Consider the following 72089-nt stretch of genomic DNA (forward strand, 5'->3'; position numbering starts at 1 on the left):
GGGACTGAGGAATGACAAGTGAAAGCACCCATTCTGGATGCTCGCTGGCACGTAGCATTCTGCACAGAAAGGATAAATCCCACAGAGAGCGAAAGGAAGAAAGTCTTTATGGGTCTAACCTTTTTCTGTGGACGGTTTCATGTGGAACAGGATATTCAGCAGCATTCTTTAGCAGCAAGGTACCTTCCTATATGATTCATGTTGAACGCTGTTACTGGGAGCAAAGTAATTAACAAGATATTCAAAGACAGAATATTTAATAAAATTTGCAGGCAAACAAAAACTTAAATGTCAAAATGGTTCAAATTCTTTCAGCTCCAATAAAATAATCAGTTTGTAACATCCAGGCATGAAAAACATGATTGTTGTCTGCAGTATTCAATTAAATGGTGCTGGGGGATACGGAGAGCCCGTGGGCTCGGTTTTTATAAGAAATGAGCTTAAAGACATGGAGCGCAAAAGGAGTCCTAATGAAAGCTGAGAATGATTCAATAGTTTTGAGAGCTTGTATCTATTTAAAAACCAAACCTCAAAGAGTGTTAAAGCAGGGAGAACCTCATCAAATATGGAAATAAGTTAATTATATAATAATTTAAATAGACAGAGACTCTGAAGGCCCCCTTCCCAGTGATTGGGTAACGCCCACTGTGATGAACTATATTCAAGGACATGATTATTACTTAGCTAACCGCTAACGTAATGATGAGAATGTCTTTCGCACAGATGCGCATACTCCTTAATCCAGCTCTTATCTTCTGCCACAAGGTGGAAAATCTTCAAAAACACTTCACTTCTGGCAAGAATCAAATCCCTCTCTCCCTTATCTGCCCTCCTTTTAAGCTCTTAAATTAATTTTATAAAACCCTTTGTTCTCTAGTGTTTTTGCTTTTTAATTATCAATAATTCTTTTCATGCACAAAATATGGCAATGAAGTGAGTCTTAGAGGTAGGAATCTCTCCCTCTTATCTTGTAAGCCAACTTCCACGTCATGAGGTTTCTGTGGTCTCTGATGTATTTCATTAGAGACACGACCCTGCATGCATTTATGTTTAAAGCATTTTAGTTACTCCATTATCAAATTTGATTGAAGTCACTTTAGATCAAGTCAAAAGCTTTGCATGAACATTTGAACCACCTATTATTGAACTCATGCTCAGAAGGATAAATAATGATTGTTCAGCCCACAGCACAGAATCTAACTCGTTTTGTAGAGAAAAGGACATATATCTGCAGGAAATGTCTCTTAATAAATATCTGTAGAAATGTATTTGGACCCTCAAGTAAATATCGAATAACTGGACTAATTTAAATGTATTCATAGTTACATAATCACACAGTTACACTAAGTAAAGTAAAAACATCACCTGTAGTACTGATTTTCTTTTTTCAATATTCTTTTCTTGAATTAAGAATTTGAAGACCTCTGTCTCCATCTACTGGCTGTAACTCTGAACTGCATTCTGATTATATTAAGACGTATAACCCTTCACATCTGAATATTTTTGAAGCACTGCAACTGCAGAAGTGTATTACTGAATGTTTCTCAGTGCAGGAAGCTGTACCTGCTAAAATGAGGACATAAAGGCTGATTTTATGGTTAAGTCTGGTGTTTTAGCCTGAACTATGCTTTTCCAGCTGCACAAGTGGACACATTTCTCTCAAAATTGCATTTTTGTTGCTGTGTTTTTTAAAATAAAGGCCCATATTTGGAGCATGTGTGTGTGTTTTATTTAAAAACAAACCTCATGGGGCTCTTTGTATAAATACTTTATTACTTCGAGCATTATTTTAATCAGCAACAGTTGCGGAGACAGTGTCACTGCAGGGTGGATGTTCAGGGTGGATGGCTGGGTCCAAACAAACCACACTTTGACACAGTAGTGAGCAGTTTGTTTCCCGTTTCAAACAGCACTTCAAACAGTCCTTACAAGGCAGTCATGCTTTGTAAGGACCTCTTAATATCACATCATCACACAGTGGTACCTATGTAGTGTAATTTTTTAGTGTGCACCTGACCAGGATTAGGGGTTTTCACCCATAAGATGGATTCTGCATCACACTGGGGTCCCTTAATTTTTGACGTTATTATTCAGGTTTTTATTTTATGTTCATTTCCAGATGCTCTTTGGTGAGATTTGGGAAAAGCTCCAGTTTTTTTTGTAAAGCAAACGTTAGAAGGTATAATTCTGCAACAACTTCTGCAATAACTTGGTTTTTGGTTATAAAGTCGATGCCTCCTGCCCCAGTCTATTGACATACCCTGTGGGGATCATTGTCAATGAGACGAAACGTGCCCTTTATTTGAGTTCAAATCCACTTATGACCCTCCACCACCCATAAATCTCAACAAACAAAGGTGTATATTTTAAGAAAAATGAAGAAAAAATACTCAGTATGAAGCAGAAAAGAAAAAAAAGAAAAGAAAAAGGCAATTCTCCTAGATGGAAATTTAAATACTAACAATGCAGTGGCCAAATAATGGACAAAATGCCTTCTCACATGTACCATAGATTTACAGACCCATAAGATGTGGCTATAGAACAAGATATGGCAGCTGATATTGAAGCTTTAAAAGGATAAAGACTTTCATAAGTAAATGAAAGTAAATGAGACCAGAGAAATGTCAGATTATCATTTTTATTATTCGAGTCATTTTAGCACACAGTACTGTTTGTTTAGGAGAGAAATACTCTTTACTGTCCTCCAGCCAGCGGCTATACTTTCCTTGCCTTACATAAGGCACTTTTAGCTTTTCATTGCAGTTAGTTACCAGAAAATATTCCACTCATGAAGACCCATGGGTCAACATGTCAGGCCTAATTAAATCTTCATTCTAACAAACTGTAAAATACATTTGTTGATGTTTGGTGAGACTGAATAACAGTGAAGAGAACACTTTAGCTGATACTACCATTTAAATGAATTAATTGCAAAAGTTCATATTAACACCAAATAACAGCACACACACACCTACACACTGTAACTTTAGCTGGCATTCTTGCTACTTTTCTTCTTCTTTTTCTTCAGGACCTGCTTCTTGGGGTCTGCGTCAGAGGATGGAGCTGATTTAGTGTTCACAGAAGATGAGGCTGACTCTGAGGGTTTTAAGACTGCTTCTGGTGCCTGAACGTGTTCGGCTATCTGCTGCTGATCCTTCTCGTCTTGTAGAAGCACCATTGGCTTGACCTCACTGATCTCCTCCTTGAGCTCGGCCTTCATTTCTTCTGCATCCATTGCTGGAGAGGCCCTAGTTTTCTCAGTCTCTAGTGTTAGTAGAGACTCAGATGGCTGTTGCTGATCCTTATCATTTTGCGGAGCCACTTGTAGTTTGCCCTCACTGGACTCCTCCTGGATCTCAGCCTTTATTGCGTCTGTTTCTGGATCAAACTTGGCTTTCTCAGGGTCTGATGCTGATGTAGCTTCAATGGACTGCTGCTGGTCTTTCTCATCTTTCACTGGTGCCCCTGGTGTAATCTCACCGGTCTCCTCCAGGACCTCAGCCTTCATTGCCTCCATTCCTATTTCAGCTTTGGCTCGTTCTGGTTCTGGTTTTGGAACAGGTGCGACTGTATGCTGGATCTCTGCGTCTGGCTCCGCTTGGTGCGCCTCTTCAGCCTCAACTTGTGTCTGAACCTTTATCGCCTCTGTATTTGGATCTAATGCTGTTTCTAAAGTTGTCTTCTGAGTGGTTGTGGCTTCTGCAGCAGGCACAACCTGATCTAGAACCTCCTCCACCTTCACTGGCTGTGGCAGCTCTGAATCTGATGCTTTTGACTTTACATCTTCCACCTGCCCAGGGACTGAATCCAGACCCTCTTTGACTTGAGGTTTTGCTTTGAAATGGAAAAATGCAGATGAAACTAGATCTTCTTCAAGGTCTAACTCATTATTTTCCTCTTCCTCAGTGTCAACAGTTGTCGTCAACAGGGAGGCAGCAAACTCTTGCAGCTTGGTCTGCTCCTCCTTCAGGCGGGACATGCCCTCTGTCAGAACCGGGTCCTCCTCCTCGATTTCCTGCATCTCATCAGGGGTCAGTAGGGCAGATTCGTCAGCACCCTCAGGCTTGTTATTGAGGTTGGAGATGCCAAAGACCTTTGTTTGAAGGTTGGCATTAGAGTAGTGAACATCCTTGATTTTGTCATAGAGCACTTTCCTTTCATCCTGGAGGGCACGACAAAGCTTCTCCAGCTTGTGAATCTTCAGGACGAACAGATCGTACTCTCTACCTTTCTCTGTTCTCTGAAGAACAAGAAGGGATGAAGAAAATTAGACAAGATGACACCATAAAAAGACGATGCTGTTTGAGTAGGGTATTTATGAATCGCTAAGGATCTTTGGTTTGGTGATGCTTTGCTGTCATCATCTAAATTAGGTCACTGGTGCAACATGGCCCAAGACCCCATTTGTACCAGGACCAATTGGAAAATGGATTAGCTTGTGTGTTGGATCAGTCAGTTTGATTGTATCTATCTTTTTTTATCAGCTAATATGTTGGACCCATGAAAACACTTCTCTAAATATTTACATTTATAGATGGGATTATTTCATGATCTCCAACTTTCTGCTTCTAAATTCAGATAAAATTGAGGTCATTGTACTCTGCCCTGAAAATCTTAGAAATGTGGTATCTAACCAGATTCAGGGTTTTCCTCTGTATGCATTATTGTAGGGTCTACCTTAAAATATAAAGCATCTTGAGGCGACTGTTGTTGTGATTTGATGCTTTATAAATAAAATGGAATTTAATTCATGGATTTGCAGGCACCTCTACTGTGGCACTAAATCTGACAGCTTAGGAATTAGCTAATAAATTGGAGGAGTGTCTACTCATTGGCCACTGTGTAAAAAAAAGAGCAACGGAATCTAAGGAAATACTATACATGAATCCAGCAATTATTCGGTCCTGTGCTGGGGCCAAAAAATTTGTACAAATTTGAACAATCGTGTTTTTATCGATAAGGCACTGGCACCACATGGATTCAAAAAGGATTAACCAAGGCCTGTAGGTGTCTCTCTCCAATTGTGATTAAATTCTCCAGGTAGTGCATCGTAAACATTTACCTCTTCAATCATATCAGTCAAAGCCTTGTTGCAGTTCTCAAACCTCGTCTTCCACAGATTGGACTCTTTCTCCACTTTCTTCATCTTGTCTGACATCTAAAAAAACAAAACAACAACAACCACGAAATAAAATAAAATCTACGAATCAGACTTGTGTCAGATCCATCCAAAGTCAAGAAAACGTGCTAGAGCAACAACCATCCATTTACATCTCACACACACGCAAAAATTCTGGTAAGAGGGGTTTTCTTTAATCGTCACAAATTAATTTCTGCACTTATTGTGTCCGACATAAAAGATGAGAGTAACTGTCCCCATTTACCCTACACACACACACACACACACACACACACACACACACACACACACACACACACACACACACACACACACACAGGTCAAAACTCACATTTTCCATCTCCTTTTTGAAGCGGACGTAGATTTCATTGCTTTTGGCCAGAGTTGCCTGGAACTCATCAAACTTCTCACCATACAGGGTCAGCTGTGGTTAGAGGAGAAGGCTGATAAGTCAGAGTCATAGGACAGATACGTTTATATTAGCAGATCCCTCATAATTTCTATTCAAATAATATGACGACAAACTAAAATCAAGCTTTATTCACTGCTCCTGCAAGAAAACCTCCAAAAAAACCTCAAACAGATCTTGGTTAGACAAATTTAGAACAAATTAAACTTAACTGCAGTCATTTTTTCCTATGTATTGATTTTTGAGGCCCAGACTAAATCTCCACATTCAAGTAAGATGCAGTATTCAAAGTATACTCTAAGTATATTTGCACTAGACGGAAAGATGTTAATGAGACTTACATATATGCATTTCTCTGTAAAAGTGTTTTTTTTTTTCAAATGCATTTTAATAAATTCAGCTTTTCCAGATAGCTTATTCAATAATTATTTTTGTTTTATATAATTAATAAAGAGAACAGGAGCTTTTTGATATTATTCCTCACAGTGTGGAGACGTTTTAAGCCGTCATGCACAAAATAAGTGCATTCAGCTCATTGTGGTCTTGTGTGACACCTGCAGTAATCTGCCTGACTCAGCCTCAGTCAGTGAATATTCACCTGCGCCTGCATGACAGTCCCCTGCTCTCTGAGTGTCTGAGCCTGCAGTTTCCATTCAGCAGCCTGAACCAGTAACTGGTTAGAAGAGAACAGACAGAGCCAGACGTTAAAGACGTTTCTTTACCTTCTTCTTCATGGCCAGCTCCTGCTCCTTCATAGCGAAGCATTTCTTTGTTTTGTCAATAGCCTCCCTAAGCAACTAAGGTGACAGAGACAGTATACAGTTAATCTGCATGGCCTTCAAAACAGATTTAGAGAAAATTCATCTTGATTATCAAGCTAACAGCAAGCAGCCCGTTCTCATCCCCTGACCGTCAAAGCCTTTATGCACAAAGTGTCGTGGTTATTGCATTAGTGAGATGGGTCTGTGACACCCAACTCATTACTTTCCAGCTTGTAGGGTTACTGGTAAAAAAAAAAACAAAAAAAACATTTATTTCAAATCACCAGTTTTCCCAGAACCTTGAGAAAAATGAGATCATTAAAGTCTTGGTGGATAATTTTGCCAGTGTCAGTGCATCGCTTATGTAAAAGGAAACATCTGACCAAACTGGAGCAGCTGACACACGGAGATGAGAATATGTTGCAATAAGACTGCTGTGCCGAAGTCACATTAAATATGTTTAAATGGAATTTTAAAAACAGACATATAATACCATTAATGATATTCATTGATATGACCTTTTAGAATTGACATGCCAAAGTTTGTTTACATGTAGATAAACTGACATAAGTGATATCTGGAGAGCTCTGGGTGAATTCTCAGAATGCTGGGACAAAGGCGTATCCTTTATTTCTTCACTGGTTACAATGGAAGCAATGGCACACTCACGTATTCCTTCTCTCTTTTGTGTTTCTCCTCAGCTTCGGTCAGCAGAGCGTTGGCCTGCTGCAGTTTGGCTTCAATCAGTTTCTGCTGCAGGTCACGATGCTTGTTGATCTTCTCCAAACTCTGCAGGACGGAGGAGAACAGGAAAGAATTTACCTTCATATCATTTTCTCAAGCATTTCATCCTATGAAAGCTGGGTAAAGGCTCCAGCCCCCCTGCGACCCTCAATTGGATAAGCTAAAGAGAATGGATGGGTGGATCAATGGATCAATTTACCAATGAATCAAAAAGAAAAAACTCATCTGAAGTAACTCTAAAGTTTTGTTTTTTATTCAAAGATATCTGAAAATACATTTTAATGTGTAATGTTGACCTGTGACCTCTCACCTCCTCCCTCCGTTCACACTGGGTCATGAGGTTCTCCAACTTGTCGGTCAGATTGACATTTTCACCGCACAGCTTCTCATTTCGTGCGCTGTGCAGCTCAATCTGGCTCTGGATCTCACCCAGCATGCTCTGGAAGTGGGTGGTGATCTCTGTTCTCTTCTCCTCGTCCTCCTTGCAGCGCTGCAGAGTCTCCTCCTGGAGGAGGTAGCGGTGGCAGTCGGGGAGAAGTGAATGGAAGAAGAGGAAGGTGAAAGAAACAGAGTTCTGTCAGGCTTCAACTTTCCTTCTTCCTGTACAAGTGAATCAGTTCTTCCAGATAATAACCACCATCTAACTAACTACAAAACACTGAGATGTTTAAATTGTGTTTTTATACGGTTTGTGCTTATCGTGAAAGTGGATTAAAAATTATGTCTCAATAGCTTCTCCTGCTGTGCCAAAGTAAATGCAAACATCCTCCACACCCTCAGAACATTGTAGAATGACTGCTGCTCTCTGCACAGACTCTCCAGTTTGCTGCGAGCTGCGATGCTGCTGCGATACTCGGCCTGCAGCTGCTGCCGCTCCTCCAGCACGACGGACAACTTCTGCTGCAGAGCACTCAACCTCTGCACATCGCAGCGCCGCAAGGCCGCCTGCGAACACAAGGAGAGGTACTTGCTATGAATTTTAAAGACCCAGTGCCAGAAACAGTATAAATACTTCCAGCAAGCAACACTAAAAACTTCAGCTGCTTCCTTACCAGTTCAGCATACTTCCTGACCAGAGCTTCCAGTTTCTCCTCTGGAGAAGAGAGTTCGTTCAGGGCCTGCATGATGAGAGAGGCCTCTGCAGAGAGAGATACAGTTTCTAGCATTTTGATAATACACACAGGATATAGTATTCATTATTTAAGCTTTCATTTGCTATGACAAAAACAATTTCGCTTTGGTTGTTTTTATTAATTATACTTTGTATTAATAATGAGATGGTTCACCCTCTCATGTTTCTGGTTTTTTAAATTTTATTTTTCTAAAGAAAAGTTGTTGCTGCTCACATCAAAGGCGCTATAAGCTAAATAAAAAAAAGAAGTATTAAAAGTGCAAGATAAAAAAGAAGATAAAAGCTCAAGTAACTTGCATATAAACTAGGCTAAGAGCTACTAGAGTAAATAATAAATAAGTAAATGCAGTTCATCCTCAGTATGAGCAGGATAATATTGCAACAATAGACAACATAAGTTTCATTTTAGAGTTCAGTTCTTTTAAGGTGCATTGGTTAAAAATTGTTTCTATTTTGGGGCTAATAAGACTATCTGACACCTGTCAGCGCGATCAGCTCAAAAGCACCAAAAATTTGTTGAATCAGAAACAAAACTTCAGCATTAAAACTTTACTTTACTAAAGTCCACATGCAGATACATTTCAGATTCATTTGGGTTTTTGTGGGGTTGACTGATGGTTGGATGGTTGCAGTATTTATTGGGAACTGGGTAAAGGAATAAAACCATCCTGCTCTCTGGCTGCCTCACCTGTGTCATCTGTGTCCATGGTGCTTGTGATGTCATCTTTTGCCTCCTCCTTCACCTTTTCCACCTCTGCCTCCACCCCACTCTACATCCAAAACAGTATAAAACATTGCTTTTTACATTTGTTCGGCACACATCACCAGCAGCCAGACATCAAGGAGCAGGTGTTGTTAACTTTTAAAACCTGTTTGTCGAGGACGCCGGCTGCGGAGCTATACATGTGAATGATGTCATCCAGCCGTCGACTGAACTGCTCCACAGAGTCCGGATTGTCAGGAGAGGAGGCGGCGCAAGCCACACCTGCCGTCTCGCCCTCACTGCTCTCAGGCTCCAGTGAAGATGCCTTGACAGATGTGGGAGGCACCAACACCTCAGCTGCTTCCACCGACGTCTCCATTGTCAGTTTTCTGGAACTAATGCACATGGATTTTTTATTTTTTATTTTTTTACAGCAGGCAGATACAGAGATTTACAGAGAACCTAACAAGACGAAGTAAAACTTAACTGTTGGACGTCACTCATTCAAACTGCAGCATGTAAAAAAACTTTGATTTCACTCTATTCATATACAGTGGGGCAAAAAAGTATTTAGTCAGCCACCGATTGTGCAAGTTCCCCCACCTAAAATGATGACAGAGGTCAGTAATTTGCACCAGAGGTACACTTCAACTGTGAGAGACAGAATGTGAAAAAAAAATCCATGAATTCACATGGTAGGATTTGTAGAATCAGAATCAGAATCAGAAAGGGGTTTATTGCCAAATGTTGAGCAGGTTTACAACATTAGGAAATTGCTGCGGTGCTTCAGTGCAAACATAGTGTCATAAATAGCACTTAAATAGACATGAAAAAATAAAAGTAGGGATAAGAATTAAAAGTGCTACGTAGAAAGATATGTGCATGAGCTATACATGAGATATATACATGAGAATAAGAATTAAGAGTGCTACGTAGAAAGATATATACATGAGTGCAGGTGGTGATCAGTGCCAAACATGGAATGATGCAGTGACACAGCGTAGGGTCATGTGTTAGTGGTGGGAACAGTCATATGGTTATTGTTCATGTGTCCGACAGCAGAGGGGAAGAAACTGTTCTTATGGCGAGAGGTTCTGGTGCGAATGGACCGGAGCCTCCTGCCTGAGGGGAGCAGGTCAAACAGACTGTGTCCAGGGTGAGAAGGGTCAGCTGAGATCCGAGCTGCACGCCGCAATGTCCTGGAGGTGTACAGGTCCTGCAGAGATGGGAGTCTGCAGCCAATCACCTTCTCAGCAGAGCGCACAACACGCTGCAGTCTCTGTTTGTCCCTGATAGTGGCTCCAGCGTACCACACGGTGATGGAGGAGGTGAGGATGGACTCGATGATTGCAGTGTAGAACTGCATCATCGTCCGTGTTGGCAGGTTGAATTTCTTCAGCTGCCTCAGGAAGTACATCCTCTGCTGGGCTTTCTTGATGACGGAGGTGATGGTGGGCTCCCACTTCAGGTCCTGGGTGATGGTGGTACCCAGGAAGCGGAATGAGTCCACAGAGGTGATGGGGGTGTCGGTCAGGATGATGGGGGGGAGTGGGGCTGTGTGCTTCCTGAAGTCCACAGTAATCTCCACTGTCTTCTGGGCATTCAGCACCAGGTTGTTGTGGCTGCACCAGGACACCAGACGTTCAACCTCCCTCCTGTAGGCAGACTCATCCCCGTCAGAGATGAGCCCAATAATGGTGGTGTCATCTGCAAACTTGATTAGCTTGACAGACTGGTGGGAGGAGGTGCAGCAGTTGGTGTACAGGGAGAAGAGCAGAGGAGAAAGAACACAGCCCTGAGGGGAGCCGGTGCTGATGGTCCGGGAGTCCGAGACATTCTTTCCCAGCCTCACGTGCTGCTTCCTGTCCGTCAGGAAGTCAGTGATCCACCGGCAGATGGGATCAGGCACATTCATCTGGGAAAGCTTGCCTCGGAGATGGTCTGGAAGGATGGTGTTGAAGGCAGAGCTGAAGTCCACAAACAGGATCCTGGCGTAGGTTCCTGGGGAGTCCAGATGCTGCAGGATGAAGTGTAGGGCCATGTTGATGGCGTCGTCTACAGACCTGTTGGCTCTATATGCAAACTGCAGGGGGTCCAGGAGGGGGGCCGTGAGGGTCCTGAGATGGGAGAGAACTAGGCGCTCAAAAGACTTCATGACCACAGATGTCAGAGCCACGGGTCTGTAGTCATTTAGTCCAGTGATCCTAGGTTTCTTGGGGACAGGGATTATGGTGGAGGACTTGAAGCAGGCAGGCACATGACATGCCTGCAGTGAGGAGTTGAAAATGCCAGAAAACACTGGGGCCAGCTCGTTTGCACAGTGTCTGAGGGTGGCAGGAGACACACCGTCTGGGCCGGGAGCTTTCCGAGCATTCAGGTTCTTAAACTGCTTCCTCACATCTGCTTCATGAATATGAAGAGTTGTGGTGGGAGGAGGTGGTGTGAAATCCTCTTTTGTGTGGGGTGAGGAGGGGGGTGTTGTAGGTGAACAGTTTGAAGGTGGTGATGGCTCTATGGAGGGGGGAGAGGTGGGGGAATTAGTGTCCAAGAATTGTGTAAATAGTGTAAAGAATTTATTCGTAAATTAGGGTGGAAAATAAGTATTTGGTCACCTCAAACAAGGAAAATCTCTGGCTCTCACAGACCTGTAACGTCTTCTGTAAGAAGCTTTTCTGTCCCCCACTCGTTACCTGTATGAATGGCACCTGTTTGAACTCATCATCTGTATAAAAGACACCTGTCCACAGCCTCAAACAGTCAGACTCCAAAGTCCGCCATTGCCAAGACCAAAGAGCTTTCGAAGGACACCAGGAAAAGTATTGTAGACCTGCACCAGACTGGGAAGAGTGAATCTACAATAGGCAAGCAGCTTGGTGTGAAAAAATCAACTGTGGGAGCAATCATCAGAAAATGGAAGACATACAAGACCACTGATAATCTCCCTCGATCTGGGGCTCCACGCAAGATCTCATCCCGTGGGGTCAAAATGATCATGAGAACGGTGAGCAAAGATCCCAGAACCACAAGGGGGGACCTGGTGAATGACCTGCAGAGAGCTGGGACCAAAGTAACAAAGGTCACCATCAGTAACACACTACAACGGCAGGGAATCAAATCCCGCAGTGCCAGACGTGTTCCGCTGCTGAAGCCAGTGCATGTCCAGGCCCGTCTGAAGTTTGCCAGAGAGCACATGGATGATACAGCAGAGGATTGGGAGAATATCATGTGGTCAGATGAAACATCATGCTATGGGGCTGTTTTTCTGCCAAGGGGACAGGACGACTGATCCGTGTTAAGGACAGAATGAATGGGGCCATGTATCGTGAGATTTTGAGCGAAAACCTCCTTCCATCAGTGAGAACTTTGAAGATGAAACGAGGCTGGGTCTTCCAACATGACAATGATCCAAAACACACCGCCCGGGCAACAAAGGAGTGGCTCCGTAAGAAGCATTTGAAAGTCCTGGAGTGGCCTAGCCAGTCTCCAGACCTCAACCCCATAGAAAATCTGTGGCGGGAGTTGAAAGTCCGTGTTGCTCGGCGACAGCCCCAAAACATCACTGCTCTCGAGAAGATCTGCATGGAGGAATGGGCCAAAATACCAGCTACTGTGTGTGCAAACCTGGTAAAGACCTATAGTAAACGTTTGACCTCTGTTATTGCCAACAAAGGTTATGTTACAAAGTATTGAGTTGTATTTTTGTTATTGACCAAATACTTATTTTCCACCCTGATTTACGAATAAATTCTTTACAAATCCTACCATGTGAATTCATGGATTTTTTTTTTTTTCACATTCTGTCTCTCACAGTTGAAGTGTACCTCTGGTGCAAATTACTGACCTCTGTCATCATTTTAGGTGGGGGAACTTGCACAATCGGTGGCTGACTAAATACTTTTTTGCCCCACTGTACCCTTTAATATTTAATTGAACTATATGACAAAATCAGATGGTCTAGCAATTGTTTCTAGCAATTGGGAGGTATGTTCTGATTCAAGTGTAACAGAAGGATTACTCTGTGGTTCTATTCTTTAAAAATGTACAAGTTTAAGTTTGGACAGTGAGTTTGAAAAATCTACTGAAAACCTTTAACAACTATACAGCTCATAAACAGCTCACACCAACTGCAAACATGCTTTCCATTGTTTAGCACATGCTAATCCAATGTAAAGTATCTGGCAGCTGTCACTTTAAATTTAGCTCACTGATAGCTGTGACAGATCACAGCAGCATCACAACTACTTTATACTAGACTCAGGAGGAAAATGTTTGCAGAGATCAAATCAAAAAGCCTTTTCTGAACAGTCTACTGTAGACCGAAAGTGTTTTTGCAACCACAGCTATATCCAATCTCACTTTAAGCACATCTGCACTGGCTTCTTTTTTCTGACCAGGAAGATACATCCATGTCTTGTACTGTCTCCGGTCTCCGGTAAGCTTCAGTTTTGGGTACAAGTCAAAAGACAAAGTACATCTATTAAAGGAAACAAGCTCAGACTCCAAAAGTCTTTCTTGGAACCAAGAACCAGGAGTCTATAAGTTATAAGGTTGTGTTGTGTTTCATTACATTTCTTTAATTTTAAATCATCCATTCACTTTTATCTCTAAAATGTGTCCAGAAAATGATTTGGGAAAAAAAAACTGACAATGTGAATATGGTTCCATGAAAAAACCCAACATATTAAAACCCAGAATCTATAAAATGCAAAGATTTACAGTTTGTCTAATCAATAAATTGACCGGTGACTTCACGGTAGGTTTGTTGATGTCTTTGAAACTAATAAAACTGCCATGTATAGTGAGGGGAAGGAACCTTTAATCAGCGACCAACATTACTTTTATTTTCCCATCAGGCGTCATCGAGCTCACCGCCTCTTCCTCTGTGTGTGTGTCCACATAGCTCTGTTGCAACATGACGGCTGCCACCGTTATTATATCTGTCAAGTTAAAATTAGCCATCACAGTGAGATAGCCAACTCTGCCCTCCCCCCCATCCACACACACAGTCACACACACACTGCAGGCTACAGCTGTTGTAGTCTCATCTATTCTGAGAGCATCCAAATATGGTTCCAGGCATACAGTCACAGATTTTAAGGCTAAACATTATTATAAACTTGTTTTTTTGTTTTTTTGTTTTGTGTGTCTGCTTCATGTTTCCACTGTTTTGCCGCCCCACTGCAAAAATACACTAAGCTCCTCCCCTCTATATTACACAACCAATCACAGCCCCTCCCCCTGAATTACAAACTGTTGACCACGACTAAATAAACTGCTCATGGTAATGTTTTTACTTGATGACTGTGCTCAAGCTGGATGATGGAAAAACCACATGAACATAATCTGGACTTTGAATAACTGCATTCTTTGTTCTTGATTATCAGCTAAATCTTAAAATACCAATGTTACGCTTGTTTCTTGTTTGTGTTTTTTAAGGACATTCTTAGTTTTGGACAAATGATCCTACACCTGACCTCACTTTATGCCTCCAAAATAAAATGATCCATTTACAAAACTAAAAGAAAGACATTACTGTCAGAATGAGCCAGAACAGCCAAACAGAAAATCTTTGGAAAAACCAGGTAACTGCAGAAAGATGTAGACAACCAAAAACAGCACAAGCAAGGCCAAAACATTAGTAATTGTTTACATGTGACAAAGTGAACAGTCCACCAACTAAACTGAAGTAAAAGGAGGCACAAGGCACCTTTAAAATTATCACATATATCACATTTTTCACTGTACTGAATTATCAAAATGATCCTTAAAGAATAAGACACTGCTTTCTTCAAATGCAGGTATTTTTTACATTCCAGTCATGCTGTGTATGAAAGTGCTGAAGGGCTGAATATAGACACGCTGACAGTGACACAGCCCTTTATTGTGTCATGGCTGCCATTACAAAGCTCTTCATGTCTTTTTCATGTTGTACTTTAAAGTTATTTATTAAAATGAAAACATAGCAGCAATAAAAATTTTTCATCTTTAAAAATGACCATCAGGCCCCATTTATGCCTGAAACAGGAGGAAAAATACATTTCCAGTTTGTTCCACAAAGTAGTCCACTTGTGGAAGTGTACCCAAATGCAGCAGTAAGAACGGTGAACACAAGTAAGTAAGATTTCTGAGGAAGGGAGGAATGAAAAAGTCTTACCAGGATCAGCAGAGTGAAGGAGGTGAAGAAGAGACAGCAACAGACGGAAGAAGAACGGGAGGAGGAGGAGGGTCCTGTTCACGGGACAGCTGACCCCCAAAATAACATGAGAGGATCAGCTCAGGGACACGCCGGTGACTGCACCAGAGTGTGCTGCGACTGTGGATAAGGGGACACATTCTGATGGGGGTGGGTGGGTTCCCGAGAGTCTTTTGTGATTTTAGAAATAACTTCATCACCAATATTCACAGGTCACCTAAAAACCTGGGTCTTAAAAGTTTTTAGGCTAAATGTGTTAAAAAAAAAAAGCGGAAGTGAATTTGAAACGGATTAGAAAAGAAACTAACAGTAATGATGACGTTGGGTCAAAGGAATCATCAGACTCAGACTCACAGTCTTTAACACAATCAGCACAGTAACAAGTGGTGTTTAGGACATTTCAACTACAACAGCGGAAGACAATTCAATACAATCACACACACAAAACACTGCTACTGGAGACTATGAATGAGTATGTCTTGGTGTTTCTAATCTCCAACCTTCCTTTAATCTCAAAACTTCTTGAAAGAGTAGTTGTCAAACACCTAACAGATTATCTTATTCTAATAGTTTCAGTCAGGTTTCAGAGCTCATCACAGCACAGAAACAGCTTTAGTGAAGGTTACAAATGATCTTCTTATGGCCTCTGACAGTGGACTCATCTCTGTGTTTGTCCTGCTAGACCTCAGTGCAGCGTTCGATACTGTTTGAACTTCTGCAGTCAGGCAGAAGGTTCCATTGTCACGACTAATAGCAGGGACTCAAGTGCAGAGCAGGTTGACGTCTCCAAACACAGTTTATTTACAACACCAGTCCAAGTCCAGGGCCCTGTTTCAGGAAGCCGGTTTAGTGCAAACTCTGAGTAAGTATACCCTGGGTTAACGAAAACTCTGGGTTTTCGGTTTCACAAAGCGAGTTTAGATTAATTCTGAGTGAGTCATAGACCCACAAGATTTATCAAAGAGGGATGCCACAAAATTGCAGGTATCAGGATGACCAAAACTTAATTCATGATGTGGTGATACTTGAACTACTACTTAAATTTTACATTTATTCTCACGGTTCCCAGGCGTGATTGGCTGTATAGATGGCACTCACATTCCAATCATTGCTCCTTCAGTAAATGAAGGAGACTATGTGAACAGGAAGTCTTTCCACAGCATTAATGTACAGGTACATAGTTCCCTGTAGCATTTCAAACTAACAGATTATTTCATTATAGTAATGGATGCTAATTTGTGTTCTCTGCACTGTGAAGATCATATGTGATGCTGCCAACATTATCACAAATGTGGAAGCCAAGTGGCCAGGCTCTGTGAGTGGTGGTGGTGGAGGACCCCCACCTGTTTTTCGGGCCTCCGCTTTTTTTCTAGTGGCTATAACGGGTCACATTTGATCATACAGAGTAAGCAAATATGTACTTGTAATGTGCTCAGATAATTTCAATAAGTGCTTACAGAGGGGAAATTAATGTAGCCTCTAACTGCAATTGATTTACATCGGACAAACAGACCAAGCACTATGGCTCATAATACAATTACACCTTACCTGTTTGGACTATATTTTTATATTTCATTTTTACTTGCTGCCAGGAACGTTTGGGGCCTGTTGGGTTGCACCTGCGCTCACATCACATCACAAAATAAAATGTATGAAATAAAAAATAAAATAAAATATAATGAAATATAATAAGATAATGTGTTAAATGGGTGGAAATCCCTAGATCAATGTTTAAATGAACACTCACGCATTGACTCTGTCGGCTATGTTTTGCCATGCATGCTCCCTTTCTTTTGCAGCTGAGGCTGTGTTATTTTTTTTCCGCAAAATTTGCATGTTATCGGCATATGCTGCCATCAGAATTTTGGCCTCAAGCGCTGTAAAATACATTGACCGCGCCTTCTTTCCCTCCGTCTCCATGGTGACTCGCTTAATCTGTGCTCCACTAATCAGGGCTTTATGTATCCTCGTGCGCGCGCTTAACTTGGGGTTAAAGCAACTCCGCGTTGACTGAACTAATTGTTATCAGCCTTTCTGAAACCAAATATTCCGAGTTGGACAGTTCGGGGTTACTCAACCCTGCGTATCCTTTTTCACTCTGAGTTTTCTAAACCGGCTTCCTGAAATAGGGCCCAGGGCCCTGTTTCAGGAAGCCCCGAACTGCCCAACTCGGAATATTTGGTTTCAGAAAGGTAGAACAGCAATGTTGTTTATTTCTTTACTACAGGAAAATAATGAAGAAACATTGACAGCTGTTACAGAGGAGGAAGCAACAGAGACACTTTATGAGGTTTACATCTTTTAATACTTTGTGTACAGGAAATACAGGCGACCAATAAAGCCAGTTGAACAAAAAATCTGTTTATTCTTCTTTCAACATGTTGAGGTGATGGGTCAAAAGAAATGATTGTGACATATGGTGTCTCTGACTGCTCTTCCATCTTGTATGTCCGTGGGAGGGTCAGGATGTTCATGGTTTGGATCACTGCTGTTTGGTTCAGAAGGACAGTGTTCTCCTCTAATTGTGGCAATGTTGTGAAGAATCACACATGCCACAATAATGTCACATGCCCTTTCTGGGGTGACCCTGAGTCTTTGCAGGCACTGGAACTGGGCCTTAAGCATTCCGATAGTCATTTCAACTCTGGCTCTTGTCCTGCAATTAGCCAGATTATATCGCTGCTGTGGGCCCGGTTCAGGGTCAGAGTAAGGGGTAAGCAAATAGGGTAAACATGGATACCCCCTATCACCAAGCAAGTAGCCAGTGAACTCTCCTAAGACAGAAGGATACACTTCAGTTCAAATGTCCCTGAAGCAATTGGTCTTTATATATTTTAAAGTATTTTCAACTCACCATGTCCAAATTTTGTGCTCAGTGTACATTCACGGAATATTTGTGAGTCATGGACAGAGCCTGGCCACTTGGCTTCCACATTTGTGATAATGTTGGCAGCATCACATATGATCTTCACAGTGCAGAGAACACAAATTAGCATCCATTACTATGATGAAATAATTTGTTAGTTTGAAATGCTACAGGGAACTATGTACCTGTACATTAATGCTGTGGAAAGACTTCCTGTTCACATAGTCTCCTTCATTTACTGAAGGAGCAATGATTGGAATGTGAGTACCATCTATACAGCCAATCACGCCTGGGAACCCTGAAAATAAATGTAAAATTTAAGTAGTAGTTCAAGTATCACCACATCATAAATTAAGTTTTGGTCATCCTGATACCTGCAATTTTGTGGCATCCCTCTTTGATGAATCTTGTGGGTCTATGACCGGGGAACACCACAAACGAGTACAGGAGACGTTTCAGTGCAACTGTAACATTCCTGACTGCCCGACAGACGGTAGCCTTGGAAACGTGCTCAGCTTCCCGTTTGCAAAAAACCGAAGTGCAATACAAATAATATGTACAGAACTGAGAAGATGTCCGCGATGTGTCACATGCGTAATATATGGCCTGAGGATGTTATCCAAATAAATTATAGATTGTGCTGAGAAACGGTAACGTTCGCACAGACAATCATCAGGAAATGATAAAATGTCCAAACGCGCTCTGATCACTCTCTCCCGGCGGAGAGCTCTGCGGAGAATTTGGGCTTCACGATCTACTGGCTCTTCAAGGAAGGGGCACGCCATGTCTGACACTTCCTACTGTCAGGTTTCCGACAAAGGGGCGGAGACAATCAGGGTTAGTTGTAGTAAACCTGCTAGGGGGCAGGTTAGCTTCACGGCGTGTGTCGTCATAGTGACTCACTCAGGCTTCAGCTGAACTCGCTTTGTGAAACCGAAAACCCAGAGTTTTCGTTAACTCAGGGTATACTTACTCAGTTTTTCCACTAAACCGGCTTCCTGAAACAGGGCCCAGGGCTCCAAAGGTCCAAGGGGAAACTCTCTCACACTCGCTCTCGTCTTCAAGCCCAAACTCACACACGATCGCACTGCAGGAAGGTCACAGGTCCGGGGAGGAAAACTATTACACAGGGAAAAAAGAAGTTACTCGCAAGTCACAAAATACTTAAGCACAAATTCATGGAAGCTGAGAGGACCACTAATGAGAAGATCTGTGTCCCAACCTCAAATAGTGGACAGGTAATGACAGCTAATCGTGTACAGGTGTGTGGGCCAAGGGCGGGAGCCCGCAGTGAGCTCCGCCCAGGCAGAGAGAAGAGAGAGAGAGAATACAAACACATGTAGCCTTGTGGGGCCGGCTGGGCAGGCACGGAAACCATGACATCCACACTAGCAGGTCAAAAACAGAGACTAAAGAGGAGCTTCAATCCTCATGCTGTCCGAGTCCTAAATCAGAGCATCACCATAAGTGACTGAAACAGGACCTTATATCATGTTCTTCTCACATTCCAGAACTTTCCCAGTCTTATTTCATATCATATCTGATTTATTATTACATCACACATTGCTACACTGATCATGCTGCTTCACTACTGTTTATATTACTGTGGTCACTCTGGTCACTCTGTTTGTCTCTTGGATTGCTCTGTCAATACATTGCTGTGCTATGTGGCACGAAGCCCTTTATCATTCCATTCACACAATGTACATTTTTAGATTTTTAATTTGAATTTACTTATTGTTTATTGTCTATAATGTCTTGCACTTTAATGACTACACATATGACAAATAAAAAACTCTTGAATCTTGTCGAGCATAATATCCTATTAGAATGATTAGAGCATGCTGTAGGTATTACAGGTACTGCGCTGCAGTGGTTTGTATCATATCTATCTATAGACTCCAATTTGTTAAAGTAAATGGAGAGTCCTTGTCACACACTAAGGTTAATTATGGAGTTCCACAGGGTTCAGTGCTAGGACCAATTCAGTTAGATCCAGCAATGACAAAAGTCATTTTTAATGAAAGACAAGATGATTTATAATAAAGAGGATGACACTGGATTAAGTTTACATTACGTAAGTTAAAGCTTACATCTTTCAATTTAGTATTTTGTTTTCTTTACATGCAAAGTAATTTTTTTTATTTTTATGTAATTAATCATAAATCTTTCCCTTTTTTGGCTTATGGTGTTGGAAAACTATAAATTACAACCAAAGAGAAATCAATAACAACATTATTTAATAGAAAAAGGAAACTAATTACCAGACTAGAAAAAGAAGTTTAAATACAGAAGACAAGTGACAGACAGACGCTTCGAGTAATGCCACAAAGCCGAAAATATGACAGGATATATAGAAATATACTGTATATAAGTAAATATTACAGTAATATATACAGTAAATATTAGTAAGTATATACAGTATATATTACAGTAAGTGAGTATTCTGTAGTTGACCAGCTGATGGCAGCAATGAGCCACCAGGCTGCTTCAGGGAACTCCATTAAACAGCACTGTGTGTGTGTTCGTTTGTGTGTTTGTATTACATGTTGTGGGGACATAAATCTGTTTTCACGTGGACATTATGGCCCTCTGTGGGTACAGTGTGGACCTGCTTTCCTTGCGAAGACATAAAGTACTCACAAGTCCTTAGAAAATTCTGGTAAGAGAGGTTTTCTTTAATCGTCACACATCCATTTCTGCACTCATTGTGTCTGACATAAAAGATGAGAGTAACTGTCCCCATTTACCTTACACACAGACACAGACACACACACACACACACACACACACACACACACACACACACACACACACACACACACAGCCGTATTGGGGGCACTTTGGCCAGATAAGACTGGGATCATACTGAGCCACAGCTGCCCTTAAATTTGTCTCTATTACGAAAGACTAACATAAGACAGAGGTACGAGCCATTTTCACAACTATCGCTGTTTTCTCCTTAAAGTCAGCTGACCAGCAGGGCTACAAATGCATTAATAAGAAATATGTCAGGCGGCCTGAATCATTCTTTGAAGCTGCCCTGCTAAATCTGTCCTTTCAGTATCCAACACCTTGACCACAACCTTCCTTTGTTTTTAAATCAATAATTTATTACAGTTGATACCTAAATGCACTGAACTGTTTCCTGTTTCTCTACACCACACAGTGCATCACTGCAGACCATCTCTTGGGCACACAGTGGCTGCTGACTGATAAACCTTTGAAGCATTGTCTGATTTTTACTTTTTGCTGTCAGAATTCAACGTTTTTACTAATTGTGGCCTATTTCAAGGTGCACAGATGGAGAAAGCCCATCTGAACTACAGCGAGAGATTCTCCAAAAAAGGAAGACCCAAGACATGAAATGGTCCCAATTTTTACTTTGAAGAGAAAATGAGTTTTATTTCCTGCGTAAACCATGTCTGGCACCGAGCATGCAGGTATTAACCCATCAGCGACTCTCTGACAGGCTTTTAGCTCTGATCTTGTCTCAAAGTAAAAGGCCCTCTGAACCCTCTGTGATTTTATTTCCAAATAAATAAATGATGCTTCAGCAGCAGTTAAAGGATGTCCGACACTCTAAAATAAAGCTCTCCTGACTGACTGCGTGTTTTTCCTCCATCAATGTTTCACTTAATTCCATTTTTCACTTAATTTGAATGTCTACATCATTTTTTCCCTTCATTTTCTCATTTAACAGACATCCTCACATTGGAGTCTCATTGTAAGTGATTTAATAAGTGAGAAAATAACAAATAATGGATCTATAATTGAAGGCACCATTTAGTTACCCAACCTCAGATACTACAGACCAAACAGAGCAAACTTTCACATTCAGGTTTTTAAAGATTCATTTTATATAACATTTTAAATACTATAACACTTGAAATAGCAAAGTGACCACCTCACTAGCTCAGTACTTCACAGAATCACATTGCTCAGTATCCTGCCAACCCTGGAAAATTAGAATTATGATGAAGGGTTTGCAATTCTGAATAGATGGGTTTTTTTTTCCTTTCTTTTTTTCTTTTTGCCTGTCCCATTTGGCTCTTTTGCCATCAGAATTGTTGTCTAAAGGCAAAGAAAGTTGCCCAACGGATTTACTTTACCAAATTGACCATCCCAGCCTTGCCGTAATGGTCCATTTGATTCACCTTTTATTGTTTATTTTATTTTCACTCACTGAATACGGGACAGACTTGACTGGGGGAAAGAAGGGGAGAAAGAAAGAGGGAAAGAGATGGGTTTTAAGACACAATTTAAAAGTGCAGTGATGGCTGTGTGAAGGCAGGCAGGACATGGTGGACCCAAGAGCTGGACTCACGGAGGCAAAGTGAACTCAAAACACACTGCTTTATTGCGGGTTTGCAGACAGAACAGAAAACTAGCTAAACTGGGAAAGCAAAAACTAACAGACAAGTTGGCAAACGGAACAGTACGAGGGATAAAATGACATGGAACTAAGGGAGACTGACATAAAAACACAGAAGGCTAACGAGAGAACACAGGGAACACAGCTGATACTAATAATAATACTACAGGGAAACGAGCAAACACAACATAACACACACAGACGAGAGACTGTCAAAGTAAAACAGGAAGCACACAACAGACACAGAGATCCAGACTAGACACTGAACTTTACAGACTCATGAGCAGACACTATGACATCATGGATAGACAGAGGTAGGCAGCCTGGGATCGAACCACTGACCTTCTGACAAATGTGTTTGTGTGTGGAATGTGAATGACTCAGTTTGCACATAGAACAGAGGTTGATTATTAAATACATGCTGTGAAGCAGAATGTAAAATACCACCAGACATCTTGTAGATGATTAAGACGCAGACACAGAAGACAGACAGAACTGAAAATCAAAAAAGTGGATTTTAGGAAAGTAAAATGGCAAACTGATAAACAGCAGAGTGGAGTAGTGGTTAGCACTGTGGCCTCCCAGCAGTGGCGGTCCTAGCCTGTTTGGCGCCCTGGGCGAACACTCCCTCTGCCCCCCCCTCCACAGACAAAACATATTAAGGATTGTACATTAACATAAAGCTGTTGTACACACACACACACACACACACACACACACACACACGAAGAGTGAGAGAGTATGCATAGTATGCAAACAGCTACCAAACAGCCATCATAATTCATCATACAATGAGAACAGGACAAATTAACAATGACTAATTAATATTCAAATCTGTAACATAATGTATTGTTTGGAGTTTAGTCTGTTACTGTTACTATTTTTACCATTTCTTCTTGGAGCAACTGTAACACACATAATTTCCTTAGGGATTAATAAAGTATTCTGATTGTTTCAGGATGACCTGCCATTATCCAATGACACATCTGCTTACCTGTATCTTTTGCTTGTTTCTCCTCTTCTTTTCTAAACTGAGGACCTGATGGCTTTGAACTTTTCTTGTCCATCTTCCATTGGTTTTAAGTTTGCACTCCAGTATGAACACCCATCCCTCAACCCAAGGATCACCACAACATGATCTAACACACCTAGGTTCACAGATTCACTTTGTCTAGGGTTTATTTCTGAGATTTCACACAACCCAGGATTCATATCATGAATACATAATGGGCTTGGATTTACAACATTATAAATGAAATGTGCTCTATTTGGAAGCAGCTGCCCCCCCCCCTCCCCTTTCAACAGGTTGTGTGTGAGACTTTAAATCATCAAACTGTAAATTTTAAATTGTTATTGATCCCTTTATTCCTAGTCCTAAAGTGTATATTTATTTTCTTACTCTTTTCTCTCTCTCTCTCTCACACACACACTCACACACACACACACACACACACACACACACACACACACACACACACACCTACCTGTAACTGGAGCCTCGTCGTCTCGTCTCTCTATATACTGTACTGTATGTAGCGGAGATGACAATAAAGTTTAGCAGGCGCACCGAGGGCTCTCGCGCTCACTTTTCGTGTATAGAATTTCGAAAAAACATCGGTGCAAATTATAAGTCTGTATTATAATGTCTGGTGTTTTCGTGTTTGTTGGTTTGTTTTTATTTTGTTTTATTTTGCGAGTTGGTTATTAGATGCTGCTCCAGCCGGTCAGAGAATCCCCTGCCGCCCCGCCCTCTCCTCTCTGCGCATCTCACAAACGAATGGCGCCCTTACTCCCAGGAAATGGGCGATAGAAAACCGATTGGTGCCTATGCCATTCCCAAAATGCGCTGGCTGACGTCGGGGCAGCATGAGTACGAGCATTCTTTTTTTTTTTTTGCCGATGCCCGTGATGCCGCCCCCCACCACGATGCTGCCCGGGCAACCGCCCGTATCTAAAACCGCTACTGCCTCCCAGCAAGATGGTCCAAAATTCAATTCCATCATGAGACCGGGGTCTTTCTCCATCGCATATTCTCCCTGTTTTTGCATGGGTACTCTGGCTTCCTCACCCACTGTGGCCCTAAATTGGATAAGCAGAAGAGAATAGACAACAAATTGATACATTACATGAGTACATTAAATACACCATCATTTTCTTTACTTTCAGGCATTAAAAAGCCTGTTATCCGGTCATTAGCCATGTCTGGGACCAGTCAGGAGAACCACCAAGATAATCCCTCCACAGTTAGCCATTAATATACTGCTGCATGGGCTGGGCTATAGTTACATAGTAAGGGTTTAAAAACTGAGCTTTAAAGTGATTAGCGGTAATAAAAACAGAGAAGCCGACAGTGATCACTGACTGTTTCTTGGGGCTTGTTGAGATTAAATAGAACAAGATACAAAGCACTAAAACGTGTTAAAAACACAACAGCCTTATTAAATGCAGACTACTTTGGGCCCGGAAGCAGGATTCATCACATCATCACTTAAAGACCGGATAGAATGTCCAAGGATGCAGTTCAATCATAAAATAAAGCTCAGTTTTGCTCCAACTGCCGCCGCTCAAGGCTCAGTTCTCTGTCACACAGAGGAATCTTAACATGCTTTGGTGTACTGGCAGGAAAGAATTTGCATCTCTTTATCTGTTTGATTGCCTTGCTTCATCTTCCAGCTAAAGTCTCATTATTAATCACACTTTGGGTGTAAATCATGCTGCATGGTGGCACTGACTGAATGACACATTCTGGTCAAACAAGCTGATGTGAATTAGAAACCACTTGAACGAATCAATACAGACCAGCTTCTCAAAAGATGGTCTGTATACGAACAGTTGGGGCGAGAGTTCAGATTCTCCTCTGTTGCATTTATTTAAGCCACAAACGTTTTTTTAGTAGGTGACAAGATTACATTTCTTTTTCATTATGGATCTATCATCTTTCAATATATTCACAATGACATTTCGCCATAACGCTTAAATTACTCCATTGCAGATGACACCACCATCATAGGACTGATTGAGTACAACAATGATTCAGCGTGCAGAGAGGAGGATCAGCATCTAAAGCGATGGCGTGACAACTACCTCTATTTAAAAACCGTATTTATTATAACAGCAACCAACATTCCTACCTCTTACTCAATGTGCACTACCACTGATCACATTGCACCTTATATTGCATGCTGAGGTGGCAACCCCTAACCATACTTTATTTAAAGTTATTTGAGTAAGTGTTTGGAAAACTCTCAAACTAATTTTCTTGCACTATGTTCATTCATTCACCTGCTGCTGTAACATGAATGAAATGGCTAAATTGCCACCCCAGTATGCAGTCTGTTGAGTCTTGCTAATGACCTGCTAATTTCTCAGGTGTGTTGCAGAAGGGAGACATGCAAAAGTTTCAGGACACCGGCCCTCGAGGACTTGAGTTTGACACCTCTGGCCTAGCGTTATCAATGGGGACTTGATGTTGATGGTTTTCTTGGATTGGTCAGCACAAATGTTGTGTAGATGTGACATTTGGTGCCACCTAGACTTCTCAGATCCAGAACTCATGAACCGATCTTCTGAAATTCTTTGGAAGACAACTGTTACCAAATGACTTTATATTACCTCACAGCAGAGAGGCCTGAGTCTGAGCCAGCGTGAGCCCCGTCTCCATGCTTCTTTCTGGCATTAAAGACATGCATGGAAGAACTTACTTATAGCACATGTTATCCTTGGGCACTAGACAATCCCCCCGCTGTCAGGTGAGGGCTGTGTGCAGGCAGGAGTGGTGGTAAGGAGGACCCAAAGTGCAGACTCACAGAGATGGAAGGTAAACTCAAACATAGATTTATTGTAAAACAAAAACTAAACTGAAACCTACACAGCCAAATGGGCTGACAGGCAGAACATACAGCATAGTAGACAGTAGATCACAACACAGAGAAACACTGGGCTTAAATACACAGAGGGAGCAATCAGGGAATGGGTAATAGGAGGGAAACACAGCTGGGGCAAATCAGGCCTAACGAGACAAGGGGAAGCAAAACCAGATACATAAACATCAGACATGGACCTTCAAAATAAAACAGGAAACATAACACAGACTGAACTAAAGACACAGGCTGTATCCCAATTCAGGGTCTGCAGCCTTAAAGTACGCATTTCAAGGCCGATTACGTCACGGCGGTGCGCCGAAGGCTGTCCCAATTCAAAGGCTGCTCGAAATTCGGCCCTGAAATGCGTCCTTCATTTCCCTGAATTTTAAGGCTGTGGCAGTGTAGACTTCGTGGCCCAACATATCCCAGAATGCATAGCGCGGCGGTGGGTGTGGATAGTTTTGCCGAAAAAAAAACGGCGGATGAGGGGCGGCCGAAGAGTAAACTTTAAGTAAGTACTGAATATTATGTCACTTATTTATGTGCAAATGTTTAATAACGAAGAACATTAAAACATTACTGTTGGCCACATGTCGGCAAAGTTATGTGACATTAGTGACGTTTGTACTAACTTGGTTTTAAAGCCTTTACTTTAAAATATACGCTGTTCAATAGCTGACCTTAATCTTACAGAGAATGATCAAAGCTCATGTAGAAACAAACAAACAAGTGAACAAAAGATTTTCTCTTTCATTTCTGTCAAACAAAGCTGTATGAAACGTTTCCAGCTGTTAGTATCATGGTTGCTAGGCAACCTGGGCAGCGCAACGGAGGCTAGACCGTCCCATTTCACAAGCCTCGCACTTCCGGCCTTAGCGGTCTTTGAGTACGCAGCCCTTGAGGATCGTTGAGGCTGCAGACCCTAAATTGGGATACAGCCACAGACTCACACGCAGGCACTGCAACAGAGGGAACAGAGACGTGGGACCAGGACAGACACAGATACTGACTCGACACGGGGATAGCAACTAAGGATGCACAGAGACATAAACCATAAAAGAGAACTCTAACAAAGAAACCCAAGATTAGAAATGATAAATAGTATAATAAATTTAAAACCCTGGGTCCACGACCCAGGCATCCTAACACCCGCTCCCAAAACTCAGGATCTGAGAAATACAGAGATTGAACTACATAACTTTTCTCTCTTATTTCTTCCTGTTGGTTCCACCTTTAACTGTAGTCTGTTCTTAATCCAAGGATCTTGAATTCTCTCGCTTCGTCACAGCCACTTACAGATATGCCTGTTCTCAACCTGCTGGCATGTCTTTGGCAAGGTGTCCTTTGGAAGGTATTGGTGAGATGGAGCCACCCACGTCATACTCTTTCAGTATCCTTGGTCAGTGTTGTGGTGTATTTTAAGCCAAACATTGATCTTTCCCAAAACCTAACCATTACTTTTTTGTGCCCAAACCTAACCAGCAACTAAACCTCTCCAACATCATACCTCAGAGTTTGTCAGTCTGTAAAATACTGCCAGTGTGTAAAGGCACTAAAGATAAAAGAAGTTGTACCTAACAATGAGGTACGTACAACATCTGACAAATCTGCATCCGCTGACAGTCTTGGATGGAAAATATGGTAGTAGTGGAAAACCTTTTTGGCATTACATTTGATCAGACTGGGTATGTTTTATTCTTCAGAATGCAGAGTCGGTGATGTAAAATTGTGATTTAGGCCAACATGCACTACCTTTTGTTTTAAATGAGCCAGGCTGGAAATGGAAAAAAAAAAGCGAAAGAAAGGGAGAAAAAGAAGCACAAAATGTACAAATGGGCTACAGGTACTCTCTCCTGGACAATAAGCCTGTGACTATATGTGCCGTCAACTCTTATTTGAAAATCTTTCCTGTGAGAGAAAGAAAAAAGTGCAGCAGAAAGTACTATAATTGACAACTCCCTCCATAACTGCTTCACCTAAAACACAAAATAGTAATATTAAAAAAAAATGGTCAAAGGCCTCTTTCTGTATGTCAGTGTAAGAAAACACAAAGTAATGATTTTCATCTAAATGAGTTTCCTCTTGCAGGCAGAAGACTGATCTTTAAAGCCCTGCATACAGTGCAAATAACAGAGCCCCGTCTGCCACAGGGAGGGAAGGTTTGACAAACTGCACATATGGCAATAATGGTGCGCACTATTTAAAGTGATCATGAAGTAACGTCAATCATATCTTGAAGCCACACACATTGCCAACCAGTCCCTGATGAATCTCTGATTATTTCTTCAAGCAACTATGAAAGAATAGGGGGTTGGGAAGCAGTAACAAAAGGCACTCATTGGCTTTCATTATATAAAGTGAGTTTGTTTAAAACCCATTTTAAACTGACATCACTGAAAGTCAGAAATGTTTCTCAATCTCAAGTTAAATGAAGGTAAAACAAAAATGTAATGGAAGTTATATGACTCAGAAGAACACATGAAACAACGAGGAGAAAAACTGGAATGGGAGAGTAGGAAAGGAACAGGAAATAATGAAACCAAAAGAAGGACATGAGGGAAATGATGAGCAATAAAACAAAGGTAAAATTGAATGATGGGTCTGAGGGCATACACAGTCTTCAATAGGCCAAGGCAGAGCCATCTCATCAGCAGTAATACCACTGACCCATTCAGAGGTTTGATTAAGGAGCCATTTGCAGAAGCAATCAAAGAAATGCAACATTGTGGATGTTCCCTCATAACTCTACTGACTTCACTTCAGTAATGGATTATTTCCAACGCTGCTCATTTATTTGTGCTTCTGGAAATGACTTTTGAAAATATCATTTAGAATAAAGCTGTGATGTCAGCACTGACCCCAGAACAGAGTGTCCTAGTCTTCATGTTGTCCGTGTTTAAAAAGAAGAGAATCAACCACAAACTCAATCTTATGTGTTTTTATGTGATTTGTTGTGTTGTGTAGAATAAAGATTGATTGATTCATCCAATGAATCCACTTCAATGCCAAGTACAGTGCACTCACATGCTCATTTTGGTTTGTATCTTCAAAGAAAAAATTTCCCCGTCTCACAGGTTTATGTTCGGCTCTAAATTTGAACATCTTTGCCAAAGGCAAAAGTCAACATTTAAATCCAGGATTTTCACAGACTGCAGCCAACAGAACCAAGAACGCAGCAGTGTTTGCTGAAAGGTTTGTTTTCCAGCCTTAATTCTTTATCCAGGTCTATGAGAGAAAATAGAAACAGTCAGCTGTGATCACTAGTTGGGATTAGAAGAGCAACACGCACCTTGTTTATTCTCCCTTTTATGTTATGTCTCGGTGTCTTGAATGTTCCAATAATCGTTTGATGTTCTAATGTTTTAAATAGGTTTCAGCATAGGCTTCACATTTTTTCAATTGAATTTAAGAGAAAAACCAGAATATCAAAATAATTACAGGACAGCAGGGTTAGTGTGACAGAAGAGGATGCTTAGAACAGGCTGAGATGGAGGAAAAAGAAGAATAAGAGATTAATTTGTATTTTTGTCAAGTGGCTACAGTTTACACTGTGAGATTTTTGGTGTTGCCACTGCAGATTTGCACTTTATGAAATATGGAAAACACTGGTGTTCAAAGAAGTGCATGCTGTCTGAAAAACAGCAACAGTAAACTCAAAACTGGGAGACAGAATTCAACATTTTTAAACATTAGGTAATTAACACTTCTGGCTTTATAAATTTGTATTTTATTATCCTGACATGTGTCTGCAACCCTGTGCTCCAGGTCAGCTGCCACATTCAAAGCAAATTTGGTGCACAAAGAGTGCAACAAAACAGCAATCAGTCCGCAGTTTATGTGTAAACTGTTTAATTACCTGATAAAATCCACAAAAATGGCAAATATATTGCTGTATACATACACAAAATTTACATGGATGCCACACATTCAGAGTCCAGTCCAGTCACAATCTCAGATTTGAAGATGAAACAACTCCACAATTGTGTAAGAAAAGCAACAGGTGCTTGGCAACCTTGCTATAGACATGTAAGCAGAATACAATGAGTTGCCAACTACTGCAAAGATCCTTCTACAAAGGCATCAGTGAAGACTGACTCATATTGATTGTTATGTTGGTAATTTGTCTGGATTGAAAAACTGTGATTATTTGCAAGTCTTGTATCCCGTCTCCTCTCACAACGGATGGGAAACAACTTTCTTAATTGTGAAAAGCATAAAATCCAGCTAACCAAGAAAGGATTTGTCGCATTACAAATTATGCCCAGAACTGTGAGGAAAAAAAATAATCTTTCAGTATGAATATTATCACTATTTAGATCATCCATGTGATCTGAGCAAAACATTAGACACACGCAGTGCATGTCCATCTATCGAGCTATCTAGTTTAAACATGATGCAGTCAGTTAAACAGAAAGGGGTGTATGACAAAAATATGGCCTTAATTAGAGGCAGAGCAGAATGGGGGGATAAAGTGAAAGTGAAGTGCTTCTTTTCCCTGCTCCCTTGCGGACCTGAGGCTTTTAATTTTCCTCTTAACACCTGCTTCACAGCTTTAATTCAGATTGTAGATCTGGGGCATTGGTTATGTCATGAAGGGAATTAATTTTCTCATTCTTCTTCCCCACCTCAGAGGCCTTCTCTCTAGACTCTTTCAGCATGACTTTATTTTCTCCACTAAGCTGAACTGTTAAACAAATTAGGAGCTGTTGTCCCTTGACAGCAGCTCCTGCCTGTGGCTGGTGAACTGCAGTAAACCAACCTGTGCTTTGTCCATGCTCTCACAGTAACACCTTACCTGTTGACTGGGATAGATTTAGTTCAATCATTTACTGATTATCCACATAAAGGTTGCTATGATCGCTAAATTAGCTTGTGTTTTGCTTTTGCAACAGGAGAAGATAATGAGGAGCCTGACAGATTTGTGAATGATGAAGAAGGACGATTTTGATACGCCAACTAAACAGCTTACCTGCTAAACAAAGACAATGACAAAAGACAGGTGGACAAAGAGTGGCCAACACGGAGATGCAACTGTTCACAATCACAATCACACCAACAGCTAATTTAGAATTTGCCAATTAACCTAACCCCATGTATATATATATATGGTATTGCTAATATATCAAATCAAATCAAATCACTTTTTATTGTCACATCACATGTGCAGGCACACTGGCACAGCACATGCGAGTGAAATTCTTGTGTGCGAGCCCCACAAGCAACAGAGATGTGCAAACACAACAACACAAACGAGCAAAATACAAGAATGGCCAACCTGAAACTAATAAATATATGTACAAATGTGTGTGTGTGTGTGTGTGTGTGTGTGTGTGTGTGTGTGTGTGTGTGTGTGTGTGTGTGTGTGTATACACATTTTTACAAATTAAATAGTAAAAAAAAAAATAATAATAATAATAAAATATATAAAATATACAGAGTTGAATATGTGCAAAACAAGTGGCATTTATATACAGTATGGAGTGCATAATGTTGAAGTTCCAGTAGTGGAGGTGAGGTGTCTATGACGTGTTCAGCCAACCCGTTCTCACTCCCAAAGCGTAACATTTTACGCTAGGTGACAAATCATCACCATATTACGTTTTCGGCTACCCACCACGTTCCTAAATGACGACCTCGGAAAAAGAGGAAATATGAGAACCGTCTGGACTGAACCTACACATGTTCGCTCTTTTTCTTCAAATCGCTTAGAAACACGCTATTTAACATCATTAAAGTCCTGGTTACGGTCTGGAATAAGGTTATGGTTAGGGCTAGGGATAAGGTTAGGTTTAGGGCTGGAATACAGGGCTGGAACGTCTATTACCGCGGGAGCGTCATTGCACTGGATTCCAGCCATAACCCACCGCGTACCATAAGAACGCCGAAGGTCTCCTTTCGCATTCCTCAGGAACGCCGCGGGACGTGACAAAACGTCGACATGTTACGCCTCGGGAGTGAGAACGCTCTGGTTCAGCAGTCTGATGGCCTGATGGAAAAAGCTGTCTCTCAGTCTGCTGGTACGGGACCGGATGCTGCAGAACCTCCTTCCTGATGGAAGTAGTCTGAACAGTTTATGGCTGGGGTGACTGGAGTCCTTGATGATCCTCCCCGCTTTCCTCAGGCAGCGCTTCCTGTAGATGTCTTGGAGGGAGGGAAGCTCACCTCCAATTATCCGTTCAGAGCACCGCACTACTCGCTGGAGAGCTTTGCAGTTGTAGGCGGTGCTGTTGCCATACCAGGTGGTGATGCATCCAGTGAGGATGCTCTCAATGGCACAGTGATAGAAGGTCCTGAGGATGCGGGGGCTCATGCCGAATCTTTTCAGTCTCCTGAGAAAGAAGAGGCGCTGCTGCGCCTTCTTCACTGTTTTGTTTGTGTGTACTGACCACGTAAGATCCTCAGCCAGATGTACTCCAAGGAACCGGAAGCTGCTCACTCTCTCCACAGCAGCGCCGTTGATGGTGATGGGGGTGTGTACTTCTCTGCAACTCCGGAAGTCCACTATCAACTCCTTTGTCTTTGCGACGTTGAGGGTGAGATGGTTGTCTTGACACCAGTGGGTCAGGGCGCTGACCTCCTCCCTGTAAGCCGTCTCATCACCGTTGGTGATAAGACCCACCACTGTAGTGTCGTCCGCAAACTTCACAATGATGTTGGAGCTGTTAGTGGCCGTGCAGTCGTAGGTGTAGAGTGAGTACAGGAGAGGGCTCAGTACACACCCCTGTGGAGCACCAGTGTTCAGTGTGATGGGGGATGAGGTGATGCTGCCCAGTCTGACCACCTGGCGTCTGTCAGACAGGAAGCTAAGGATCCAGCTGCAGAGGGAGCTGCTCAGTCCTAGATCCTGCAGTTTCCTGTCCAGCTTCGAGGGAACGATGGTATTGAATGCTGAGCTGTAATCTACAAACAGCATCCTCACATACGTGTCTCTCTTCTCCAGGTGTGACAGGGCAGTGTGTAGTGTCAGGGCTATGGCATCATCAGTGGACCTGTTGTGGCGGTATGCAAACTGTAGAGGGTCCAGTGAGTCGGGTAGTGCAGAGCAGATGAAGTCCCTGACCAGCTTCTCGAAGCATTTGCTTACGATGGGGGTCAGGGCTACAGGTCGCCAGTCGTTCAATGAGGAGATGGTGGAGGATTTGGGTACAGGGACGATGGTGGCCATTTTGAAGCAGGCTGGGACTACAGACAGAGAAAGGGAAAGGTTGAAGATGTGTGTGAACACTCCAGCCAGCTGAGCCGCGCATGACTTGAGGACGCGGCCGGGAATCCCGTCCGGACCAGTAGCTTTGCGCGCGTTCACCTTCCTGAAGCACTTCCGCACATCCTCCTCAGACACAGTGTGCACACTGTGTCTGAGGACAATATAGCAATATATATTGCTAATATATTGCTATATTATTGCTAATATATATTGTAATATATCTATATCATGGCTAAAGCACTTCTGGATGGATGCAAACTGCATTTCGTTGCCCTGTACCTGTGCATGTGCAATGACAATAAAGTTGAATTCTATTCTATTCTATTCTATTCTATGTCTTTGAACTGTGGGAGAACATGTGAACCCCACACAGAAAGACAAATGTAGTTCTCTTAAGGTTAAACCAGATTCCAAGAATATGAGAAGCAAACACAGAAAGCACTGTTAACAGAAAACAAAAAACAAACACAAACCACTTTGTTTTATTGCCTTGTGCCTAAACTGTTCACTGACAGACTCTGACACTGAAAAAGACAAAGATTGCTCTTTACTTAAGTCGAGGAGTAAAGCATGGATGATATGTGAGCCATTATGTTGTCTTGCAGAAAACTAAGGTGATTAAACTAAAAGCAAACAGCTATTGTACAAGATATAAGTGATTTCAAGTTATTAAAAGGCCGGCGCAACTACAAATAAATCAGAACTAACTGATCAGAATCTGATTTCAAGCATCATTCCAAATACTGCAGGGTAGTAAAAAGAGTATTATCTGATAGCTGATTGTAAAAAAAAATATCTGCTAATAAAAATGTATCACCTAAATGTACCGATGCCATTCAACGAATATGTCCAGTCAGCATTAAGTTTATTTGGGTTGTTGTTGTTTTTTTAGCTCTTTTAAAATGATTAATTTAGTTGTTTGTAAGAAGGCATCGATGAGTCCACTATTCTCTCACACTGATGAAAACACTCACCAGGTAATTGAGGCGTATAGAAGGCCACCAGTGAGTAGACACCGCAGTGTTGCATCCTTTGCAACAGATTGGAGGTTTATAGAAAGGTACGAGCACTTGCTGTTAATTCCATTGTGCACAGTCTTTTAGATTAGGCAAAAACAAAAAAAGTGTCCAGACCGACAGGCGGACAGCTTCTTAATTAAACACAATCACATCCAATCATTCAGGTCTGTCTTGTAATCCAGACAAACATCAGCCCCAAAGGCACATTTCTTCCAGCCACCAACTTCATTGTGACGTCCCATCTGAAATGGATATGTCCTCTCCAGTGTTTTGTTTGCATCAAAAAAAAAAAAGAAAAGCCAACCCAAATTCAAAGCAACAGCAGAGCTGGTTTCATTTCCACCTGTTAACAACATTCTCACTCTGGCCTGTGAAAGTTATGGCAAAGTTATCTCTCTCTCGCTTCTCAGAGTTTTTGTTTTCTGTCTGAGTCTTCATAGCTGCATGTAAACTAGTTGAGGTTATAGCAGCAGACCAGCTTCAAGGTCTGCTGCATGAATAAAAGATGGAGAGAGGTAAATGCAGGCCTATTTAAATTGGAACTTGGAAATGGCTGACAAGAGAGCAAGTGCATAAACCTTGAGAAGTCATATGGCTGAAAACATCCCTCCCCCACAGCACCAAGGGTGCTGACAGCAGTTTTTGTGCCAATATTTAATAAAAGGTTAAATGGATGGACTTTCTGAGTCTCATAAACCTATGAGACAAAATAACAGTTTATTTATTTTTCCATTGAAAACAGGAGATGGAGCTGAAACTAGTTCACAGCCAGCCGTTCAAATCCCCGAAAGCATTGAGCTTACTCTGACTTTTCCATTGTGGTGTTGGAATTTTAGGTCTCCTTTTTGGAGCCAAGTCAGTTTCCATTTAGCAAGATTTAAATGAGCACTGAGGTTGTTTGTAGGCTGATTTTATTTGCATCTGTTAAATCATTACCTTTCCCCAGTATTAGTTCAATTCAGTTTTATTTATACAGTGCCAAACACAACATCAGTCAGCTCAAGGCTCTTTATATTGTAAGGTAGACACTACAATAATACATACAGAGAAAAACCCAACAATCATATGACCCCTTAAGAGCAAGCACCTTGGCGACAGTGGGAAGCAAAAACTCCCTTTTAACAGGAAGAAACCTCCACCAGAACCAGGCTCAGGGAGGGGCGGGGCCATCTGCTGCGACCGGTTGGGGTGAGAGAAGGAAAACAGGATAAAGACATACTGTGGAAGAGAGCCAGAGATGAATAACAACTATGATTCAGTGCAGAGAGATCTATTAATAGTTAAAAATATAACATTTACATTAGTGTTGTCACATATCTGGTTCTTAGATAAATCTTCACTCAGCACATGATTACATAATGTTTCATAAAACCACATCAGCTCCCCAAATGCACTTTGTTATTGTAAACTTCAAAGAACATAGATGCTCATACATTTGCTGTTTGAACTCTAGTCCAAGTAATTATAAAGAGATTCCTACTTACTGTACCTCTCAATCCTTTAAATCCTACTTTAAATAAAGTACAAAGTATAAAGTCTTACAGATCATTTTAAACATCATCCTAAAAATTTAGCCTGACATATTTGGCATCTTTGAACAAACTTTGGAGATTTCAAGTAAAGTTTTGAATGTAAATAAAGTCTGAATTGCAAACAGCTCACATCTCTACAGTGAAGTTTTTCAGGGGCAAAAAACACAGCAATGGTCTCAGTAACAAAGACAAATGTGATCTTCATTAACAACCCATAAAACTTTACATCTGACACATCTGACTTCAGAATTTATCGCCAGTCAGACATCTCACAAGTAAAGGCCACCTCTACAGCACAAGTGGTGTGTCAAGTCTCTTTTTACCTCACTGTAGCTGGTCATATTTCAGTTATTTGCTGTTCTCCATCTAAGACGTTGACATCTAAAATTACGATGATATACTGCAGTTATGTGCTATGCTTTTTTGTACTTTTTCTTGCACTTCTGCACATGCTACTCCTTCCTGGGTAATACCTTCCTAGACTTTATAGTATAAACTCAGGACACAGTTCATCCTGTGGCAGTCAGCATTTTTGCAGCATACGAGCTGTGTGTGGTTCTTCAAGTAAACTGAACTCTGAAGACTTTATTTTGCTTTGGTTATTATTTAATCATTTATTATTTTTAAGCAAAGTAAGAGTTTATTTTAAATGTGGTGTGTCAGGAGCAATTTTAGCTTTAAATAAATTCTAAATAATTATATATTCCCAGTTACTTTTACATGGGAAACTTTATCTCCTTGCTGATTTTTGGGACCATATAATGTTTTTTTTTTAATATATATATTAAAAAAAAAAAAAGACTAGAACTTTCCCCCATATTTGAGTTGCCCTCTTGACTAACTCAATCTCCACTCCACCTGGCTTGGTGTGCATCCACAACCAAGCTGTTCAGTCATGAACAGCTGAGGTGAAAGCAGTTGTTACATGAATTGATTACACTTCAGTTGTTTCATGTCAAAAAAATTGCTACGTTTTTTTTTTTTAAAGCTCAAGGGCACATCTTCAAATAGACAATGATAGGAATATAATCTCAATATTAAATATTTTCCATAGATACAAGGTGCCTTAGGCATTTGACAATTGGCATATGTCTACCACCGACTGTTTCACTTTTCCAGCAAGAGAACAAATTTAATGGGAGTAAAGGGTTTTGTAGAAGGTGTTAACAATAATGGAAAAAAGAAAATATAGTGAATTAAGGGGAAGGATAAATGAAAACAGGAAAAAAATTTGGCCACTATGGCTGGTTGAGCCACAAGGATGATGAGAAGATGAACAGTGAACATGTGATTATGACAGAAATAGGAAACACCACATACATATACATATATATGAAATAGGCTCCTGTAGGGTTAATGGCTCCCACTCAGGCAGCAAGATAGTGGGCTGAATGAATTTGTGCTTCTTTTTTTTTTTAACCCAACCTCTCCAGGCTGATAGCCTACTCTGCTCTGCTGAGCACTGACCAGCAGCACAAGGGAAAGAATTACATTAAAAATACACAAAAGGTGTAAATACATAGCTGTGAAAGGTTTAAGCAAAAGTCATTTACTCCTGCTTCCATAAACTTTATAATAATGGCAAAAATAATTCAATGACAATTATTGACAGACACTGACCATAACCTGCATCTACGGCTCCTGCTACACAGATTTTAATACCAAATTTCAGGCTTTTCTGTTATTACCATGAAATCAAGGGAGTGCATATTTCTAGAGCTGATGTCATGAACCAACATGCAGAGTAACAGAATAGCCACAACACTGATTGTAAGAGTTGCGGCTGTAATCAGATAATCCGACTATCTCATTTCACTTTATTTGTTTAATATATGAACTTTCCTCAGTATGTGAAGGAAGCAGGTTGAACTCTTCTTTGACTCACTGTCTTTATACTGCCAACTGTCACAACTGCTGAATATTTACTACAAGACAAAATCCACTTCAGCCAGCAGAGCTTGTTTGACAACAGATCACAGATGTATTTATATTGCGGCGAAGTCAAACAAACAACTCCAAGCTGCTTCACACTAAAACTCAACAGCCCCAAAGTCTCATCTTCTCATCAGTGTGAAGGATTTCCTATGTTGACTCTCAATCAGCTGTATGACACAAAGCTGTGTGCCTTCTGTTACACCAGCTGGAGGCACTTAGATCTTTTTTACTCAGTTTTATCAAGGTGTGCTTGATCAGTCTCTTAGACTGGTTTTTGACACATTTTCAGCTTCAATTGGAGTCATGTGCTACATAATCTCCCTGCACAGAACAGATTATTTTATTGGGCTATCAATAAGTTCTCACATGTCCCAGGGGAGACTGTTGTTGCAACAAAAACCACCTTGGACCATCAAAGATAAACTTTGGTTTATGGTTTACAATGCGAAACAGTGCAATAGAGGAAAAAAGATCATGTTTGATTTTGAAAGAGGAAGAAGATGAAGAACCAATGAGAGGTTGGAAAAACAGTCAAGCTAAAGAAAAAACAGCAGATCTGACATCTTTACTTAGTTATCTATCAGCCTGTTATTTCCATTGGGCCTGGTCTTTTTCATTTTCTTGAAATGAATACGTTTTTAAAAATAGGAAAAAAGGAGTACTTTCAGAAAAGGAGAAAAAAAAGAGCTTGTAATGCACAGTCGACCTGAAAAATAAAGTAGGTGGGGTTTTTTTGTTTCCTTTTTTAGCATTTAACCTCTGCTGCAAGGACTGTCTGAGCTGATATCTTATAAGACTTAACTGAATAAGTTATATTCAGTTAAGTCAGTTAAGTTATAAGTTATACTCAGTGGCGGTCCTAGCCTGTTTGGCGCCCTGGGCAAACACTCCCTCTGGCACCCCCCCCGCCCACACACACACACACACACACACACACACAGACACACACACACACACACACACAGACAAAACATATTAAGGATTGTACATTAACATAAAGCTGTTGTACACACACACACACATGAAGAGAGAGAGAGAGTATGCATAGTATGCAAACGGCTACCAAACAGCCATCATAATTCATCATACAATGAGAACAGGACAAATTAACAATGACTAATTAATATTCAAATCTGTAACATAATGTATTATTTGGAGTTTAGTCTGTTACTGTTACTATTTTTACCATTTCTTCTTGGAGCAACTGTAACGCATGTAATTTCCTTAGGGATTAATAAAGTATTCTGATTCTGATTGTTTCAGGATGACCTTGTGGGACTAATAAAGGTATATCAAATCAAATCAAATCAAACCTGCCATTATCCAATGACACATCTGCTTATCTGTATCTTTTGCTCGTTTTTCCTCCTCTTCTTTTCTCTTTTTTCTAAACTGAGGACCTGATGGCTTTGAACTTTTCTTGTCCATCTTCCATTGGTTTTAATTTTGCACTCCAGTCCTAAAGTGTATATTTATTTTCTTACTCTTCTTATATTTATTGTTTGTTTACTTGCACTGCTGTAACTGGAGCCTCGTCGTCTCGTCTCTCTATATACTGGACTGTATGTAGCGGAGATGACAATAAAGTTTGACTTCAGCAGCAAGCAGGTGCACCGAGGGCTCTCACGCTCCCTTTTTCGTGTATAGAATTTCGATTATAAGTCCATATTATAATGTCTGGTGTTTTCGTGTTTGTTGGTTTGTTTCCATTTTGTTTCCATTTTTTTTTCATTTTGCGAGTTGGTTATTAGATGCTGCTCCAGCCGGTCAGAGAATCCCCCGCCGCCCCGCCCTCTCCTCCCTGTGCCGCAAGCAGCAGGTGCACCAAGGGCGCCCTTACTCCCAGCAAATGGGCGATAGAAAACCGATCGGTGCCTGTGACATTCCCAATATGTGCTGGCTGACGTCAGGGCAGCATGAGTATGAGCATTTTTTTTTTTTTTTTGCCGATGCCCGTGATGCCACTCCCCACCACGATGCCGCCCCGTATCTAAAACCGCTACTGGTTATACTTATAAACCTTTTTTGTTTCATTTGATGCCTTTTTCTCAGTAACGTATTGCTGTTTTTATTTCTTACAGTAATAAAAGTGCATTACACATGCTTAGCAGTAACCCTGAACCTTGTTTTTTTACAGCAGAGTAACTGAGTGTTGCAATAAATTATTAAAGTTAAAATGTTACACACACTTGCACTTACACAGGAGCTCAAGATTCAGTTGTAGATGTAGTTTAAGTAAACTCTAGCTCAAATGCCTTAGAAAAGATGGGTCTGCTGTAATTTCACCTTTCAAAAATAAAAGCAAGTACACACTATTTTTGTATTTAAAGAAAAGCCTGACGGTCTGTCTCCCACATTGCTTTTTGTTCTAAAGCAGACAAACTGTCGGATATTTTAATGATCTCACAGGGAAACCATTGTTTCCACTGCAACTCAAAAACAGATCTACCTATGATTTTCTGTTAAGACATCAAATAAAAACCAGGTGGAAAAAAAACAACGGATGGTGACTGTCTTCACTGGCTGTCAAATCAAACAATAGACTAGAAGAATAATACTACAGACTTTACGTTAGTGGCACAAAAGGTGCTGTACTGATTATTACGGAGGGGATAAAAGTATGCCTAAACGTGTCCATTTTCTTTCTTTTTATACGTGGTGCAAAACTGTTGGTAAAATGCAAAATGTCATCAAAGATGGCTCAAGACTTGTATCCTGGCTTTCCTGATCTATACCAAAGTTTAGTGTTGTAGCTTAAATCTAACTATTTTATTTAAATACGTATATTCATTCACATGCTCAGACGTCATTAACAAATCACCAGACACCCCTGCTCTGTGTCACATTAATTGGTAGTGCTATACCCACATACACATTTGTCTGACAGCTTTACTTTCATGACAGATTTATGTGCAAGTAGGAGAATCAATTGGAGAACAAGGGAATCATTATGTCCAAACCAGAAACAAGTAAAAACAGTGAAAGAACAACAATTAAAAACAACTGGCATTGACAAAGAAGACAAAATAAAACTGGGGATGGGAGAGGTCGGCATTAAGAACAATGGAGGGATGTACCGCAACATGTGTGTTGATATTTGATAAACCAAATACTGATACATAATCCCATGACAGACATTCACTCTGAGTTGTGACTTTGGAGATTAACACACAGTATTATCTGTAATCAAAATATTTCTCCAACTCATTTAAGATAAAATAAGATTTTACTTCTCAGAATTAACGCTACATCATACAATAATGATTCACCCAGCTCTTTTACCTTCATGTCTCTATTTGATCATTTTGAGCCTGCTTCACTTTCTGCCCTAATATTGTTGACATGTTAAAGCCTGCGATGTGTAAATCAGACATTATTCCCTCTAGTCTGTTTAAATACGTTTTTTTTTTTTTATCATTGGGATATCACTTCTAACAATTATATCATTGCTTATTTAGTCTCACAGTATTTACCAGTGGATCTTACTGGTGCTTCAGCTTTCATCTTGAGCACTGTATTGGTAGTTGTGACACTGCCTTCAAGAGCTTTATTTGAGTAAGAGGTCCCTTTCCATTATTAGAAATTGGACTTATTCTTCCAACACTGGCCCCTTAACGTGTAGTGTTAGGGTTAGGCTCCATAGTGCACACTACCACTTGGGTCTATATTCAAATAACACATTGTTTACCTGTCATGATCCTGGGCCATGTTGGCCCAGTATTCTTAGTTCTCATGTGTCTTTGTATTCAGTTCCCTGTTTAGGCTCTGTTTCCTGAGTTGTCAATGTGTTGTTCCCTAAGTGCTTTCCCTTTGTGACTCTCACCCCCTGTGTGCCCCTCTGTGTATTCATGAGCCCTCGTCCCCTTTCGTGTTTATTCCGTGTCTCCCCTGCCCGTTATGTTGGTGTTCTACTCGTGCTCTCTCTCCTCCTGTCTGAACCTCTGTACTTCCTGTTTCACCTCTCCCGTCAGTGTTGTGTTCACTCCTGCCATGTCTCGTGATTATTATCAGTGTCACCTGTGTTCCCCATGTGCTCCCACTCCGCTCGTTAACCCTTGGTGTATTTATGTCTGCGTCTCCCTCAGTTCTGTGTCGCGTTCTCCCTCATGCTGCGTGGATTTCCCTGTGTCTCTGTGAGTGTTAGTTTACTTTTCCCAGTTTAGTTTTGTATTTCCTACGTTCTGCCGTTCCAGCATTAAAGCTGGGATTTTTGAGTTCATCCCCGTGTCTGTGAGTTTTTGCATTTTGGGTCCTCCTCCTGCCTGCCACACAGCGATCATGACATTACCACTTTTTTGAAGATAACACCCAGATTAACCTCTCTCAAATTCTTTAAGCTGCCGTCTAGCTGGAAATTTTGGCTCTCACAAAATGGGTCCTTTTTCTTAATGCTGACCTAATTAAACCTAACTAAAAAATGAATGAATAAATAAATAAAAATGACAAATTATGATTTATCCCACTTAAAAGCAGTTAAGTTTTCTACTATCCCTTCCGATCTGGCCCTGGCATCATTTCTTAAATGTCAGTCAAATCTTTTTAACTTAAATTCAACTCACAGATCATGTTGCTTGAATTACTGCAACCTGTTATGTTACACTGAGTAAAACACTTTGTGGCTTAGATGTGGTCCCTGGTTCAGCTGCAGGGGAGGAGTGGTGCAGTGAGCTCAAAGGGGCGGTACCGGGAGGCAGGTGAGCCACAGGTGGTGGCGATTGACTGATGTTTCTTTCTGTTTCTCTATACGGCAGACGGCAGAGTTGAGCGGCGAAAGAGAGAGCTGGACTGGAACGGACTGTTTCCCTTGAGCACAGAGCTGTCAATAAAATACAGTACTCGTGAGCACAATCACCGTGTGTCGTATACTTTACAAGTGGTGCCGAAACCCAGGAAGTGGGATGTCTGACCCACACGATGCGTCACTTACTCAGCCTGTGCAGTTGTTGGCACAGATACTGGTGGAGTTGCCAAAAATGTGCTGAGACCAGGCGGTGGCCCAGTGGGAACACCTGATTAAGCTGCAGGATCACTCAGACCAGCAGACCAAGGTTCTGGAGAAACTGGTTGGGGCCACTGTGTTGCCGAACTCCCCAACTCTGTCGATAGTGATGCACCGGATGGGGGATGGTGACAATCCCCAGGTTTTTTTTGGAGGCATTCCGTGCAACGGCAGAGGTGTGCCAGTGGCCACAAGCGGAGTGGGTCCTGTGGTTGATTCCGCTACTGTCCTTGGAGACTCAAACGGGACAGCTTTGTTGACGTGAGCCGGGCTGTGTTGGAGCAGATGGGCCTCACCCCGGAAGATCATTGCCGGCAGATCAGCGCCTGCAGATGACTGGGGAGGATCGGCCGTTTGCATTGGCTTTTAAGCTCCATGACGTGGCAGTGCGGTGGCTGCAGTAGGTGCATTTGGCAGGAGAACCCAAGCTGGTGGACAAAGTCGAGCTGGAGCAGTTTGTGGAGGGGCTGCCAGCGGAGACAGCTAGATGGTTCCTTTTGCCAGCGAGCCTGGAGATGGCGGTCTCCAGGCTCAGAGATAACCATCGCTGCCTGTGAGCCACAGAGAGTGGAACAGACGCCGGGACAGGAGTGCTGGAAGTTCAGGCAGCCGGGACACCTGAGGAGGGATTGTCCTCTGATGGAAGTGGGGCAGGTGTTACGGGTCACTGGTGCCCCAGCACTCTCTCTTGGTCCAGGAGGGACATACAGCATTCCTTATCGGAATGCTTTGGTGGACACGGGCTGTACGTAGACCCGCGTGCACAAAAGCTTGGTTCGCCCCTGGGCATTGCTGGAGGGTAGAGTGGTTGGAGGTGAAGTGTGTTCATGGCGATTTGCACAAGTATCCCATAGTGCCACTGTTGTTAAAATATAAGGGCAAAATGCATAGACTTAAGGCTGCGGTTAGCCCGCGCCTTTCGCATCCCCTTGGGCACGAGTTAGCCGGGGTTTCATCAGCTGTTGGGGCAATATGCAGGGATGCGATCACGACCATTAGTAGCATGTAGTGTCTGCACGGCGTTCAGCGGTGACAGAGGGTCATCCAACACTGACTCCGGGAAGGGGGAGACGGCGGGCCCTTCGAGGGAGGGTGAGTCGTGACGCTGGCTTGCACTTAGGAGATGCCCAGTTGTTGGTGCCACGAGGCTGCCGGGAAGTGATTTTGTCATTCGGCTAGTTCAGAGAACCGGCCACCTTTCAGTGCCTCATGGACCGGGTGCTGCGTCCGCACACTGCGTATGCTGCTGCCTGCCTGGATGACGTGATAATCCACAATGATAGCTGGGCGGAGTCCTCAAGGACTCAAGGCCACAGTCCTTGAGTCCTTGAGGCAGGCGGGGCTCATGGCCAACCTGAAGAAGTGTGCGATTAGACAGAGGGAGGTACAGTATCTGGGGTACCACTTGGGAGGCGGACAGGTGCATCCACAGGTGGAGAAGATGGCGGCTATTGCATGCTGCCTGCGCCCAAGACGAAAAAGGAGGTGAGACGGTTCCTGGGGCTGGCGGGTTACTACCGCAGTTTTGTGCCAGGGTTTGCAGAACTGACCAGCCCCTTAACCGATCTCACCCACAAGGGTGCGCCAGATCTGGTCCAGTGGATGGGGCCCTGCCAGGCATCGTTCGTGCAGGTAAAGAAACTCTCTGTGGGGAGCCGCTGCTGCTGGGGCATTTTGTCCCAGCAGGTAAGGGGGGTCGACCGTACTCTACATTAGCCAGAAGTTGTCGGAGCATGAGAGAAGGGTACAGCACTGTGGAAAAAGAGTACCTGGCTAACCGGTGGGCGGTTAATTTCCTTCGCTATTACCTCCTGGGACACTCGTTCACCCTCTGCTTGATCCCGCTGCAGTGGTTCCACCGCATGACGGATGCCAACGCCCGGATTGCACATTCTTAAATCATTTCACCAATGTCCTGTGGAATATAGTATCGATATTAAAATATTGATGCTCACATACAATTGCTTACATGGATTCCCTCTTCATCCCTCTTCAGATGAGGTCATCTTCATCGCAAAAAACCTTCAAATCCCAATGAAAGTGCATTTCTTTTCATTAGCTTTTCCTGCATCAGACTAGTGTTACTTTATTGTTATTCAGCACTTTGATAAAAGTCTATTGTATTTAAATTTACTATATAAATATAATGACTTTACTGTGGTATGCTGGAGTTGCTGCTTCTACTAAAATTAGTTCATTAAAATCAGTAGAAAATCAAGTTCTTTAGTCTACAGATGTGTGTAAATCTGAACAGCTATGCATCTAATACCAGGGTTCACAGACATTCACAAACAGTATTATTGGATATAAGTTGGATTTTGCAGGAACAGATATGACGGGTTATTACCTGATCAGACCCATCTTTATTACATTGTTAGTCACGTACTTATTAGAAAACATCAAAAGCGGCCTTCTCCATCTCACCCTCTTCTGTTGTTTTTCTGCTTTGTGCCTTTCATCAACACAATCGCTGTCTGATCCACACCTGGATGAGATTCTTTCCAGCCTTTTTTCTGTTAATTTTTTTTTTTAAATTTTTTTAAAACACAAAACTCTTTTCACTTTCTTTCTCTAGTGCCCAGAATAAATGCTTCATGCTATAAGTTTAAATGCATTTTCTAACACTGAATCAAGGTAGGTGTGATGTAACATCTGACACTGATATCATAAAGTTTCTCCTTCATTACTGGAAGTGGAAAAAATAAGTCATCACCTTTTTGCCTGTATGGAGTCTGTAAGGTTTACAGTTGACTGTGGTGCAAAATGCTGGTTTAAGTCAGTGTTGTGAATGTCTACAGAAACACTTCTGACACAATTACTATTTTATAATTGTATTTTTAATCAGCTCCACGATGCTTAACCTACTTTTATGCAACGCTATAAAAGAACAAAAGCTAAAAAAAATCCAAAGAAGGAGAATAATTTTGTGATGAATCAAAACTATTGACAGAAGCATTCATTTTTCATCAGTTTTCCACTTTTCTACTGATGTGCACCGTTTCTGACTTTCAGTACTTTTTCTTCATTCTTCTTTACAGTGATTTGCTATGGTCGCTAACGCATGTTAATATCTTTAAAATAAAACAACTTTTATGCCTCTTAGCTGAGCCTCTGTTGCTGGATTTAAAGTATATAGGTCAGAGCAGATTTGTACTAACTGGCTGTACTAATTTTATAAAGACAATTAATTCTTGGGGGAATAACACCCAAATTCATTACAAATCACTACTTATGTAACCTCTAAAGTGCTTTAGCGTCTGTTTTTGGCATCAATTTCTCCACTAATTTTCCCTGTGCATACATTAAGTGGCATAATTAAAGCTCTGTGGTTTATTTAGCATCCTTTCTGCACACCCTGCTGCCTCTGTCAGTCTGAGATAAAAGACATGGGCGCCATGTTGCATGCAGGAGGTCGCCAGCCTGCGGAGACTGTATCCGTTAGTGTGAGAGTAAGTTAATCTGTGGTAATGCCGGATCTAACCACAGCTCAGAGCTTGTAATTTGTATAAATTGGAGGGGGGAAAGGAAGCGTGAATGGTGATGCGGGAGGTTCAGGGTTAGCAGGCAGAGGCACAAGTTAAAGAGAGGTGTGCTTTAATTTTATTTTATTTCTCAGAGGTCTTGTTCAGTTCTTAGAGAGTTGGTAGCCTTTAGGTATAATTCAGCCTGTTAGCTGTTTGACAGAAGTTATAGAGTGTTTGACCCTCAAAGTGTTTGGAAGTACTTTTTGTTCACATTATGAAAATGGATTCTGCTCGCTTGTCTGCCGAGACGCTGAGGTGATTTATTTTCATTTCATTCCCTGAGTCAGGATATTATAAATGTTACTGAGCAAAGAATGTATATTTAATGGTAAGATGGATGAGCTGCTCCCTCAAGCTCATCTTTTATTACCGAGCTATATTTTGGTAACACAGAAACTGACGTCTACATACATCAAGACTTAAGAGAATTTGAATTTAGCTCTGAAAATTAAATAAGCTTGTCCTTTGTTTTTTGGTTTTTTTAGTCCTGAAATAGAAAAAAAATTTTTTTTGATTAATGCATGGCAGCATAAATAAACACGTTATGTATGTTTTTCCCAAGGATTTTGACCTACAGTGGGGCAAAAAAGTATTTAGTCAGCCACCGATTGTGCAAGTTCCCCCACTTCAAATGATGACAGAGGTCAGTAATTTGCACCAGAGGTACACTTCAACTGTGAGAGACAGAATGTGAAAAACAAATCCATGAATCCACATGGTAGGATTTGTAAAGAATTTATTCGTAAATCAGGGTGGAAAATAAGTATTTGGTCACCTCAAACAAGGAAAATCTCTGGCTCTCACAGACCTGTAACGTCTTCTGTAAGAAGCTTTTCTGTCCCCCACTCGTTACCTGTATGAATGGCACCTGTTTGAACCCATCATCTGTATAAAAGACACCTGTCCACAGCCTCAAACAGTCAGACTCCAAACTCCGCCATGGCCAAGACCAAAGAGCTTTCGAAGGACACCAGGAAAAGTATTGTAGACCTGCACCAGACTGGGAAGAGTGAATCTACAATAGGCAAGCAGCTTGGTGTGAAAAAATCAACTGTGGGAGCAATCATGAGAAAATGGAAGACATACAAGACCACTGATAATCTCCCTCGATCTGGGGCTCCACGCAAGATTTCATCCCGTGGGGTCAAAATGATCATGAGAACGGTGAGCAAAGATCCCAGAACCACACGGGGGGACCTGGTGAATGACCTGCAGAGAGCTGGGACCAAAGTAACAAAGGTCACCATCAGTAACACACTACAACGGCAGGGAATCAAATCCCGCAGTGCCAGACGTGTTCCGCTGCTGAAGCCAGTGCATGTCCAGGCCCGTCTGAAGTTTGCCAGAGAGCACATGGATGATACAGCAGAGGATTGGGAGAATGTCATGTGGTCAGATGAAACCAAAGTAGAACTTTTTGGTATAAACTCAACTCGTCGTGTTTGGAGGAAGAAGAATACTGAGTTGCATCCCAAGAACACCATACCTACTGTGAAGCATGGGGGTGGAAACATCATGCTATGGGGCTGTTTTTCTGCCAAGGGGACAGGACGACTGATCCGTGTTAAGGACAGAATGAATGGGGCCATGTATCGTGAGATTTTGAGCCAAAACCTCCTTCCATCAGTGAGAACTTTGAAGATGAAACGAGGCTGGGTCTTCCAACATGACAATGATCCAAAACACACCGCCCGGGCAACAAAGGAGTGGCTCCGTAAGAAGCATTTGAAAATCCTGGAGTGGCCTAGCCAGTCTCCAGACCTCAACCCCATAGAAAATCTGTGGCGGGAGTTGAAAGTCCGTGTTGCTCGGCGACAGCCCCAAAACATCACTGCTCTCAAGAAGATCTGCATGGAGGAATGGGCCAAAATACCAGCTACTGTGTGTGCAAACCTGGTAAAGACCTATAGTAAACGTTTGACCTCTGTTATTGCCAACAAAGGTTATGTTACAAAGTATTGAGTTGTATTTTTGTTATTGACCAAATACTTATTTTCCACCCTGATTTACGAATAAATTCTTTACAAATCCTACCATGTGGATTCATGGATTTTTTTTTTCACATTCTGTCTCTCACAGTTGAAGTGTACCTCTGGTGCAAATTACTGACCTCTGTCATCATTTTAGGTGGGGGAACTTGCACAATCGGTGGCTGACTAAATACTTTTTTGCCCCACTGTACATCTACAGTCTGTCCAGTACGAGATCTGTAGTTTGAATCAGTTACTGTGAAGCTCTCTGCACCTAAAAATCTTTCTGTAAATGATATCATACCATTTGTATCTTACAGAAATCTAACAGTGCAGCTTGTACGAGAATGCATATATCAGCGCTGCAAAAAGTGGCACAACAAAGCTTAACAGCAATGAATATGATTAATAGGCTGTCAAGGGCTCAAAGATGCATTATAAATAAACACGACTGAACAAAATTAAATGAACAGCAAGCAAAACTTGTGCAACAATTCTCTTCTTTGAAAGGTTTGGAAAACAATTTCTAAAAGCTTAATTTCAGTAAACCATCAGTATTTATTTAGACATCATAGGGGACTTTATTAATCTTACACTATCATGGTCCTTGAGCTTTCAAAAACACCTCCACAATTTGAAACGGTGGTTAAAATCTAGACATGAACCAAAGGATTTATTGGGTATAGGTGAAGGCTGTGGTTTTACAGCAGGTGAAATAAGTATTGAACACATCACAAATTTTTCTAAGTAAAATAACACCTGAGCAATCCATGTGACTAGTTTCTCCATACAGGAGGCATCAGCGCCCTGACCCACTGGTGTCAAGACAACCATCTCACCCTCAACGTCGCAAAGACAAAGGAGTTGATAGTGGACTTCCGGAGTTGCAGAGAAGTACACACCCCCATCACCATCAACGGCGCTGCTGTGGAGAGAGTGAGCAGCTTCCGGTTCCTTGGCGTACACCTGGCTGAGGATCTTACGTGGTCAGTACACACAAACAAAACAGTGAAGAAGGCGCAGCAGCGCCTCTTCTTTCTCAGGAGACTGAAAAGATTCGGCATGAGCCCCCGCATCCTCAGGACCTTCTATCGCTGTGCCATTGAGAGCATCCTCACTGGATGCATCACCACCTGGTATGGCAACAGCACCGCCTACAACTGCAAAGCTCTCCAGCGAGTAGTGCGGTGCTCTGAACGGATAATTGGAGGTGAGCTTCCCTCCCTCCAAGACATCTACAGGAAGCGGTGCCTGAGGAAAGCGGGGAGGATCATCAAGGACTCCAGTCACCCCAGCCATAAACTGTTCAGACTGCTTCCATCAGGAAGGAGGTTCTGCAGCATCCGGTCCCGTACCAGCAGACTGAGAGACAACTTTTTCCATCAGGCCATCAGACTGCTGAACACGTCATAGACACCTCAGCTTCACTACTGGAACTTCAACATTATGCACTCCACACTGTATATAAATGCCACTTGTTTTGCACATATTCAACTCTGTATATTTTATATATTTTATTATTATTATTATTATTATTATTTTATTTTTTTACTATTTAATTTGTAAAAATGTGTATACACACACACACACACACACACACACACACACACACACACACACACACACACACACACACACACACATTTGTACATATATTTATTAGTTTCAGGTTGGCCATTCTTGTATTTTGCTCGTTTGTGTTGTTGTGTTTGCACATCTCTGTTGCTTGTGGGGCTCGCACACAAGAATTTCACTCGCATGTGCTGTGCCAGTGTGCCTGCACATGTGATGTGACAATAAAAAGTGATTTGATTTGATTTGATTTGATTTGATCTTGAAACCGTCATTACCAACAAAAGCTTTCGTACAAAGTATTAAATACATTTCAGTAAGTGTTTTTAATACTTCTCCCCTGTGTCATTTCTCATTATTACTCATAACATAATTTATGGAAATCTATAGTTTGATTTCTTTACATGTGGGGATTGGATGTTACCAACATCTGGTGAGAATTTCATGTCAGTTTCAACTTTCGAAATATATATACACAGAAAATTGGTGGCAGTGGGAATAATGCTTATTTAAGAGCCTTGGGAAACTAACTTTCAAGCTAAACATTATGTGATTAAAGATAATTCTAACCATAAGCAGCAAAAATTGTGCAAACTTAATGGAAAAAACTTGGAAAAGAAGAGATGTCAAACCGAGCTGCATTTTAGTTTTACTACATGCTTTATGACAGCAAGGCAGTTTTTAAAAATGGCAGGACTGAAAATATGCATTGCGTTTTTACTGATTATTCTTGTGATTGTTCAGAAGATGGCAAGATATGTGAATCCAGTCAGCACCAAAATTAATATACCGCATCAGCTACAGAGCACATAGAAGCAAGAGGCAAGAATCCCCATCGTCTAAACCAAACTTAATTAGAATTCATCTGAAGTTCAGAGGGCACATTTGAAAAATGGCATAGCCAGTTTCTCTCAGGATGACATGAAAAGCCTGTGTGGATATCCAGACATTGGTTGTACAGGGTCCCCAGGTGGCCCTTGCGCTCACAGCCTGGGGTTGGACTGAGTCTTCCCTCTTTGCTACCAAGAAACATGCAGGAAGCTTCGGCTAAGTTTCGGTTTCATTAAATCAGTAAGCAATAAATCATTTTAAAGGATAAGGTTAATGACTGGTTTGGCACTGCAATGCCGTGCAGTTTATCATAGCTCTGTCTCTCACCATGACACCAAGGTTAAAACAGTCGTGAGAGCTGGATGCCAATACAGACCCAGAGAGCTGTAATGAGACAAAACCTGACCAGTTCCTAGAAAAAGACACCACTGAGATACAAATGGAGGCCGATGTCTTTCCTGCTTCATAAGTGTTCATATTATTATGCTGCTGAGGAAGTCTGTTCTATTAAACAAACATGTTATTAAAGCCCACAATGCCCAGTAGCTGCTGATACTTCAGCTAATGATAGTCCTAATGAACCCAGAAGGGTAAGGAACAAATAAATTCAATACACAGGTGAAAAAATTATTCTCTTGATTTCATTATTTTATGGTGTATCAACAGGTACACGTGTGTGTGTGTGTGTGTGTGTGTGTGTGTGTGTGTGTGTGTGTGTGTGTGTGTGTGTGTGTGTGTGTGTGTGCACAAAATTTGCTCATTAAAATTTAATTAAGTTTTATTTATTTAGCACCAAATAACAACAACAGTTGCCTTAAGGTGCTTTACACTGTTAAGACCCTCCAAATAATCATTTGTAAATTTGTATCCCGCCCCATCAGTCAGTCAGCAGAAAATTCGAGGCGGAGTAGCCGGTGTGTTAGCGTTGTGGACCCAAAAGCAGACAGGAAACAAAGTGTAACAAAAAGTGAGCCTTTATTGTGGCTGATATCATAAACAGAAAACAAGGCAAAATGAACTGAAGGGAAAAATTTTACTAAAACCTACACTGGGATAAAGTAAAAATAACTATGAAAACTGTGACAAGAAACATGAGCATAATTCTGGACTGGTGTATGTGAAACAGTGATGTGAAAAACCAAACCAAACCAAAAACCAAACAAACCAAAACCAAATAGAAAACATCCGATCGAAGGTTGGCAGCACAAGAGTCCGTAATAAAACAGTTTGGGAGGCCAACCAGCAGAGGTGACAGTGATGAAGAAGGTTTGGAGGCCGACCACGTGGAAAGTGGCAGTGGCTTGGTGGGTGGACGGCACGCTGGACGTGGCTTGGCAGGCACGCTGGATATGGCTTGGCAGGCAACGGTGCGCTGGACGTGGGGGACAAGGCGAGGCAAGGCGAGACCAGACGATGTGTTGTCCTCTGGCTGTAATGTGGCAGGACCAGACAAGACGTTGACCTCTGGCTGAGGCGAAAAATAAAACTCAACTGAATCCTAACTAACAATAACAACACAAGAACTTAACATATTTCTGATATAACATAAGGAATAAAAAATACAAAATAAACTCAAAATGCTGGTTCACAGACCCAACCCCTCACACTTCTATGTTTTTTTCGACCAATGACATGGAAAAAACTCAGTGCATTATGGATGTGATTAAAAGGCTCTAGTATGGCCAACAGGTAGTTTGTGTTTAAGAAACTGTGGGCATACTGGGAACATTGCTCTGGTTTAGAAAGAATACTCTGCTGATGGCAAAGGTCTGAGGAACAGGGAGAATGGTTTGAGCTTATAGCAGGGTACCAATAACTCAACAACAACATTATTACACATTGAACATTCACTTGTCACAGCTGCATGAGGGCACATGGTGTGCACCTTCAGTTAGCTAAGAACAGGAAACAGGCTGAAATTAGACAAATGATTGGAAAACCGTTTATTGGTCTAATGAGTTTTGATTTGTACTGTGACATTCAGTTGGCAGGTTCTGAATTTAGAATAAAAAAAATCCCCCATCCAGCCGTGATCCACAGTTCAGACTGCTACTGTGGGGGTAATCATGTAAGGAATGTTTTGTGGACACACTTTAAGCCATGTACTATTTAATTAAGTGTCATGTAGACCTTGCACACTTGATGTTCACACCTGTTATGACCTGTTATGACATTTTGCCCATTAGCGTGAAACCATATAACCTTTTCTGTTTTTTAGGCTTTTTCTGACATTGTTTAGGTTTCTAGTTTAATAATTTGCATTTCTAGTTCTCTTCATTATTTTCTGCACAGGTTATATTTATAGTTTCAAGTCCCTAGGATTCTGTTAATGTGCATTCCCCATGGTGACCCTTGGTCTTCATGTTCGTTTATGTCCTATGTTGGTTTTCTGAGTTTCCTTTTTATCTCCCCGGTCCCAGTGTCAATCCTGTGTCTTAGTGTGTATCTCATGTTTCCTGTTTTATTTGGATAGTTCCTTGCCCTGTGTTCATTTTTGCTTCTGCCCTGTCTCATTATGTCTAATTAGTTCCCTCCCTTTTCCCCATCCCCTCATTATCTTCTGGGAATTTAGTCCTATGTCTTCATATTGCTGTGTGTTCTTCTGTGCTCCTCGTGTCCCAGACCTCTCCCAGTTTTCTCCCAGTTCCTGGTTCCTAGTTTTCAGTTTCCACTTTGTAGTTCAGGTTTTGTTTTTGTGAGTTTAGTTTTTGAATGTTTTTGTCACAGCAAATAAAAGCTGCCTCTGTTTGTTACCCCGTTATGTTCAAGTCCTGCGTTTGGGTCCAACTCCTGCCTGCCTCACAGTGACACATGACTGAAGAACTAGAGAATTAGGGTTGTTATGTATTTGTGCCTCATCAAATAAGCCAAATAAACAATAACCAGTTGTATTTCACTGTTTGTTATATGTTGCTTTTGTATTCCAGGTAATGTTGGCAAAGGCTTAGCCTTCCAAGGGAATATGAGAAATAAATGTATGTACGTATGTATTAATGATATGTGATTGCACAACATTGAGATGAGCACAGACTCTTTAGCTCATCCTGTGTGACGTGCCATAATAAGGGCAGTTTTTTTGTTCCCAAGCATGACACTGCTGTAAATTGCTCATTTGTGTGTGACTTGGAGACAGCTGAAGGGGTGCATTTATCTAATGGCCTCTTAAATGTGTCACTGCATAATGGCAGTGTGAATCCTCCAGATGTTGCCCTTAGTAACGGGTGTCTGCAGTCTCGAGTGCAGATTCACTAAGCACACTAGCAGGGAATCCGAGAAGCCTGTACACAAAGGAAAATGGCGTTAGGAGGAAACTCTGGGAAATCACAAAAGATACTCAAGAGGCTAGGCTACACTGACTCTAGGTAGTGTGATAACCAGTGAGGAAGCAGCATCTCCTGCCGTCCTGGTGGGAGAGGCAAAGACAAAAACAATCCACACCCTTTCCAGATCCTGAGAACCATGACATTGGTGATACTTCAGTAGCATAAAATATGTGTCATAGCTACACTCAAATGAACTTTATCAATTTTGTGCAAGCAAAATGTATCAATATTGGAAAAACTCATGTTTTAGTGTGTTTTTAACACACACAGTTGCAGGTGCAGTTTTGGTTTGGTGTTTTTATCTTGTCATACCCACAGTGGCGGATCGTCTTGGTTTGGTGTGGTTGGTTTGATATTTTTGTGTGGTTTTTTTGGTTTGCCCCCCACACATGCACTATTGCAGGTGGGTTTTTTTTTTGTGTGGTCGCTTTGGTGTTTTAGTGTGTTTTTATTATTTGCCCCCCACACTCACTGTTGCAGGTGCTTTTGGTTTGACATTTGGTATTTCATTAATTTATTATCTTGCAAAAAATGACAAGAGTGAAAAGAAATGTAGTCAAAGAGATTTTAAAATGAATACATTAGTTTTATACATTTCCGCCTTATAAAACAAAATATAGAAATCCAGTTTCCCCTCGGCATTTAAATTGTTATTACTCAGGGGCCATGTGAAAATTATTGTGTTATTGATGGATTATCTGCCTCCATTTCCTCCCATTGCTAGCATACTTTTTCAACAGGAGTTCAGTTTTTACTAACACTCAGCACTGGAGGCTGTTGTTGTTTAACTGAGCAGCAATAAATCTGACCTGAAGTCTCACTGATTCTTTATCCATTTATCCAGGTTTGGGATTTATACACTGAACAAAAATATAAACACAACACTTTTGTTTTTGCTCCCATTTTTCACGAGTTGAACTTAAAGATCTGAAACATTTTCTACATACACAAACGACCCATTACTATCAAATATTGTTCACAAATCTGTCTAAATCTGTGTTAGTGAGAACTTCTCGTTTGCTGAGATAATCCATGCCACCTCATAGGTGTGGCATGTCAAGGTGCTGATCAGACAGCATGAATATTGCACAGGTGTGCCTTAGACTGCGCACAATAAAAGGCCACTCTGAAATATGCAGTTTGATCACAGAGCACAATGCTACAGATGTTGCAGCTTTTGAGGGAGCGTGCAATTGGCATGCTCACTGCAGGAATGTTTACCAGAACTGTTACCTTTAGTTTGATCTTTTCTTACAGGTACCAGAATAATAACATGATTTTCCATTGCAGATGTAACCATGATCATTCCATACACATTGCAGTTTGTTGCTTATTTTAGAGTTGTGCTCAAGTTAATTAAAGGTTAAAAGCTACAGCCAGCGCGAGTCTGGCTGATCTATGGAGGGCAAAGGCTTTGAGCTTGGAAGGCCGCACGCGCTTACACAGCACTTATAAGATGTTATTCTTGGTGATTTTGTGCTTAGTCATGTTTTAATATGTTTTAAGTAGAAGTAGCTGATCCAGCAATATTCATTTAATATTATATACTTGATTTAGAGCAATACACACTGATGGTCTTAACAAATGAAAGAGTCCTTGTAGCTGCCATGTTGTGTCTTAGCAGGGTACAGACGGTTCCAGGAGACGGGGGCAGTCAGCGTCTGCCCTCGGGAAGGAGACAATGTTATTCTTTGTGTTAAATAAAATTGTCAACATTGATTGTATTACACCTGTCACTACGCATGAGGGGGCGTTCTAATACCCTGATTTCATAAAACTATGGTGATGTGTTTTTTGAGATGAGATCTGAGACTGTCTGCATACAGTGTCCATCTCCCACGTGTGTGATCATTAAATCATCGTTTGACTCAACCCGACCGGACCAGTGTTGTTATTGTGGGTTTTTCCTCTGGTGTCCATCCCCAATATTTTGAACCTTAACATTTTGGGCCTCTCGGCCTGGGGCTCGGTCACTCAGGCGCAGCTGGCTGCCGGCGGAGCTCACGGGCGCGTCACTGCAACTCCCCCTGGCTTCTGCTCCGCGGCTGCTGAGTGAGCCCTCATCTGGGACTCTCCTCAGCTCTTTCTGGGACAGTGGCGCGGCTGCCCCTCTGTTGGTCTTCTTTGGTCTCTTGTGTTCTGGGGGCCTCTGGATGTCTGGAGTTTTGATCTCCTCCACACCTGCTTCACGCCCTGGAGGACGGGGCTGTGGCCCCCCCACACCCTCTAGCAGATTATTACATGAAGGAACCTTTTAAAAAACAAAAAACAAGCGCGTCCATGCTCACAGGTGTACACACGGGTGATCACACCCACAAACTACACCCTTTTTGGCTCCTACCTCAAAGCACACTGTGTTCTGTTGATCTTATGTGCTGCACAATAATGTTTAACATTTAGTATTTACTGTCATATTCCCATATATCATTGTGATGTTGTTTATTCTATTACTCTTGTTCTCTTCTGCTTGTTTTCTTTTTTCTTTCTCAGCAGGTGATCCAGGTGATTGATATATGCATTTTTTTTCTCTGCCCGTTCTGTTGGTTTTTGTCTTTTGCCCTTCTCCCCCGTCCCTCTTCTCAGCTGTTTCTCTTTCCCTCTTTCTTTCTCCCCTTCTTTCCCCCAGTCAAGTCTGTCCCGTATTCAGTAAGTGAAAATAAAATAAACAATAAAAGGTGAATCAAATGGACCATTACGGCAAGGCTGGGATGGTCAGTTTGGTAAAGTAAATCCGTTGGGCATCTTTCTTTGCCTTTAGACAACAATTCTGATGGCAAAAGAGCCAAACGGGACAGGCCAAAAAAGAAAAAAAAAAAAAAAAAAAAAAAAAAGAACGGTTACCTGTGAAATGAATGTTCATTTCTCTGCCATAAGCCATCTTCAAAGGCATTTCAGAGAATCTGGCAGTATATCCAACCGGCCTCACAATCGCAGACCACATGTAGCCACTCCAGCCCAGCATGTTCACCTCCAGGATGGTCAACCAGGTGGAGACCAGCCACCCAGACAGCTGCAGCAACAATCGGTTTGCATAACCAAAGACTTTCTGCAAAAACTGTCAGAAGTGCTAGGAGCATGAGGTCGTACCAGCAACCCATTCAGGCTGACACAGGCAATCCAGCTCCTCCAGCATGATACATTTATAAGTGCCATGAAAAGGTTTGTTGTTTTTACTACCACAGCCAATGGTGTGGAGGAGATACAAGGAGCAGGACAGGGCCCCGAAAAGGTGTTGTGATATTATTCTGTTATTATATGTTACCTTATAGATGTAATCAAAATAGTTGAATTATGATATTGTTGTAGATCATATTATACCCTTTAAAATAGAGTGTGTGATCTGTATGTAGTTTAGTTCTCATTATACTTTTGAGTTAACAGAACATATTCACATATTAGTTCATTAGATAAAGGTGCATCCTTGATCTGCTGGGAATGTGTTACACTGTTTTCTTGACATGCTTAATTGTTGAATCATGAAGAGAAGGTTGTAAGCAGGAGACTCTGTGTCTAAAGACAGGGGAGATAGACAGACCACATTCCACACCCCCACCTTACAGAAAGCAGAGAAACAACTGCCGAGGTCATAACTTAGGCGCTGTAACAGAGAAAAAATGTGATGTTTTGGCTTTTACGACTAGCTGGGGGCCACTAGAGACTATAAAAAGCTGAGCAACCCGTCACCATTTTGAGACATGTGCCTGACCCTCTGGTAGCATCTCTCCCGTCCGGACGTTGTAATGCTCTTATTGTTGAATTGTATGGAAATAAATGATTGTTGATTGAGCATTTATACACCGAGTATTGTCCTTCCTTCAGCCCAAAGATTCAAAGAACTGCGTGTTTTCAACAACTTGGTGCCGTGTGACCCGGATCTTTGGTGTGCTGAGGAGGTGCAGATTTGACCTTTGGTGAGATCGTGAGGCGAGGTGAACAGAGGACCGGTCCAAAAATAAAAAGGTAAGCACAGCCTGTTGTATTATAAATACCAAATGTGCATATTGGGCTTTCCAAATTAATCTGTTCACTGAGTCACATGTATTTTCACAGTAAATTTGTCGGTGTCTGGTTTTTGGCGCAAGATACTAACAACATAAGTTGAGGCTGAATTCCAGGGTGTTAAATAAACTGCTTCTACCGAGATACTAATAACATACTACGTTGGTCTAGATTGCAGTAATCTGCTTCTACCGAGATACTAATAACATACTACGTTGGTCTAGATTGCAGTAATCTGCCTCTACCGAGATACTAATAACATACTACGTTGGACTAGAGTGCAGCCACTTTACCTTCCACATTTAATTTTGTCTAATACTGGCTTCTGTAGCAATAATACGTTAGAATTTCTTCTGAAGACGCGGCCATTAGTTCAGTACATTGAAGTCGAGGTTTGAAGTTTGTTTATGGTGTCGGTTACGTCCTGGCTCTTGCCGGCTATGAAATAGAAGTTGATTTAAGGAAAAGCAGATGCTGACTTCACGGTGCGGTTAAACACTGGCAACGCGAGAGCGAAACACGTCCGTAGGTTTGGTTTATGATACGGCGTGTTCCGGTGATATGCGGCCGTGAAGTGCAGTAGTGGTTGGTGCTAATTTTAGTACATTGAACAGAGGTTTGACGGTGGTTTGTGGCGTCAGTCGAGTTTTTTTTTTAAGGGCTGCGGTCATAAAACAAAGTAAAATTTTACTTGCCAAGAAGTACATAGAGCAAAACCTGGTTTATGATGTCTGGTATAACTTCGGGGATGCAAGCATCACTTTTATGATGCGACTTTGCTCCGTTGTGGCGGTCATAAGCGCAGAGAAAAGGGTATTTTGGTCTATGGTGCAGTGTGCTTTAAGAAGATCTAATAGTTGAGCTCAGAGGTTTCTGTGTAAAATTCCCGCTGAGGAAAAGTGTTGTGTGTGAGTGTCAAAGCGCGCTCTGGGTGAGAGAGTGTGTGTGAAGCTGCGAGGCGCGCTCTGGGTGCTGTCTTGTGGGTGAAGCGCGCACTGAGTGAGAGTGTGAGTGAGGCGCGCTCTGAGTGTGTTTTTGTGTGGAGTGTGAAGCGTGAACACAGTGACAGTGACGGTTGATGTGTTTGATTAGGAGGACATTAGAGCAAATACACATTTTAGGATCAAAGGTTGATGCCTAGTGTACCTGTGGAACATTTGCCCTAGGAGTGGCGACCCTCCTGTCCGTGGACGCGTGGCCAGGACCGGCGTTGTCCGGGTGCCGAGGTGGTGACTTGGGGAGGTGAGGGCCCCCGCATAGCTACGGAAATAACACTGGAACGGCCGTGTAATCACGGGTTCACATTTATTTCCGGACTAGAACAAGACACATTTTGCGAACAAACGTTGAGTCTAGATTTAGTAAAGAAATATAAAAAGGTTGAATTCCTCGTTTCAGTGGTTGAAATTGTTGTGTGCCTGTCCCCTGACGAGTGTGAAATTAAAATAAAGAGGGAATTTGGAGCCACATAGAGATATCAAGATTACCTTTCTTTTTCCATGAAATGTGCTTGTGGGCACGCCAGCCATTTTGAAAAGGTGGGCAAAACAATTGGCAAGGCCACACCCCCACACATGTGATATAATTTTAAAGGTACTGTTGCCCTCTCTAAGGAACATCAGGACTTAGAGGAGTGGCAAGTAGAGTATGCGAGCTACAAGCAAAAACTAAAATGTGTACTACAGTGTGCAAAAATGAAATACTGGGTCATCAGGGGGAGCACACTCCCCCTCCTTGAAGAGCTCACCCACTCAACCCGCATCCCCAGAAAACAGCTAACCCCAGATAAGGCAGCGTGATGTATCCCGAGACAACAGGACTGGGACATCTAAATAAAGGTGTGAAACAATCGCCTTCAAAGGTTATCAATTCACTTGAACCAAAATTAGGACCACACGGTGCGGCAAGAGTTAATAGTTATTAGTCTCAACACCCAAGGATAACCAGAAGAGCATGACTGATATGATGGAACTGGGATTTTGTTACACTTAATTTTTGCAAAACACAAATAAAACTAAATTGAAATTAAGGATTTTCAGAAAATAAAAACTACACTAAACTAGCAAAGAATTGGTAAAAACTAATTAAAACTGATATAAAATTGAAAATCTGAAGTCGAAGCTAAATAAAAACTGATGAAAATTGCAAAACTATTACAACCCTGGTGCAGAGATTGGCAAATCTGACCAGGAAACGTTATAAAATGGATTGTCAGGATAGTCAGCGTTAAAGCCACTTTTGACAGTCCATACTAGAATGGCATTGGACATCTTCGGGGCAGAAAAGGGTTGGTGTGACCAAGGTGTGGTTTGGCTTGTTGTATGTACATTTCAAAATGTTACAGCTCTGGATGGACCAGTTACCAGGGCATGGAAGGATGACAGACTTTATTACATGAGGAGAAGGGACATTTTCGGGATCGAAGATCCTCAGGGATGACAAGGCTGGAGCAACGGTACTCGAGAGAAGAATTTCTGATACTTTCTGAGATATGATGTCACTAACCTTCTCTTTTAATTGTCTAGCTCCAATGAATTGACACATGGGAGTGTGTCAAAAAGGGGGAGTTGAGTTTGAACATCAAACAATGGTGATATGAAAATTTCTATGAGTTTATTTTTGTGTTTAATAAATTAGCTATGGTAAAACTTAAGCTTATAATGTGTTAGACTTAGAAAGGGTTCACTAATTTTTGATTTCTTTTACACACACATAGATTATGATTAGAATTAGAATAAGTCCTGAACATAATATTTTAAACCAAATTTGAATCATTAGAACAACAATGGATAACAATATTAGATTATCAAGGCTAGGGAGAGAGGTGTTTTGGTTTTCTGTCTCTTGCAGAGAAAGGAACAGACACCAGACGGGGACCCGGAGATGTGAGGACCCTTCACAGCAGGGACAGATGTAGGGACTGCCGAGACAGCAACTGGGGTCAAGTGTCATGACGTTTGGGCTCCTGGAGAAGATGGATCCCACAAACACAGCAATAACCATGAAGGGGTTGGCGAAAACCAGGAACACCAGACCAACGAGGTTTGAGAGGCTCTTGGCAAAAAGGGGGACACGCCGGTGAACCCAAAACACACAGATCCTTGTTTGAAATCGGGACAGAATAATCCCCAGAACTGTGCAATGACTAAAGGGTGGTCTAACCCCGGAGGTCGAAGAAAGAAGCTGAGAATCACCCAACTGGAAGACACTGGTAGCTGCAGCAATAAAAATAAAGGTTAAAAGCTCCTTAGACAGAGGTTCTAGTCTAAGTACATTTGAAAGGTATAAGGGGGCATTAAAATGGGAGTGGAAAACTGGAGCACCAAAATAAAGCTGTGGGAAAATGGGGAGTGATGGGAGTGTCATCTGTAACTGCTGTTATGGTTGTAAATCTAACTTTGCTTGCATCTGAACTGCGTGAACACAGAGGTCATCCCCCATATGGTCCACCCGTTAAAGGGGGACAGAGGGCCTCAGGATCAAGAAAACCTGGACCTTGCAACGCTGAAGTGCTTGTTATTAGTGATCTCTTTAATGAGAGATCAAAAGAGGGTATTGTGATATTATTCTGTTATTATATGTTACCTTATAGATGTAATCAAAATAGTTGAATTATGATATTGTTGTAGATCATATTATACCCTTTAAAATAGAGTGTGTGATCTGTATGTAGTTTAGTTCTCATTATACTTTTGAGTTAACAGAACATATTCACATATTAGTTCATTAGATAAAGGTGCATCCTTGATCTGCTGGGAATGTGTTACACTGTTTTCTTGACATGCTTAATTGTTGAATCATGAAGAGAAGGTTGTAAGCAGGAGACTCTGTGTCTAAAGACAGGGGAGATAGACAGACCACATTCCACACCCCCACCTTACAGAAAGCAGAGAAACAACTGCCGAGGTCATAACTTAGGCGCTGTAACAGAGAAAAAATGTGATGTTTTGGCTTTTACGACTAGCTGGGGGCCACTAGAGACTATAAAAAGCTGAGCAACCCGTCACCATTTTGAGACATGTGCCTGACCCTCTGGTAGCATCTCTCCCGTCCGGACGTTGTAATGCTCTTATTGTTGAATTGTATGGAAATAAATGATTGTTGATTGAGCATTTATACACCGAGTATTGTCCTTCCTTCAGCCCAAAGATTCAAAGAACTGCGTGTTTTCAACCAGGTGGAGACCAGCCACCCAGACAGCTGCAGCAACAATCGGTTTGCATAACCAAAGACTTTCTGCAAAAACTGTCAGAAGTGCTAGGAGCATGAGGTCGTACCAGCAACCCATTCAGGCTGACACAGGCAATCCAGCTCCTCCAGCATGATACATTTATAAGTGCCATGAAAAGGTTTGTTGTTTTTACTACCACAGCCAATGGTGTGGAGGAGATACAAGGAGCAGGACAGGGCCCCGAAAAGGTGTCAACCCAGCAGCAGGGCTGAGGAGGAATCTTTCCGCTTGATAGTTTGGAAGTGGGTTCATAGTGGTCAGGGAAGGCATATTCCTTGAGAGTTGCAGAGTATTCCACATGCTAGCCAACAATATCCTGACTGCTATTAGGTGCCAGGATGAAATACTCACACCCATGTCAGATCTTATAGTGGTGAGGTGGAGCCTGGGTGCTTCCTGGTGTAGGATAATGCTTGGCCGTGAATGGTGAGAAGCAGTCCCAGAATGACAGAGGCATTGATCCCACTGGGTGACCCTCATATTATGTGGGCCTAAATCCAGAGAATCTCTGGGATATTAATGCCACATGCTGCCCAGCTCATCGATGTCCCGATACAGGTCTAGGAAGAGATCCCCAGGACACATCCACTGTCTCATCTGGGGAATAATGTGTCCTTGTCACGGATAGCAGAGGTTGACTCGCGCTATTCATGACAAGGACACTAGGAAAAGGCAATAATGAGAATAAATAAATAAATAATCTGTGACCATCACCTGCTCAACATTTTCTTAATATGATACTTGCAGCATTATAATAAATTTTTGGATTGTATCCTGTTATTGCCACTCCAGTGCACCTACTGTCACTCTCATTTGCACCAAAGCAGGTGAAATAGATTCAAGATTATTTAAGCTTCCTAAATAAACAAATTAATATCCTTGAAGTTTGACTGTGTTATACTGTGATGACTTTGTATATGATGAAAAGTTTTTTCTACAACTTGGAACATAATCCCACATCACACATTTTTTTTCCTCCTTCAATTGACAAGCCATGTTTAAAATAAACACCCTTGCAAAATGATCTTGAATATTCAGTAACTTAAAAGATTTTATCATTTTAATATCATACCAGAAGTACAGAAGAGAGAAAATAAATGGGTGATAGAGCCTCAGGCACAGCGGGAAACAAGTGACACTTCCCTCTCATCTGGCAAACAAGCCAGATGAGATGGGACAGCCAAATAGACAGATGTTACACTTTCCTCAGCTTTCAGTGTGGCACAGCAGCCACAGTAAAGGCTGTTCAAATGCAAACAAGGAGATATTCATACACACAGAACAAGAAAGAAAAATGGTCCAAATATCTGAGCGGGAGCATGAAACAGAGCTCCATCGAGAGAGCGCGCAAAAGTCAAAGTGCATCGGCTGTGATGGAGAGAAAGATCAGCAGGGCAGCAGAGATGAGGCACGGTGGCCAAAACAAACCCAGCACAGCAAAGAAAATAAAATACAGCACTTTTTTGTAGATCTGGAATAATATCTTCTCCAAAACTGTTAAGAGTTATATTCTAAAACACTTCTTCAGCAGAGGATCAGAGAGGAGAAACACAGGCTTTCTTGCTAGCAAGGGCAGCCTCCAGAACTCACACTCCAAGAGTGAGGCTCAGAGACTAAGCCCTGAGTACTGCCCTGGTCTTCATTTATATGCTTCAGTGAGCGTTTGTTCCATACATTGAGATGTGGAGGTGTACGTGTGTGTGTGTGTGTGGGGGGGGGGGGGGGTCAGAGTGTGACCCCATAAATGACTTCCCTAAACCTGCTGGTCTCGAAGTCCAGCAGTTCATCTAAACAAAAAGCACTTAGATTAGAACAGATATAACTACGTTAATCCTACCGTAAAACAATAAGACAAGGTACGACCTCTCCCATACTCCTAGGATGTGGGGGTGAACGCCAGAACACCCTGGAATGTTACAGACCTCCTAAGATGAGACATTCTTTCAATATGCCACCAACTATATACTTCTAAACACAAATGATTACATGCAGTATTCTACCATATGCAAAATTATATCATTAAAAGATTATACTGACTACTAAGTACAATTTTCCATTGACAAAAACTGAGCAGCAGCCACATAGGACGGTCAGCTGTAGGGGGGAGATGTTAGACTAGCATGGCGGCCACACAATAAAACCCACATTTAAAGAATAAAAACATCACTTACCTCTATTTGATGGAACCAAAATAAAATTGGGCCCTTTTTTTTTTTTTAAGAAAGTTGGAAGGCTGTGCATTTAATTCAATTCAATTCATTTCAATTTTATTTATATAGCACCAAATCACAACAAAAGTTGCCTCAAGGCGCTTTATATTCTACAGTTGATACAAAGAAAAGCCCAACAATCATATGACCCCCTATGAGCAAGCACTCAATGGGAAGGAAAAACTCCCTTTTAACAGGAAGAAGCCTCCGGCAGAACCAGGCTCAGGAAGGGGCGGCCATCTGCTGCGACCGGTTGGGGTGAGAGAAGGAAAACAGGATAAAGACATGCTGTGGAAGAAAGACAGAGATTGGGATTGTTGTTTATACACATATAATGCTGAGTTAACCAATCACTGAAAGCTTACACTCCATTTAAAATAACAATTTTCAATGTGTGGAGTTTTTCTCCAGAAATATGCAAATTTTAGTGACAGGAAATACCTCAACCCAACTTTCCTGGAAAGATGGAGGGAAAGTGCGTTGGCGAGAAATCACAGAACTAATTCATAAAACATTTTAAAAGTTGAGCTTACTTTTTGTAGGCTGTCATATCTTAATGGCGCAGTGGCCATGTTGGAAGGAAGAAAAGGGGGAAAAGGAATGAAAAAAGAAGACTGGTGCAGCGTCCAACAGGAAGCAGTCATGGCACAGTGGCCATGATAAAACCACATGCTCTTCTCGTTTGTTTGCTTTTCTGCTTTTTGGATTTGCCAGAAGTATTTTTAAAAGGAAACAGATGACTCATAGAAGGGATTAAGTAAGGGGATGGTTTTATTTTTTATGTGGTTTCAACTGTTTGTGTGATGGATGTCACAAGTCACCCTAAGTTTTCTGATTTTACAGATGAAGCAGACTGCAGCAAAGAACAGCAATCAGGTTTAACCAGCACAACAGCTGCTACTGCATTTCCCTCTTTGTGTAAAGCACAGAAAAGATTAATGTCGGGGACTTTGTTTCAGCCGTTTCCTTCACCTTAATGTCTCTGGCTGGAGCGCCTGAAGCCAATGAGTGACTTCAGGGCTTAATGCCAATTTTATTTCCTGTCAGAGCACTGTGTGCTTTTTAGAGCTCTCTCCATTAAGTTATGCTATTGTTTTGGTTCAATTCCATTATAGTTTCTTGTTTGTTAGTCTTAATTACTTCACTGTTTTCTGCTAATCTTGTCTGAGCCATTTTTTTTGACAACCAATTATTTCTCCTTTTTTCATTTGAGTTACTAGGAGTTTACTTCTAGGTTTATAATATTTCTTTTGTCTCTATAAGTGAGTTTATTGTGCGCTTTTGTTTTAATTTAGGAATGTTTTGTTTTGGCCTTGGCTTTCTTTGATGTCACAAAAGTACCACAAGATTTTGATCAACCATGTGGAACGTGGAAATGTCTGTGGAAAATTTTATATACAGCAAAAACTGAATTTGTACAAATTAATTCAAGGCAACCTTTGGCAATTATTATCCAACACAGTCTGAACTCTTGGGCGCTGTTCTCTGTTAGAATGATCGCACACTCCTCCATACCTGCTTCACGCCCTGGAGGACGGGGCTGTGGCCCCCCCACACCCTCTACCAGATTATTACATGAAGGAACCTTTTAAAAAACAAAAAACAAGCGCGTCCATGCTCACAGGTGTACACACGGGTGATCACACCCACAAACTACACCCTTTTTGGCTCCTACCTCAAAGCACACTGTGTTCTGTTGATCTTATGTGCTGCACAATAATGTTTAACATTTAGTATTTACTGTCATATTCCCATATATCATTGTGATGTTGTTTATTCTATTACTCTTGTTCTCTTCTGCTTGCTTTCTTTTTTCTTTCTCAGCAGGTGACCCAGGTGATTGATATATGCATTTTTTTTCTCTGCCCGTTCTGTTGATTTTTGTCTTTTGCCCTTCTCCCCCGTCCCTCTTCTCAGCTGTTTCTCTTTCCCTCTTTCTTTCTCCCCTTCTTTCCCCCAGTCAAGTCTGTCCCGTATTCAGTAAGTGAAAATAAAATGAACAATAAAAGGTGAATCAAATGGACCATTACGGCAAGGCTGGGATGGTCAGTTTGGTAAAGTAAATCCGTTGGGCATCTTTCTTTGCCTTTAGACAACAATTCTGATGGCAAAAGAGCCAAACGGGACAGGCAAAAAAAAAAAAAAAAAAAAAAGAATGATCGCACACTGCTTCAGTAACACTGAGGTCTGGCTCTGGGGAGGCCCATCCATGACTGATCCTCTGTGTGTTTCTATCCAGGTGTGCTTTCACTGCAATGCCAGTGTGTTTGGACCATTGTCAGGCTGAAAAATTAATCTACTGCCAATCAGATGCTTTCCAAATTGTATGACTGATGGTTACACCACTGTCGGAAATGCAGCCCAAACCATAACAGAACCTCTGACATGAGACCTTCACCAAAGACTTAATAATTTGGCATACCCCAGCCTATTCTCCCTGATTCCCTTCCTTAAGAATGGCTTCTTGTTATCTTTGTAATTTTTCATTGTTTAAATGAAATAAATGAAAATAAATGGTGTGTTTTGTGAGAAGCTGCTAGCAACAAAACCTAAAGATACGATTTAAAAATGGGATGTTTGCTAAGTGGTCTGCTATGTGTAGACACAACACAGGTTCATCTCTTGAGTTAGGAGCCTTTTTATGCTCAATTGATTCATAGGTGACTGTGAAGTTTTTGAAAAAGCTGTTTTGTCTTTTTTTAGTCAGGATTTAGGAAATATTCCTGGAGTGGATCCTTGATAAATAAACAGCTTTATAAAAACTGCTGCATGATAACCGAATGAAAATGCATTAAAATCATTAACTCCATAAACAACAACAAACAAAAAACAATCGACATTTCTTGAGTGCAATAATGCCATATAACAAAACTACTTGGTAAATGCTCATGAAGGTTTTTGTTTTAATGCCTCCACACAGGTGACTTCATTCATTTTAGACGTTTGCTCTTCAGGAGCATGTAAACAGAACTTTCATTGCCCCTGTTCAGTGAGAGAGCTATCCACAAAAACTTACACTTTCTGCAGTTTCCTTTTTTTTTTTTTTTTTTTCTTTTTTGGCCTGTCCCGTTTGGCTCTTTTGCCATCAGAATTGTTGTCTAAAGGCAAAGAAAGATGCCCAACGGATTTACTTTACCAAATTGACCATCCCAGCCTTGCCGTAATAGTCCATTTGATTCACCTTTTATTGTTCATTTTATTTTCACTTACTGAATACGGGACAGACTTGACTGGGGAAAGAAGGGGAGAAAGAAAGAGGGAAAGAGAAACAGCTGAGAAGAGGGACGGAGGAGAAGGGCAAAAGACAAAAACCAACAGAATGAGCAGAAAAAAAAAATAAGAAAAAAAATGCATATATCAATCACCTGGGTCACCTGCTGAGAAAGAAAAAAGAAAACAAGCAGAAGAGAACAAGAGTAATAGAATAAACAACATCACAATGATATATGGGAACATGACAGTAAATACTAAATATTAAACATTATTGTGCAGCACATAAGATCAACAGAACACAGTGTGCTTTGAGGTAGGAGCCAAAAAGGGTGTAGTTTGTGGGTGTGATCACCCGTGTGTACACCTGTGAGCATGGACGCGCTTGTTTTATTTAAAAGGTTCCTTCATGTAATGATCTGCTAGAGGGTGTGGGGGGGCCACAGCCCCGTCCTCCAGGGCATGAAGCAGGTATGGAGGAGATCAAAACTCCAGACATCCAGAGGCCCCCAGAACACAAGAGACCAAGGAAGACCAACAGAGGGGCAGCCGCGCCACTGTCCCAGAAAGAGCTGAGGAGAGTCCCAGATGAGGGCTCACTCAGCAGCCGCGGAGCAGAAGCCAGGGGGAGTTGCAGTGACGCGCCCGTGAGCTCCGCCGGCAGCCAGCCGTGCCTGAGTGACCGAGCCCCAGGCCAAGAGGCCGGGGGCACCCCACCTCCGAAGTGGCCCGAGCGAGCCCCAGGCTCCAGGCCCCGATAAGCGGCCGCCAAGGAGTGAGCCGGTGTGTACCCGGACGCCCATCTCCAGACACAAAGAACCACCAACGCACCGATGTCTGAGGGAGTCCGCCACTGGCAGGGGAAGTGGTGGTAGGGGGAGATAGGCCTCCAAACCTTGGAGGGCCTAAGATGTCCCCAGAGAGGTGGCGCCTGACACCAAACCTGACATATAGACACAGAAATACAGGCACACACATATACAAACATCCATTCCCACCCTCATGCTCTCATATGCACTTACTCCACACTCAACCAACGTGGAGACAGACATAAAGAGATGCTGTACACACGATCACACTCCCCAAGCGTACTCTACAAACCGGGTCTAGGTACCCTTGCCCCTGGAGGGGGGAACTGCACCCAGACCCAGGTGGTGTAACCCTTTTCCCTGCGGTGGGGGGAGGCAGACCGCCCCGACTCCGCAGCAGCAGGGAGGCCCCACACTCCAGACCGCAGTCGGACGGCCAACTCCTCCTCCTAGCCCCCCCGCTCCAGCAGGCCGCAGAGAATGGGGGTGAGAGAAGACTCCAAACCTCCATCCACCCGCTCATTGTAGTGTTGATGCATGTGTGTTCTAAGGTGCATTTAAAACCCAGGAGGGCATGGAGCTACCTGCCAGAGAGCAGCAGGTAAGCGCATAGTCCCTCCTGCTAGCCCTCAATGTCTACGTGTATTTAACATTGAGAGGTGGGCAATGACGCCAGGGGTGGGGTGTACACCCTGATGGTACTTTGGATTCCGTGTATCGTGCCCACCCCCAAGATCCTATATGTATGTGTAATGAGAGTGTGAGTAATGTGAATGTCTAAGTTGTGGGATAAAATTGAGGCAGAGGCAGCCAGAAGGGGACGGGGGGGTGGCCTCCTCTGCACCCTGGTGACACATACCCCTACTCCAAGGTCCTGCATGTGTGGGTGGTTGTTGTGGAGCGGGAAGAGGGAGGCAGCTGGAGATGGGGAGGGAAGGAAGGGAGGGGCAAGTGACCCCTCCCTGGGGCCAGCTCCCCCGCTGACCCCAGTAGGCACCCCCATACTCCGCGACCCGCCAGGGAAAGGAGGCCCAGGCCCATCCAGACCGGGGCGCAGCGCAGCAGCGCCTCCCGGCCCGGGACAGTCCACCCGACCCCACCACAGAGAAAACTGCACCCACCCCACCATCCACTCTTCTTCCAGACTACATAAGACAATAGACGCCCAGGCTGAGATCTTCCTCCACCTCTCCTGTATCTCCTCCTCCTGCAGAGAGAGCCCCTGAGGAGAGGAAAGCTCCTGCAAGATGTGACAATCTTCCCCACCAGTTGAAGAGCCCCCCAGGTGGCTCGATGCACCGGCAGCACCCTGCTCGAGGGCTGGGCCCCCATGCACCCACCCGCCCACAACCCCGGCAACACACCAACCAGGACCCAAGGCCCCGAGGCCCAGCCAGGGCCCCAGCCCAGAGACGGAGGGCCCCCAGAACCTCACGCCCATCCTGGACCCACCCAGGGGCAGCCAGGCTACCAGGTCAGTAACCCACGTCCGTCAGCACAGACCCTCCCCTAGCCCCGCTGCACGCAGCCGCGAGGAAACAGTCACCTGAGAGCCAACAGAGCCCCTAACCGGACATGACCGCTACCCCGGGTTGAGCCCCCCAAGGAAGATGCCTCCGGGGAACCCCCCGACGCCCTAAGCCTGTCCCTACCCCCACACCAATCACAACAGTGAAGGGGGGACCAAACTATGACCCCCCACCCCCACTAGGTGATGGAGCTGATCAAAGGAGCCCAGAGCAATTGATCTGATGTGGTGGCAGAGGCTGTATCAAGACTAATGTAATCTAATAGATAATTTCTATATTGGATAGAATTAAGATTATTTTTATTTTTCCAGTTCATGAGGACTGTTTTCTTGGCTATGCATAGGGCAGTGAAAACCATATGGGCGATATTCTTTTCTGAAGTGACATTATCTAAGCTGCCCAACAAACACACTAAGGGGGAAGTTGGAATGTTACATTTCAGACACTTCGATAAGTCTTCACATATCTCGCGCCAAAACTTCTGAACTGGTGGACAGAACCAAAGAGCGTGGATATAATTGTCCGGTGAATTGGTTTGGCAGTGTGAGCAGTTGTTGGTAGACATAAAGCCCATCTTGAACATCCGATGACCTGTATAGTGCACTCTATGTAATATTTTGTATTGAATTAATTGAAGACTGGGATTTCTAATTAGATGAAAGGTTTTTAAGCAAATCTGAGACCAGAAGTTTAGGTCTAAGTTAACTGATAAATCCGCTTCCCATTTTGCAATAGGAAGTGATATTGATTCATCTGTTTTAGAAAGCATTCTGTATATTTTGGATAGTAATTTGGGGGTTTTAAGAGTAAGAAATTGAACCACACTTGGTGGTGTTTGTAGTTCAACTTGACCCAGTTTAAATTTCTTTTTTTACTATGGATTTAATTTGTTGATATTCTAAAAATCTTTTCTTGTTGATCCCATATTGTGATTATTGCAAAGTGCTTGTTCTACATCTAGCCAAGGTTCATCTAAGAGGGGATGTTTTAGCCATCCTGAGATAAACTGAAGCCTGTTGGCTACGAAGTAGTGCTGAAAGTTAGGCAGTTCTAGTCCTCCTTTATCCTTGGTCTTTTGTAGTGTTTTTAAGCTTATACGTGGGGGTTTATTTTTCCAAAGGAATTTGGACATACATGAATCTAGAGATCTGAACCAATCTTGTGGCGGTTTAGTTGGGATCATTGAGAATAAATAATTTATTTTTGGTAAGACCATCATTTTTATAGCAGCAACCCTTCCCATGAGTGATATGGGTAGACATTTCCATCTAGCCAGATCATCTTCTACCTTCTTTAAAAGTGGGATATGGTTTAATTTAGTTAGATCTGCAAGCTTGGGACAAACATTAATACCTAAATATTTTATATTTCCCGATTGCAGTGGTGTAGAAGAGGAATTATGGAAGGAGCAATTAATCGGTAGAACTGTAGATTTTTACCAGTTAATTGAGTAATCTGATATTCTTGCAAAAGAGTTTATCAATTCAATCACCCCAGAGATATTGGTTTGTGAATTTTGGAGAAAGAGTAACACATCATCCGCATAAAGGCTGATTTTATGTTCCACGTTCTTGCATTTTATGCCCTTAATTACTGAATTCTGTCTAATTGCTGCTGCTAGTGGTTCAATAAAATTTGCAAACAGTGAAGGGGAGAGTGGACATCCCTGCCTGGTGCCCCTCAAGAGACAGAAGCTGGAGGATGTCTGGTCATTTGTTCTAACACAAGCTGTTGGGGAATTATATAATATTTTTAACCAGTTTATGAAAGAGGATCCAAAACCAAATTTGTGTAAAGTTGCAAATAGAAATTTCCAGTTAACTCTGTCAAATGCTTTTTCTGCGTCTAAAGAGAATATTGTAGTTTCTAGGTTTTTACTGTATGAGTAGTCTATCAAATTAAGTAATCTACGTGTATTTGTTGATGAGTGCCTACCTTTTATGAAACCAGTTTGGTCAGGATGAATTAAGAGGGGGGTTATTTTCTCCAGTCTCTTTGAGAGAGCT

General features: G+C 42.0%; 1 protein-coding gene and 1 long non-coding RNA gene across 4 annotated transcripts; both read right to left on the bottom strand.

Annotated features, from left to right (window-relative positions):
• Positions 1-2624: 2624 nt before the first annotated feature.
• On the bottom strand, positions 2625-15189 carry txlnba (taxilin beta a). Of its 2 annotated transcripts, none has more exons than XM_086265235.1 (11): positions 15044-15189; positions 9056-9284; positions 8875-8956; positions 8107-8192; positions 7829-7999; positions 7365-7559; positions 6980-7099; positions 6148-6222; positions 5472-5564; positions 5063-5158; positions 2625-4240 (listed from the first exon to the last, which is right to left on the bottom strand). In XM_086265235.1, the coding sequence occupies exons 2-11, from the start codon at positions 9266-9268 to the stop codon at positions 2987-2989; spliced, it is 2385 nt and encodes a 794-aa protein (XP_086121361.1). In that variant the 5' UTR covers positions 9269-9284; positions 15044-15189; the 3' UTR covers positions 2625-2986. The 2 variants fall into 2 exon arrangements, with proteins under 2 accessions (XP_086121361.1, XP_086121360.1); XM_086265234.1 differs by lacking the exon at positions 6148-6222 and adding an exon at positions 6272-6346.
• A 2155-nt stretch (positions 15190-17344) lies between these two features.
• Positions 17345-18453, bottom strand: LOC147313210 (uncharacterized). Of its 2 annotated transcripts, XR_015125031.1 has the most exons (4): positions 18323-18453; positions 18134-18246; positions 17937-18048; positions 17345-17856 (listed from the first exon to the last, which is right to left on the bottom strand). It is a non-coding gene; the product is annotated as an uncharacterized LOC147313210 (long non-coding RNA). The 2 variants fall into 2 exon arrangements; XR_015125030.1 differs by having other exon boundaries at positions 18134-18453.
• Positions 18454-72089: the final 53636 nt, after the last annotated feature.

This window comes from Aulonocara sp. 'chitande type north' Nkhata Bay, linkage group LG15 (genome assembly GCF_057382095.1).
Source record: "Aulonocara sp. 'chitande type north' Nkhata Bay isolate Kocher_YH1m ecotype deep benthic linkage group LG15, A_spYH_male_GT1.1, whole genome shotgun sequence".
NCBI classification, from domain to species: domain Eukaryota; kingdom Metazoa; phylum Chordata; class Actinopteri; order Cichliformes; family Cichlidae; genus Aulonocara; species Aulonocara sp. 'chitande type north' Nkhata Bay.

What these genes read in the sequence shown, in the direction of transcription:
- txlnba (XM_086265235.1), bottom strand. Translation starts at nt 9,268, where the DNA reads ATGGAGACGTCGGTGGAAGCAGCTGAGGTGTTGGTGCCTCCCACATCT. An exon ending in CCGGCGTCCTCGACAAACAG is followed by an intron (nt 8,957 to 9,055) that starts GTTTTAAAAGTT and finishes TTTTGGATGTAG; the next exon opens with AGTGGGGTGGAGGCAGAGGT. An exon ending in CATTCTACAATGTTCTGAGG is followed by an intron (nt 7,560 to 7,828) that starts GTGTGGAGGATG and finishes TACCTCCTCCAG; the next exon opens with GAGGAGACTCTGCAGCGCTG.